Source organism: Suncus etruscus, chromosome 1 (assembly GCF_024139225.1).
Source record: "Suncus etruscus isolate mSunEtr1 chromosome 1, mSunEtr1.pri.cur, whole genome shotgun sequence".
NCBI lineage: Eukaryota > Metazoa > Chordata > Mammalia > Eulipotyphla > Soricidae > Suncus > Suncus etruscus.
The window spans coordinates 64230401-64302489 of NC_064848.1; the positions used below are offsets into that span (position 1 = coordinate 64230401).

At 37.5% G+C, this 72089-nt stretch overlaps 1 protein-coding gene and 1 non-coding gene across 2 annotated transcripts; both read right to left on the reverse strand.

The window, feature by feature from the left end:
* Positions 1-28944: 28944 nt before the first annotated feature.
* On the reverse strand, positions 28945-31707 carry LOC126009230 (S-adenosylmethionine synthase-like). The gene has a single exon (XM_049773629.1). The coding sequence runs from the start codon at positions 31652-31654 to the stop codon at positions 30470-30472; it is 1185 nt and encodes a 394-aa protein (XP_049629586.1). The 5' UTR covers positions 31655-31707; the 3' UTR covers positions 28945-30469.
* Positions 31708-71748: 40041 nt separating this feature from the next.
* LOC126032371 (small nucleolar RNA SNORA51) lies at positions 71749-71881 on the reverse strand. Its single transcript, XR_007503857.1, has one exon. It is a non-coding gene; the product is annotated as a small nucleolar RNA SNORA51 (small nucleolar RNA).
* Positions 71882-72089: the final 208 nt, after the last annotated feature.

A 72089-nucleotide genomic window follows, 5' to 3' on the forward strand; every position in this document is an offset into this window, starting at 1 on the left:
TTTGTCACTGAAAATTATTACAAGAATGTCTTTCATTTTCTTAAAACCCAGAGATGAGTGAGACTATTCTGCGTTTCTCTCTCTCTCTCTCTGACTTATTTCACTCAGCATAATAGATTCCATTTACATCCATGTATAGGAAAATTTCATGATTTCATCTCTCCTGACGGCTGCATAATATTCCATTGTGTATATGTACCACAGCTTCTTTAGCCATTCCTCTGTTTTTTTTTTCTTGTAAATTTCTGTCAGTGCCTTGTATATTTTGGAGATTAGCCCCTTATTTGATGGGTATTGGGTGAATAGTTTCTTCCACATAGAAGCCATGTGAAGAAATGTATATGTTAGTTTAGGACCATGAAATAAAGCTGGCTGACTCCTATAATTTCATCTAACTGCTTTGTGAATCTCTCTGCCTTCATCCTGCAACCTTCAGACCTGTCATGCCATAGGGGCTGTGGGAGCCAGGCCTAGCCGAGAAAGGCCTCACCATTCTCACACCAACACGGGGACTCTTTAATTTAAGTTAAAACAACAAATATACTTATAAAAAAGGGGGCAAGAAATAATAATTGAGCAAGAAAAGAAATTTCTCAACAAATGATGTTGATAAAACTGGTTAACTATATATAAAAATATTAACTAAAAAGTTAATGAGTAATTCTTTAACATCTTGCACAGAAATTGAATCAAAATGTATTAAATATCTTGATATCAGACATGAAACCATAATATACACAGAGGAAAATGTAGGCAGAACTCTCAATTACATTGAAGCCAAATGAATCTTTATGGATGAATCACCACTGTCTAAGCAAGTAGAAGTAAATATTAACAAATGGGACTATATTAGTTTATACTTATTCTAAAATGTTTCTGCACTTTAAAGAAAACAGTGACTGGTGCTGGAGAGATAGCATGGAGGTAAACCATTTGCCTTGCATGCAGAAGGTCAGTGGTTCAAATCCCAGCATCCCAGATGGTCTCCTGAGCGAGCCTGCCAGGAGCAATTTTTGAGCATAGAGCCAGGAATAACCCCTGAATGCTGCCAGGTATGACCCAAAACCCCAAAACAAAAACAAACAAACAAAAACAGTGACCTGATAGAAAGAATATCCAGCGAATAGGCAAAACTATTTACTCAATACCATCTGATAAGAGGTTAATATCTACTTGTAGAATTTAGCAAGAAAATAAATCTAAACCAATAACAAATTTGAAGTAGAGATGATGTGAAACTTTCTCAGAAAAGGAACTACAGATGGCCAAAAGACACATGAAAAAATTCTCCACATCATTAATCATCACGAAGACAAAAATAAAAACAATAATGAGATACCTCACACAACAGAGACTGGCACACATCACAAAGAAAAGGAAAAAAACCCATGCTGGCAAGGTTGTGGGGAGAAAGGGACTCTCATTTATTGTAGGTGAGAATGCTGACTGGTCTGGCCTTTTTGAAAACAATATGGATATTCCTCAAAAACCGTGAAACTGAATATTTATATGACCCAGCAATAACAATCTAGGAATATATTCTAGGAGCCCCAAAACACAATGCAAAAAACCCCTCTGCATACCTTTGTTCTTTGCAGCACTATTCATAGTAATCAGAATCTGGAAACAACCCAAATACTGAGAACAGCTGAAGGAACTGTGGTAAGAAAAAACTGTGGCTAAAGAAACTGTGGTACATCTATGCAAAGAAATACTATGCAATTGTTAGGAAAAAATAAAATCATGTAATTTGCTTATACATAGATGAATATGGAGAGTATTATGCTGTATGCAATGATTAAGAGAAAAAGGTATATTCATAAAATAATGGCACTCATTTGTGGTATATAAAAAATAAGGTAGTATGGTATTAATATCCAGAAACAATGGAGAGGAGAGCCAGAAAGACCAGTCTATGACGGAAAGCTTGCCACAATAGTGGTGGAATATAGTTATGGTAGAGGCAGCTCACTCTGACAATGATAGTGGGAAATGATCACTCTTGACAAGAATTGGGTGCTGAAAGGAGTCAAAGTGTTATTCATGATACCCCTGTAGTAACGGTTTGAAAACCATGGTGTCTAAAGAAAAAAGTAAGAGAGAGACAGAGAGATAGATAGATGGTTAGAGAGATAAACAGAGATAGAGAGCTGAAAACTGTTTGACAAGAGAGGAAGAGGGGGAGTGTCAGAGAAATTGGTAACTTTGTGATGGGAAATGTACTCTGGTGAAGCAATGAGTGTTGTACATTGTATAACTGAACTCAAACTGAAACAACTTTGTAACTGTGTATCTTTAGAATGATTCAATTAAAGATATATTTATTAAAAAATAGAATTAAAAAATAGAACTGTAAAAATAAACATAAAGTAGAGGCAGTAGTTGATATCAAATTTTTATACATTAGATTTGAGTAATAAGAAGTAAAATGTAGGGGCTGGAGAGATAGCATGGAGGTAAGGCCGTTTGCCTTTTATGCAGAAGGACGGTGGTTCGAATACCGGCATCCCATATGATCCCCTGTGCCTGCCAGGGGAAATTTCTGAGCATAAAGCCAGGAGTAACCCCTGAGCACTGCCAGGTGTGACCCAAAAATAAACAAAAAAAGAAGTAAAATGTATGATAAATATGAAAGAATGGTAAAAAAATATTAACTATTGATGATGATATTTGGGACCGCAGAGATAGTACAGCTATAGGGCATTTACCTTGCATATGGCTGACCTGGAAGGGACCTGGTTCGATTGCTGGTGGATACCAGCAATGGGATCATATGGTTCCCCAGCATGCCAGAGGCGATTTCTGAGTGCAAAGACAGAACTAACCCTTGAGCGATGATGGGTGTGGCCTAGAAACAAATCAATCAATGATTCAAATAAATATAGTTTAAAAATACTGACAATGGTGGGAAAATCTACGCAACTACGCCTGCCCAGTGGGGCCCGACTGTGAAAAATTGTGAGTGCTGCCTGTGTGTGTCTATCTACTGTCCTGCCCCGTGAACCTCTTGGGAGTGGGCCAAAAAGAGGCTCCAGCAGAGCATGGCCGCTCCACTTTGCTACCCGTCCATGCGCTCTTTCTAAGGAAAGAAAACCATTGCAACAAGAAGAAAAAATCACACTAAGAACTGTGCTAAATCACTGAAGCCCAGCATTTCTCTCCGGACTGTCTTCTTTGCTGCATGCTCAGGCCTAAGATTTGATCCTGTGTGAGGCTTCATCCACGGAGGACTCCCCTCCCTTGGAGGCAAGTCGACCCATTCAGAAAGGGCAAAGCCAGAGGAGTTTCCATGTCCATACATGTATAAGAAAATTTAATGACTTCATTTTTCCTGGTGGCTGCATACTATTCCATTGTGTAGATGTACCACCGTTTCTTTAGCCACTTATCTGTTGTTGGGCATCTGGGTTGTTTCTAAATTCTGGCTATTGTAAATAGAGCTTCAATGAACATAGGCATGCAGAGGGCATTTTTATATTGTGTTTTTGTCTATACAATGTTCTCAGCAAATTTGCTGAGCTCCTAAGGGGCTGTCAACTTTGCCAAATTTGGAGGTGTCACATAAATGTGTGTGTGGTTACACACTCCAAAAGCTCTGGAGTTGGGACAATTTGGTGGCTTGGTGGCTAGTTCAGTTGTGGACTTAGGCTATTTATATATTGAGGATGCTTGGGGTATGAGTGGTGGCTGCTAAGCTTCTGAGAGGGAGGATAATATAACAGCCCTCATTCTAACAAAGCCACAGAGTGCTCTGCTCAGAAACCAATTTACCTGAGACAATTCAGTAACTTGTAGTTTCTTTCAAAATTTAGATCTTTCTCTTCTGTTATTTGACTTTATTGCTTTTCTAAAGCAAACATGCTATCTATTAAATATATTAAATATACATATTCTTTTTGTTTTTAAATTTTACCTTAATAAATATGGAAAATTAGTAAAACTAATGTTAACAGTGATATATACTTTAGGGAAAAAAGAATAAGATTATCAGGTAATATTGGAAACTGGTAGTAACTCAAAAATTTAAGAAAAAATTTGTTTATCAAATGAAATTTGCTTATTTACCACCGTTTAAAAAAACCATACAATTTGGGGAGCATTTTTATACCTTACTATATGTATATCTTCACCACTCATACCACCAATATCTTAGTAATATCACTCAACACAAATGAGCTTCTATTCATATTGTTTATCTTCCCCTACTTCCTCTTTCCCTTTATAAGCACCAAAGTTTTCTGTTTATTTTACATACATGAAACGACACAATAATTTCTTATAATCACTGATTGACATCATTTATAAAAATCATTTCATGTATTTTATTACAAAACAGGCAATTTCTACCTTCAGCCCTGTGCCTTAATATTCCATTCTAGGCTTGGCCTATCTTCTAAACCTAGGAGATGTCTTACAAAGCATAGACATTTGCCCTTCCCACCCTGAAACCTCATCCTCTAAAAAACAGTTCTTTTTTGAGTTGATTGAATTTCTCATCTAAATGATTGCTTAACTTCACTGGCAAGTTCTTTATTATTTTCTCTTGGCAGTGCTGTGAGTCTTGATTTTAGGTTCGCATTGACTGGGCTCATTTTTATGGGCTTGCATACTAGATTTCTGTACCTATCTGCAGCTGAGTTTGTTTCTCCATTGTTCTTTGAGTTTTGTGGGTGTCAATGGTAGGCTAGGCGTAGGCATTTAGATTCACAATTGAGAATTAATCTTTTGTGTTGTTTATACCAGACTGCTACTAATAATACACCTGCTGTTCATGTTACTTGAATATTCCCAGAAAATTATCAACTAGTTATTCAGTTGAGTTAATTGTGATTTAAGGCTGCATACTGTATGAGAAATAGTGCTGCATCCCAAATGCCCTCAATATGAGATGTATGTAACGCTTTTGTTCAGACACATTAGCATCCATGCACTTTGGGGTTTAGAGTATAGGCAGGGCCATTCCCTGGCCTAAGAGCAGGATACAATGGTGGAGGGCAGAAGAATGTGATGCCCAGCTTGCAGGAGTTTGGCTGCATGGAGTTTCAGTGTGGGGAGGTAAAAGACCCAGGCTTTATAGGACACCTCACAGTGGTCCTCAAACTATGGCCCGTGGGCCACATATTGTATTTGTATCTGTTATGTTTCTTCATTGCAAAATAAGATATATGCAGTGTGCATAAGAATTCGTTCATAAGATGAAACTACGCCTGCCCAGTGGGGCCCAACTGTGAAAAATTGTGAGTGCTGCCTGTGTGTGTCTGTTTACTATCCTGTTGCATGAACCTCTTGGGAGTGGGCTGAAAAGAGGCTCCAGAAAGCTCGCTCTCCCAGAGGCCATTTCTGGGCAGAACACCAAGGAACTGCTCCATAATGTAAAAACCGGCTATGCTTTGTAGAAGCCAGGTTCCCTGTTTGTGACATCAGGCTGGGAAAATACACGAAACTACGCCTGCCCAGTGGGGCCCAACTGTGAAAAATTGTGAGTGCTGCCTGTGTGTCTGTCTACTATCCTGTTGCGAGAAACTCTTGGGAATGGGCCGAAAAGAGGCTCCAGCAGAGCACTTAGCGGCATTTCACTCTTTCTAAGAAAAGAACACCATCACAACAAGAAGAAAAAATCACACAAAGAACTGTGCTGGATCACTGAAGCCCAGCATTTCTCTCCGGACTGTCTTCTCTGCTGCATGCTCGGACCTAAGATTTGACCCTGTGTGAGGCTTCATCCCCAGAGGACTCCCCTCCCTTGGAGGCAAGTCGACCCATCCAGAAAGGGCGGAGCCAGAGGAGTGTGCTGCCTGCATCATTTAGCCAATGAATACCACCACAACACATAGAAAAACCCACAATACAAGTGTGACAATGGGGAAACAATGCAGGCCAGCACCAGACATAAAGAATGTAGATGACAATTCTGATGACCAGATAATGACCAACCAACTAATCAACCTCTCAGATAAGGACTTCAGACTAGCAATATGGAAGATGCTCAACGAACTCAAAGAAACCATGAATCGAGTTGAACGGAACACTAATAAGAACCAAGAAAATATGAAGACAGAAATCACAAAACTCCAAACTGAAATAACATGTCAACTAGCAGGCCTGAAAAACTCAGTAAACGAAGTGAATGACAAAATGGATGAGCTCTGGGACAGGGTATCAGAAGCTGAAAATAGACTTGGTACTGTGGAAGATGAGATAAATAATTATTCCATACAGCGGGAGAGATTAGAAAAAAATTAAAGCAAATGAACATAAAATGGAAAAATTAGTCAAAGAATGGGAACAGATGAAAATAGAAATCTATGATAAGCTCAACAGAAACAATATAAGAATAATTGAGTACCAGAGACCCAGGAAGAAAATTTCCAGGAAGAATCAATGGTCAACAACATCATTAAAGAGAAACTTCCAGAGCTAAAGAATATATGTGATCAAATCCTGCATGCTCGAAGAGTACCAACCAAAAGAGACCCCAGAAAAACCACCCCAAGACACATCCTAGTCACAATGACGAATCCCACATATAGAGACAGAATTCTGAAAACAGCAAGATCAAAAAGGGAAATTACATTCAAGGGAGTATCCTTGAGATTTACAGCAGACCTGTCACCAGAAACACTCAATGCCAGAAAGCAGTGGTGGGATATTCTGACAAGACTGAATGAAATGAATGCTTCACCTAGAATACTGTACCCAGCAAAACTCACTTTTTGGTTTGATGGAAGAATACATGGTTTCACAGACAAAAAACAGCTCAGAAACTTTACAGACTCAAAACTAGTCTTAAGAGAATTACCTAATTTAAGACAACATTAACCAAAAGGCACACCAAAATTCTATATAAAGATAGCATTAAATCCCAGGACAATTCTTTCTCTCAATGTCAGTGGACTAAATGCACCAGTTAAGAGACTCAGAGTTGCTAAATGGATCAAAAAACGCAATCCAACCTGCTGCCTACAAGAAACGCCCTGAATAGTCAGAACAAACATAGACTCAAAATAAAAGGCTGGTGAAAAATTATCCAAGCAAACAACACCCATAAAAAAGCTGGAGTGGCCATACTAATATCAGATAATGCAAACTTTATACTCAGGAAGGTTGTAAGGGACAAACATGGGCATTTTATATTAATCAAGGGGTATGTAGAGCAGGAAGAAATAACTCTCCTAAACATACACACCGAATGAGGGTCCAGCAAAATATTTAATACATCTGTTGACAAATCTGAAAAATAATATCAACAACAACACAATAATTGTGGAGGACCTCAACACGGCTTTGTCAAAACTGGATAGGTCAACCAGACTGAAACCCAAGAAGAATATACTAGACCTGAGGAGAGAAATGGAAGAAAGAGGCCTAGTGGATATATATAGGACACTCCATCCCCAGAAACCTGGATACACATTCTTCTCCAATGTACATGGGACATTCTCCAGGATAGACTACATGCTGGCACATAAAACATACCTCCATAATATCAAGAGGATAGAAATTTTACAGACTACCTTTGCTGACCACAAGGCTCTGAACTTATTTGTGAATTCCAAAGAAACTCAGAAGAAAAACATTAATACCTGGAAGTTAAACAGCCTCATACTCAATTGTGGGGAGCCCAGCTGATGGAACCTAGAACAAAGGTGTCTCAGAAATCCCTGACCTTGTTACCAACATGACCAGGGGCACCCATGCCCTGAGGACAAAGGAAATAGAAAAACACTATAATAAATTTAGGGGCCGGAGAGATAGCATGGAGGTAAGGCGTTTGCCTTTCATGCAGGAGGTCATCGGTTCGAATCCCGGCGCCCCATATGGTCCCCTGTGCCTGCCAGGAGCAATTTCTGAGCCTGGAGCCAGGAATAACCCCTGAGCACTGCCAGGTGTGACCCAAAAACCAAAAAAAAAAAAAAAAAACACTATAATAAATTTAAAGCAGCCCAATACACCCTGCCAGAGAGAAAATTACCCATCTAGAGCAACTTGCCTTTGTGTTAGCAAAAGATTAATGTGTTTACAGCTGATGTTTTATTTATGCTTGCTGAGTAAGATTTATAAGATACTGTTTGGTAAAGTTTTACATGCTTTCAGTACAAACATGTGCTCAGGTCTACCTCTTTACCCTTCCCTATTACCTGCCCTGAGCTTATGCTAATGAGTGCTTGCAATTGTAATTGGTGGAAACTTGTAACACACCTCCATGACGTATTTTGCATTTAAAAGCTGATCTCCCTGGGCAATAAACTCCCTTTTGAACAGCGTGAGTTGCCTTAAGGGTCTTTCTTACTAACTTCTTAAGTTTTCTTCACAGATCGACCTGCTCGAGTAAACCCACAAATTACTAGTGGCCCTCATTTCCACAACCCCGCAGGTTGGGGGTCCCTCACTGAGGGCCACACTCAATAACCAGTGGGTCCAAGATGAAATCAAGGAGGAAATCAAAATGTTCCTGGAAACAAATGACAATAAAGACACAAACTATCAGAACTTATGGGACACAGCAAAAGCAGTACTGAGAGGAAAAATTATAGTTTTGCAAGCACACATCAGGAAGGAAGAAGGGGCTTACCTGAGTAGCTTAATGACACAGCTAATAGAACTAGAAAGTGCTCAACAAAAGGACCCAAAAATAGGGAGACAGAAGGAAATAACAAAGCTGAGAGCAGAAATCAACGAAGTGGAAGCCCAAAAAACAATCCAAAAGATCAACGAAAGCAGAAGTTGGTTCTTGGAAAAAATAAACAAGATTGATACACCATTTGCAAAACTAACAAAGAAAAAGAGAGAGAGAAACTTGATAACTCGTATTAGGAATGAAAAAGGAGAGATCACTACTTATATGGCAGAGATTCAAAGGTAATCAGAAACTACTTTGAGAAACTCTACGCCACTAAAAATGAGAACCTGGAAGAAATGGATCAATTCTTGGACTCTTATAATCTTCCACGGTTGAAGAAAGAGGATGTAGCATATCTAAACACCCCCATCACCATTGATGAAATTAAAACGGTAATCAAATGTCTGCCCAAAAACAAAAGCACAGGCCCAGATGGATTCACTATATGAATTCTTTCAAACTTTCCCAGAGGAACTACTACCAATCCTGGCAAGACTCTTCCATGAAATTGAACAAATGGAAACACTTCCAATTAGCTTTTATGAAGCCAACATCACCTTGATACCTAAACCAGACAGAGATGCTACAAAAAAAGAAAATTACAGACCAATAACACTGATGAATGCAGATGCAAAGATCCTCAACAAAATCCTGGCAAATAGGATTCAATGCCTCATTAAGAAGATCATCCACCACGATCAAGTAGGTTTCATCCCAGGAATGCAAGGAGGGTTTAACATCCATAAATCTATCAACATAATACACAACATCAACAACAAGAAAAATAAAAATCACACGATCATATCAATAGATGTAGAGAAAGCATTTGATAAGCTCCAACACCCATTCTTGATCAAAACTCTCAGCAAGATGGGAATGGAAGGAACCTTTCTCAATATAGTTAAGGCCATCTACCACAAGCCAGTGGCAAATATTATCCTCAATTGAGAAAAACTGAAAGCCTTCCCTCTAAATTCTGGCACAAGACAAGGCTGTGCTCTCTCACCACTCCTATTCAACATAGCACTGGAAGTACTCACTATAGCGATTAGGCAAGAAAAACATATCAAGGGAATCCAGATAGAAAAGGAAGAAGTCAAGCTCTCACTGTTTGCAGATGACATGATACTCTACTTAGAAAACCCTAAAGACTCGACCAAAAAGCTTCTAGAAACAATAGACTCATATAGCAAGGTGGCAGGCAACAAAATTAACACACAAAATCCAATGGCCTTTCTTTACACCAATAGTAATAAGGAAGAAATGGACATTAAGAAAACAACCCCATTCACAATAGTGCCACACAAACTCAAATATCTTGGAATCAATTTGACTAAAAATGTGAAGGACCTATACAAGAAAACTATAAAACTCTGCTCCAGGAAATAAGAGAGGACACACGGAAATGGAAGCACATACCCTGCTCATGGATTGGCAGGATTAACATCATCAAAATGGCAATACTCCCCAAGGCATTATACAGATTTAATGCAATCCCTCTAAAGATACCCAGGACATTCTTCAAAGAAGTGGATCAGGCACTTTTTAAATACATTTGGAACAATAAACACCCTCGAATAGCTAAAGCAATCATTGGGAAAAAGAATATGGGAGGAATTACTTTCCCCAAATTTAAACTTTACTACAAAACAATAGTTATCAAAACAGCATGGTATTGGAATAAGGACAGGACCTCAGATCAGTGGATTAGGCTTGAATACTCAGAAAATGTTCCCCAGACATACAAACACCTAATTTTTGATAAAGGAGCAGGAAATCCTAAATGGAACAGGGAAAGCCTCTTCAACAAGTGGTGTTGGCACAACTGGCTAGCCACTTGCAAAAAATTGAACTTAGACCCCCAGCTAACATCATGTACGAAGGTAACATCCAAATGGATTAATGACCTCGATATCAGACCCAAAACCATAAGATATATAGAATAACACATAGGCAAAACACTCCAGGACATTGAGACTACAGGCATATTCAAGGAGTAAACTGCACTCCCCAAGCAAGTAAAAGCAGAGATTTACAGATCGGAATATATTAAGCTGAGAAGCCTCTGTACCTCAAAGGAAATAGCGACCTGGATATAAGATCCACCCAGTGAGGGGGAGAAACTATTCACCCAATATCCATCAGATAAGGGGCTAATCTCCAAAATATACAAGGCACTGACAGAAATTGACAAAAAAAAGTCTAATCCCATCAAAAATGGGGAGAAGATATGGACAGACATTTTGACAAAGAAGAAATACAAATGGCCAAAAGACACATGAAAAAATGCTCCACATCACGAATCATCAGGGAGATGCAAATCAAAACAACTATGAGGTACCACCTCACACCACAGAGAATGGCACACATCACAAAGAATGAGAATAAACAGTGTTGATGGGGATGTGGAGAGAAAAGAACCTAATCCACTGCTGGTGGGAATGCCGTCTAGTTCAACCTTTATGGAAAGAGATATGGAGATTCCTCAAAAAACTGAAAATTGAGCTCCCATATGATCCAGCTGTACCACTCCTAGGAATATACCCTAGGAACACAAAAATAAAATACAAACCTCCCCCCCTCCTTACACCTATATTCATTGCAGCACTATTTACCATAGCAAGACTCTGGAAACAACCAAGATGCCCTTCAACAGACGAATGGCTAAAGAAACTGTGGTACATATACACAATGGAATATTATGCAGCTGTCAGGAGAGATGAAGTCATGAAATTTTCCTATACATGGATGTACACAGAATCTATTATGCTGAGTGAAATAAGTCAGAGAGAGAGAGAAAAATGCAGAATTGTCTCACTCATCTATGGGTTTTAAGAAAAATGAAAGACATTCTTGCAATAATAATGTTCAGACACAAAAGAGAAAAGAGCTGCAAGTTCCAGCTCACCTCAGGAAGCTCACCACAAACAGTGATGTGTTTAGTTAGAGAAATAACTACATTTTGAACTGTCCTAATAATGAGAATGTATGAGGGAAATGGAAAGCCTGTCTAGAGTACAGGCGGGGGTCGGGTGGGGAGGAGGGAGATTTGGGACATTGGTGATGGGAATGTTGCACTCGTTATGGGTGGTGTTCTTTATATGACTGAAACCCAAACACAATCATGTATGTAATCAAGGTGTTTAAATAAAATATAAAAGAATTCTGACAATGATAATATGTAAGGTTAAGAAAAATTTAAAAGCTAGAATCAAATGAATGACAAAATATTCCATCCATCTGGAGGTATGATGCTGGGACTGAAAATTTCTTAAGATAATATATAGGCAGGAAGTAGATAAAAATATTGTTATGTTGACAGAGGCACGGCTGGGCTCAGAACACTCCGCATGCCAGGATTTCTGGTTTCCTTTGACTGGTATGTTGGGGGCTCTGGGCAGGACAGCTAGCCATAGGCCCCCTGGGCTGACCACTTAGTCCAGGGGAACAAGATCCCCCCCCCACACCAGGCGGGTCTCAGGGCCACGCCTGATTAATCGGGCCCTGGGGGGAGGGGGTGAGAAATTCCTCCCTATGCATCCAAAAACTACAGAGGCACGTCTGGGCTCAGAACACTCCGCATGCCAGGATTTCTGGGTTTCCTTTGACTGGTATGTTGGGGGCTCTGGGCAGGACAGCTAGCCATAGGCCCCCTGGGCTGACCATTTAGTCCAGGGGAACAAGATCCCCTCACACCAGGCTGGTCTTCAGGGCCACGCCTGGTTAATCGGGTCTGGGGGGAGGGGTGAGTAATTCCTCCCTATGCATCCAAAAACTACAGAACTGCGCGGGGGCACGGTATTCCTTATTCTTATGTTATGTTTTGCATATCCAGAATATTCATTTTTTATTCTGTCCTTTCACACACCCCTACAAAGCTCTTTTTTACTCCTTAACTCTCTAAGCCCCCCAAACTTCACTAACCTACATTACTCTTTTTAACTTTAGTAGTATACAATCCTAATCACAGACCAAAGGCATGCATTGTGTGTAACAACCCAAAACTGTTTCAAGATACATAAAATGGACACGTATTTCTTTAGAATATTTTGTGTTTTTTTCTCTGACAGCTATAATTTTTACTAAATGTTGTCTTATGCATTGACGATTCTAACCACTTTTTATCTTCTCTTTTTGAGCTGTTTAACAAGGAATTTTGGTGAAAGAGTCCCCCATTTTAATTCTTATAATTGAACCATATTATGGGAACCGTTGGAACTGTTCTTATGGCCCCCATATGCGCCAATAACACCATGTGGCATTGCTCCTTTTTTGCATAGGCACATTAAAATGGGAAAATACTATACATACAAATAAGATCCTATCTAATAGAGAATGGAACACACAAATCTTGTAGTGCAAAGTGACCTTACACCCTGAACATTGACATAACGACCTGGCACAGACCTCTGAAGAAAGGGCATTTTCCATTCACCCCTGAACCAGGGTAGCCATCCATGAAACATCCAGGCTGGTCTATAACATCACCTGGAACCAATCCTCTACCACGGAAGACCCTACACTGCTCAGACATTGACCTGCTCAAAAGAGACTTCCCTTAACACTGAGAAGACTTAACAACAACAACGACCTGCTTACAGGACAGGGCTCCCTGCATTGCCCTTTGATTGTAAGGTGAAATGAGAGGACACTCCACATCCTGACTTCAATGTAGGATATGAATATTCCAGGATCTTTAATACAGAAACATGATACCAACAACAGAGACTGTGTGAAAAATAAAAGTGTGTTGGCACTACAGACAGTGTCTTGGATTGGACGATCTAGCTTGCCTGGAGCCTAGAGTTGGTCTTGTGCCAGGAAACTTCAGGGGTCGGGTCTCTTTGTATTTAGGCCAAGGTTATTTCTTTCCATGCCTCTCATATTTTGGTGGGCCTATGCAAACAACAATTGCCACTCTAACACCATTTTTACTGTGCTCCTTTGACTCTAATCCTTAAAAAGAACCCACTTAAAATTTGAGGTTAACTTAAGCTAATATGCATGTATATGGAAATGTAAAAAAATACTATGCCTGTAATGTTTAAGGAGTTACGTATGTTTTATGGCTTTAGATTGCCTTGTGTGCTGTTAAGAAATATTATAATGTGTTACAATCTGGGGACTTGAGGGACAAAGTAATTGTACATGGATTCTGTCTTATTTATCTTAATGTTCTTTGGCTGAAATTTCAAAGTTAAGATATCAGCAAGGGGACTTCTGAGAATTATGTTATGGGTGATTGTCCTTCCACTGTAGCTTTACCTTGTCCTCTTTCTTTGCATCCTTGTTCTCATAATTAAAAATAAAAAATTAATAAATAATAAATATTGTTCTGTTTAGTATATTAATTTATTACACTGTAAAACTAGAAAATGATCAGCAAAATGAACCAAAAATATGTAGGCAGAAGAAAATAACGCTTAGACTAGAAATCAATGAAGTGGAAATCCAAAAAATCAATAAAAGCAACAGTTCTACTTTTGAAAAATAAACAAGATTGATAAACCACTAGCAAAACTCACAAAGAATGGGAGAAATAAATGAAAAGGGGAGATCACTACAGATACTACAGAGATTCAAATGGTAATCAGAGAATACTTTAAGGAACTCTATGACACAAGAGAACCTGGAAGAAGTGGATAAATTATTGAACTCTTACAATCTTCCACTGTTGAATCAAGATGATTTAGCCAATCTAAGCAGATCCATCATTACTGAAGAAATTAAAATGGTAATCAAAGGGGCCAGAGAGATAGCATGGATGTAAGTCATTTGCCTTGCATGCAGAAAGTCACTGGTTTGATTATCAGCATCCCATATGGTCCCCTGAGTCTGCCAGAAGCGATTTCTGAGCATAGAGCTGGGAGTAACCCCTGAGTACTGTCGGTGTGACCCAAAAACCAAAAAAAAAAAAAACCAAAAAAAAAAAACCAAGGTAATTAAAGTCTTCTCCCCCCCAAAAAAAGTAAAAGCCCAGGCCCAGATAGATTTACTAATGAATTCTTTCAAAACTTCAAAAGGAACTACTGCCAATCCTTTTCAGTCATTGTCATAAAATAGAAGAAACAGAAACACTCCCAAAGAGTTTTTATGAAACTAATACCAAAACCTAATACCCTAATACCAAAACTGACAGAGATGCTGCAAAAAAAGAAAACAACAGATCAATATCCCTGATGAATACAGTTGCAAAGATTCTCAACAAAGTTCTGGCGAATAGAATCCACCGCTTCATCAAGAAGATCATACACCATGACCAAGTAGGTTTCATTCCAAGAATACAAGAATGATTTAATATATGTAAATCCATCAACATAATACACCGTATCAACAAAAGAAAAAATAAAAATCTTATTATGTTGCACCATAACGAATTATTTCTATATTTCTAGAGATACATCGTCAGAAGGCCCACTAAGATGTTATCTTTTTAGTGCAAATGGCTGTTATGAAAACAGGAAATTTCACCAGAAATTTCATTTGTAAAGTTTCCCCAAGTATGGTGGCTGGACAAAATTCCTGAGAAATATCTTTGAGATTCATATTATGGTACAGACAACAAACATCTAATTGGCCTATAGATAATTCTCCCTTCTGCTGTATTGTAGTAAAACCTTTTATTTCCTAACATAAGGATTTTTACAGGTAAATACAGCCTTGATTAAATTTGTCTTTACCTGAAAAAAATCTCAGCACCAAAATAAAGACACTTCCATACAAGTTTTTTTCTCTTTCTTTAAAATGCCTTTGCAGTTTCTTCTTCATGGTAAATCTCTAAAAAAGACCTTGAGTACTTGTTAACTTTTTTTTGTTTGTTTTTTGTTTTTGGGTCACACCCCACTGCACTCAGGGATTACCCCTGGCTCTACGCTCAGAAATCGCTCCTGGCAGGCTCAGGGGAACCATATGGGTTGCCAGGATTCAAACCACCGTCCTGCATGCAAGGCAAACGCCCTACGTCCAAGCTATCTCTCTGGCCCCGTACTTGTTAACTTTTACCTCAGAATTTACATCTAAAAAGATTTGACCAGGATGTAGATTTGGACTGTTAAACTTTTATCAAAAAAAAAGAATAACTGGTACATCTTTTTTAGATATAGTTCGTCTTCTTCATTTTGACCTTTAAAAATGAAACCTCTCCCTTTAGAAATAGGAACTTGATAGAGAAATCCCACTCTTCACTAATCCTCTATTTTACATCTGAGGCTAGACTGCCAGGTACTGCTTTAAGATGTTAAAATACCTGTTCTCCTTAGGACTTTTACTTTATATTAGATATATTCAGGTCTGTGTACTATTCTAGCTGGGAAAATTGTTTTATTGTTAATCTGAGCTTTCTTTGTGAGCATTATTTTTATATCTGTGGCTGGCAATATACCTTGTTTATACATCTGTTCTGATATTAATCTCAGGATATACTTTTTCTCCCACATATATTGTGTGGCCTCTTTTTTTCTTCATATTTTGCTGCCTGTGCATCCACTCCCATTCAAAGAGATTCTCTAATGCAACAGGACCCAAAATCTACTCTGTGGAAATATGATAATATCAATAGATGCAGAGAAAGAATTCAACACTCATTCATGATAAAAACTCTCAACAAGATGGAAATGGAAAGAACTTTTCTCAATACAGTCCAGGCCATTTACCACAAGCCAATGGCAAATACTATTTTCAATGTAGATAAACTAAAAGCCCTTCCTCTAAAATCTGGTACAAGACAAGACTTCCCTCTCTCACCACTCCTATTCAAAATAGTACTGGAAGTATTTGCCATAGCAATTAGACAAGATAAAGGATATCAAGGGCATCCAGATAGGAAAGGAAGAATTCAAGCTCTCACTGTTTGCTGATGATATAGTATGATGACATGATACTATATTTAGAAAACCCTAAAGACTATATTAAAAAGCTTCTAGAAACAATAGATTCATATAGTAAAGTGGCAGGCTACAAAATTTACATGCAAAAATTAATAGCCTTCTTATACACCAACAATAATAGTGAAGAAATGGACATTAAAAACAATTCCATTCACATTAATGCCACAGAAACTCAAATACTTTGGAGTCAACTAAAGAGGTAAAGGACCTACACAAAGAAATCTCCAAAACACTGCTTCAAGAAATGAAAGAGGACACAGGAAATGGAGACACCTATCCTGTTCATGAATTGGGAGGATTATCATAATTAAAATGGCAATACTCCCAAAAGCATTGTACAGATTTAATGCAATCCCTCTAAGGATACCCATGGCATTCTTCAAAGAAGTAAATCAAACACTCCTGAAATTCATTTGGAACAACAAACACCCATGAATAGTTAGAGTAATCCTTGGGAAAAGGAATATGGGAGGCATCACTTTCCCCAACTTTAAGTTATACTACAAAGCAATTATCATTAAAACAACATGGTATTCAAATAAATACAGACCCTCAGATCAGTGGAATAGACTTGAATATTCAGAGAATGTTCCCCAAATATACAATAAACTAATCTTTGATAAAGGGGCAAGAAATGCATAATGGATCAAGAAAAGCCTCTTCAACAAGTGATGTTGGAACAACTGGTCAGCCATATGCAAAAAAACTAATTCAGACTTCCATCTATACCATACACAAAGGTCAGATCCAAATGGATTAAAGAGCTTGATTAGCAGACCCAAAACCATAAGGCAAATGGAAGAACACATAGGTAAAACACTCCATGACATTGAGACTAAAGACATTTCAAGGAGAAAACCTCACTCTCCAAACAATTGGAAGCAGAGATAAACAGATATGAATCTCAAAGGAAATAGTGATTAGGGTCCAAAAGCCACCCACATAATGAGAGAAACTATTCACCCAATACCGATCAGATAAGGGGCTAATATCTATATGTACAAGATACTGACAACTTAATAAAAAACACCTAACCCCATAAAAAATAGGGATAAGAAATGAACACTTCCTCAAAGAAGAAATACAGATGGCCAAAATACATATGTGACACATCACTAATCATCAGGGAAATGCAAATAAAAGCAACAATTGATGTAGCATCTCATGCCACAGAGACTGGCACATATCACAAAGAACAAGATCAATGCTGGTGGAGCTGTAGGGAGAAAGGAACTTATTTACTGCTGCTGGGAATGCTGTCTAGTTCAGCCTTTCTGGAAAACAATATGGAGATTCCTCACAAAACTGGAAATTGAGCTCCCATATGATCCAGCTATATTACTCCTAGGGATATACCCTAGGAACACAAAAACACAGTAAATAAAAAGTGCCTTCCTCACAGCTTAATTCATTGTAGTGTTATTCTAGCTACAACAGCCAGAATCTGGAAATAGCCTGACAACAGATTACTGGCTAAAAAAAAACTGTGGTACATATACACAAGGGAATACTATGCAGCCATAAAAATGAAGTTACGACATTTTCCTATACATGGATGGACATGAAGACTATTATGCTGAGTGAAATAAGTCATAGGGAGAGAGATAGATTTAGAATAGTCACACTCATCTATGAGTTTTAAGAAAATAAAAGACATTATTGTAATAATACCCAGAAACAATAGAGATGAGGGCTGGAACGACTGGCCCATGACATGAAGCTTACCACAAAGAGTGGTGAGTTCAGTTAGAGAAAAACCTACACTGATAAATATAATAATGGTAGTGAATGTGAGAAATAGAATGCCTGTCTAGAATACAGGCAAAGTGTGAGGAAGGAGGGAATTGAGTGGCATTGGTGGTGGGAATGTTGCACTGGTGAAGGGGTGTTCTCTTTTTTATAACTTAAACCCAACTACAAACATGTTTGTAATCATGGTGCTTAAATAAAAGTATGTTAAAATTAAAAGATTTTCATTTAAAGTATTACAGTATATTAAATATCACTTTCATCAGGAGGTTTTTATAAACAACATAGATTGATTATCTAGCTTTTAAACTACTGAGGATAAAAAGATTTAAAGTAAAATTCAGTCAATATAGGGGAGAGAACAAAACAGAAAAAGTGCGACAAAGGTAAAAGAAAAATATTACATTTAACTGAAAAACAGTAATTTTATTATATCAATTAAATTATTAAATTAAATATTTTTTTAGACTCAAAAGGAAAAGATCTGTCCTTGCACAATATTTGGTGACATATTAAGTCTATTATTTTAGATGAAAGAATAGAAAATAATGGTGGAAAATCCTAATCAATATAAAGTTGACATTATTTAATTTATGGTACATTATTTTAAAAATAGAGGCCACACTCCAATAGTATTCAGAGGATCCCCAGGCTCATATTACCCCTTAAGGTAAAAGTTTACCTAAAGATAAAGTTTATTACATAATGATATTTTAATTCAATGGGAACATATATATTTGAACTAAAAATTAATTTAAACTAAAGAATTTAAAACAAAATGAACAGAACTACAGGAAAAATTATCATTCTAGTAATTGAGTACATTTTTATCTCAATTAATTATAACATTCAAAATAGAAAAGCATTAAATGACACCATCAATGAGCTTTATTAAATGCTTATATAAGTATAATTTCATCTAAGAGTGGAGAATATATATTCTTTCAAATTTATATATAAGAACATTACAAAATTGAGCATTCTTGCTTACAGAGTAAGTTGTAGAGCTATTTAAATTGATGTTTCTGCATATATCAGAGTAGGGAATTCTGGGTTTCATTTTTAAACAAAAGCAATATCCTGGACAAACAGAATAAAATATTAAATAACTATATTGCAATCTAGTAAAAACTTACAGCTATGGAGAGCTTCATGAATAAAGAAGTTGATGCCTTCTAGAAGGAGAAAGTTGAGTGCTAGCTGTGACATTTAAAATAGTATACTTGCCATTCTCCATTTTCCCACATCAAGTATGAATCCTTGTTGCTGGTAACAAAGAGAGGGAGAGGGAGAGAGACAGAGAGAGACAGAGAGGGAGAGATAAGAGTCTTATTCTCAAAGAACTGTAGTTTTGTGCTTTGATCTAGCTGAAGGCTTCAAAAGAATTTGGACTTTGCCTTCAATTTGATTTGAAGCATTCCCATGGGCTAGGCTGGCCTTCTGGAATTTATTTCCAAGAATATTTAAAGATATAAGTATTGATTGCAGTAGACTGGGGGAAAGTGACAAAACAGTCTGAATAAGCAATATAAAGGTTAAAAAAACCCAACACACTCTAAAAACAAACCAGGAAGGAAAATATTGAGAAAGGAGATACATGGAGGGTTAAGACTTTTAAATGTTCCCATTAAATGTTCCCTGAGCAATCAAGAAGTTTGATTATACCAAAGGTTCACCACAAGTTCAGAACAAACTTGAAAGGAATTACACTTTCATCTCTGACTAATCTAGCATGAAGATAGAATTATAAATGACCAGGATAAGTACTGAGGAAATTTTCATATACAATACAAATCTGCAAAACTTGGAAAGAATCATTTTTCTCTTTCTCAAATTTCTTCTATGTTTGACTCTAATTGTTTAAGGAAATAATTGTCATTAGTTGACTCTAAAACTAATAGTTATCAAGTAGATAGTTGCCAGCGACCACACAACAATAAATATAGAGTATAGAAAAATACCATGTAAGCAGAGTACATTCAAAAACCCACACTGAGACACATTATAGTCAAATGAGAAAAGACAAAGAACCTTAAAAAGCAGCAAAAAAGAAGTTTTTAAATGTGTTCTTAATGACAGTAAAAGCGAATTTCAGAAATTATGGTGTTTCAGGCTGTAGTGATAGTACAGCAGCTACCTTGCAAGTGGCAGACCTGGGTTTATATAGATCTGCCCTACAATAAATACTAGTGAGTATTTTGGTATTAATGAAAGAACAGAACACAGTAACTTGAAGATACATGAAGAGCACTTTTAAAAGTAACTAGCAAAATTACTAACTACATTAGTAATTATAAAATCTAATGTTAATATTTTTTGAGGGGTATACCCAGCAGAGTTCAGGGGTTATTCCTGGCAGGCTGAAGAGACCAGATGGAAGCCGGAGATCACACTCAGGATGGTCACATGTAAGGCAAATGCCCTACCTGCTGTGTTATTTATTACCCAGGCCCCAGTGTTATTATATTTTTGACTTGTAACTCCACTTTTTCTAATATGTTAAAATAAAAATGCATAAACAATAATGATATATTTATGTCGATTGAACCAGTGTAAAACATTTTATTCATGAGAAAAATCAGAAAGGAAAATAGGAAATTAAAGAAGTATTTTGCATACCATTGAAAATAACTATATTATCCCAATCACATAATAAAGATTTTACTATTTCTGAATATAACCACTAAAATAAAATAAATAAATACAATGAAGAATGAGAGGGCTCAAAATGTTAAAGAAATGCCTTAATTTAAAGGAAATAAGAATAAAAATATGACATAAAGAATCCGCATGACAATGTGACAGAAGAAAGCTTTAAATTTTTTTAGGTTCTTGATATACTTTTAATTTTTTTTATAAAGCTCTGAAAACTTTTAATATTTTGCCCTTCCTGAAGCCGCATGCAGCCAAGATGCCTGCAAGTCCAAGGACCCCACTCTGTCCTACACCATCATATCTCATCCTTAGGCCAAGTATTAGCCTGGTCTTAGGTTGCTCTATCCTCTACCAGGGGTCCTCAAACTTTTTAAACAGGGGGCCAGTTCACTGTCCCTCAGACCATTGGAGGGTCTGACTATAGTAAAAACAAAAGTTATGAACGAATTCTTTTTTTTTAATCTGTCCTTATTTCTTTTCTTTACTATTTTTAACATATTTATTTAAACACATTGATTACATATATTATTGTGTTTGGTTTCAGTCATATAAAGAACACCACCCATCACCAATGCAACATTCCCATCACCAATGTCCCAAGTCTCCCTCCTCCCCACCCGACCCCCGCCTGTATTCTAGACAGGCTTTCCATTTCCCTCAAACATTCTCATTATTAGAACAGTTCAAAATGTAGTTATTTCTCTAACTAAACTCATCATTCTTTGTGGTGAGCTTCCTGAGGTGAGCTGGAACTTCCAGCTCTTTTCTCTTTTGTGTCTGAAAATTATTATTGCAAGAATGTCTTTCATTTTTCTTAAAACCCAAAGATGAGTGAGACCATTCTGCGTTTTTATCTCTCTCTCTGACTTATTTCACTCAGCAGAATACATTCCGTGTACATCCATGTATAGGAAATTTCATGACTTCGTCTCTCCTGACAGCTGCATAATATTCCATTGTGTATATGTACCACAGTTTCTTTAGCCATTCGTCTGTTGAAGGGCATCTTGGTTGTTTCCAGAGTCTTGCTATGGTGAATAGTGCTTCAATGAAAATAGGGGTAAGGAAGGGGTTTTTGTATTGTATTTTTGTGTTCGTAGAGAATATCCTTAGGAGTGTTAAAGCTGGATCGTATGGGAGCTTGACTTCCAGTTTTTAAAGGAATCTCCATATCGCTTTCCATAAAGGTTGAACTAGACGGCATTCCCACCAGCAGTGGATAAGAGTTCCTTTTTCTCCAACACTGTTTACTCTCATTCTTTGTGAAGTGTGCCATTCTCTGTGGTGTGAGGTGGTATCTCATCGTTGTTTTGATTTGCATCTCCCTGATGATTAGTGATGTGGAACATTTTTTCATGTGTCCTTTGGCCATGTGTATTTCTTCTTTGTCAAAGTGTCTGTTCATTTCTTCTCCCCATTTTTTGATGGGGTTAAATGTTTTTTTCTTGTAAAGTTCTGTCAGTGCCTTGTATATTTTGGAGATTAGCCCCTTATCTGATGGGTATTGGGTGAATAGTTTCTCCCACTCAGTGGGTGGCTCTTGTATCCTGGGCACTATTTCCTTTGAGGTGCAGAAGCTTCTCAGCTTAATATATTCCTATCTGTTAATCTCTGCTTTCACTTGCTTGGAGAGTGCAGTTTCCTCCTTGAAGATGCCTGTAATGTCCTGGAGTGTTTTGCCTATGTGCTGTTCTATATATCTTATGGTTTTGGGGCTGATATCGAGGTCTTTAATCCATTTGGATTTTACCTTCTTACATGATGTTAGCTGGGGGTCTAGGTTCAATTTTTTGCAAGTGGCTATCCAATTGTGCCAACACCACTTGTTGAAGAGGCTTTCCCTGCTCCATTTAGGATTTCTTACTCCTTTATCAAAAATTAGGTGGTTGCATGTCTGGGGAACATTTTCTGAGTATTCAAGCCTATTCCACTGATCTGAGGGCCTATCCTTATTCCAATACCATGCTGTTTTGATAACTGTTGCTTTGTAGTACAGTTTAAAGTTGGGGAAAGTAATTCCTCCCATATTCTTTTTCCCAATGATTGCTTTAGCTATTCAATGGTGTTTATTGTTCCAAATGAATTTCAAAAGTGTCTGATCCACTTCTTTGAAGAATGTCATTGGTATCTTTAGACGGATGGCATTAAATCTGTATAATGCCTTGGGGAGTATTGCCATTTTGATGATGTTAATCCTGCCAATCCATGAGCAGAGTATGCATTTCCATTTCCGTGTGTCCTCTCTTATTTCTTGGAGCAGAGTTTTATAGTTTTCTTTGTATAGGTCCTTCACATTTTTAGTCAAGTTGATTCCAAGATATTTGAGTTTGTGTGGTGCTATTGTGAATGGGGTTGTTTTCTTAATGTCCATTTCATCCTTATTACTATTGGTGTATAGAAAGGCCATTGATTTTTGTGTGTTAATTTTGTAGCCTGCCACCTTGCTATATGAGTCTATTGTTTCTAGAAGCTTTTTGATAGAGTCTTTAGGGTTTTCTAAGTAGAGTATCATGTCATCTGCAAACAGTGAGAGCTTGACTTCTTCCTTTCCTATCTGGATTCCCTTGATATACTTTTCTTGCCTAATCGTTATAGCAAGTACTTCCACTGCTATGTTGAATAGGAGTGGTGAGAGAGGACAGCCTTGTCTTGTGCCAGAATTTAGAGGGAAGGCTTTTAGTTTTTCTCAATTGAGGATAATATTTGCCACTGGCTTGTGGTAGATGGCCTTCACTATATTGAGAAAGCTTCCCTCCATTCCCATCTTGCTGAGAGTTTTGATCAAGAATGGGTGTTGGACCTTATCAAATGCTTTCTCTGCATCTATTGATATGATCATGTGGTTTTTATTTTTCTTGTTATTGATGTTGTGTATTATGTTGATAGAGTTACGGATGTTAAACCAGCCTTGCATTCCTGGGATGAAACCTACTTGATCGTAGTGGATGATCTTTTTAACGAGGCATTGAATACTATTTGCCAGGATTTTGTTGAGGATCTTTGCATCTTCATTCATCAGTGATATTGGTCTGTAATTTTCTTTTTTGGTAGCATCTCTGTCTGGTTTAGGTATCAAGGTGATGTTGGCTTCATAAAAACTATTTGGAAGTGTTTCCGTTTGTTCAATTTCATGATAGAGTCTTGCCAAGATTGGCAGTAGTTCCTCTTGGAAAGTTTGATAGAATTAATTAGTGAATCCATCTGGACCTGGGCTTTTGTTTTTCGGCAGACATTTGATTACTGTTTTAATTTCATCAATGGTGATGGGGGTGTTTAGATATGCTACATCCTCTTTCTTCAACCGTGGAAGATTATAAGAGTCCAAGAATTTATCCATTTCTTCCATGTCCTAATTTTTAGTGCCGTAGAGTTTTTCAAAGTAGTTTCTGATTACCCTTTGAATCTCTGTCATATCAGTAGTGATCTGTCCTTTTTCATTCCTGATACGAGTTATCAAGTTTCTCTCTCTCTCTTTCTTTGTTAGGTTTTCCAGTGGTCTATCAATCTTGTTTATTTTTTCAAAGAACCAACTTCTGCTTTCGTTGATCTTTCGTATTGTTTTTTGAGTTTCCACTTCGTTGATATCTGCTCTCAGCTTTGTTATTTCCTTCTGTCTTCCTATTCTTGGGTCCTTTTGTTGAGCACTTTCTAGTTCTATTAGCTGTGTCATTAAGCTACTCAGGTAAGCTCCTTCTTCCTTCCTGATGTGTGCTTGCAAAGCTATAAATTTTCCTCTCAGTACTGCTTTTGCTGTGTCCCATAAGTTCTGATAGTTTCTGTCTTTATTGTCAATTTTTTCCAGGAACCTTTTTATTTCCTCCTTGATTTCATCTCGGACCCACTTGTTATTGAGCATGAGGCTGTTTAACTTCAAGGTGTTAAAGTTTTTCTTCTGAGTCCCTTTGGAGTTCACAAATAATTTCAGAACCTTGTGGTCAGCGAAGGTAGTCTGCAAAATTTCTATCCTCTTGATCTTATGGAGGTATGTTTTATGTGCCAGCATGTAGTCTATCCTGGAGAATGTCCCATGTACTTTGGAGAAGAATGTGTATCCAGGTTTCTGGGGATGGAGTGTCCTATATATATCTACTAGGCCTCTTTCTTCCATTTCTCTCCTCAGGTCTAGTATATTCTTGTTGGGTTTCAGTCTGGTTGACCTATCCAGTGTTGACAAATCCATGTTAAGGTCCCCCACAATTATTGTGTTGTTGTTGATATTATTTTTCAGATTTGTCAAAAGTTGTATTAAATATTTTGCTGGCCCCTCATTCGGTGCATATATGTTTAGGAGAGTGAATTCTTCCTGCTCTCCGTACCCCTTGATTAATATAAAATGTCCATCTTTGTCCCTTACAACCTTCCTGAGTATAAAGTTTGCATTATCTGATATTAGTATGGCCACTCCAGCTTTTTTATGGGTGTTGTTTGCTTGGATAATTTTTCTCCAGCCTTTTATTTTGAGTCTATGTTTGTTCTGACTATTCAGGTGCGTATCTTGTAGGCAGCAGGTTGGATTGAGTTTTTTGATCGATTTAGCCACTCTGTGTCTCTTAACTGGTGCATTTAGTCCATTGACGTTGAGAGAAAGAATTGTCCTGGGATTTAACGCCATCTTTATTTCAAAATTTGGTGTGTCTTTTGGGTAGTCTTGTCTTAGATTAGGTCTTCAGTTTTTCTCTTAGGACTGGTTTTGTGTCTGTGAAGTTTCTGAGCTGTTTTTTGCCTGTGGAACCATGTATTCTTCCATCAAACCAGAAAGTGAGTTTTGCTGGGTATAGTATTCTGGGTGAAGCATTCATTTCATTCAGTCTTGTCACAATATCCCACCACTGCTTTCTGGCATTGAGTGTTTCTGGTGACAGGTCTGCTGTAAATCTCAGGGAAGCTTGCTTGAACGTGATTTCCCCTTTTGATCTTGCTGTTTTCAGAATTCTGTCTCTATCTGTGGGATTTGTCATTGTGACTAGGATGTGTCTTGGGGTGGTTTTTCTGGGGTCTCTTTTGGTTGGTACTCTTCGAGCATGCAGGATTTGATCACATATATTCTTTAGCTCTGGAAGTTTCTCTTTAATGATGTTCTTGACCGTTGATTCTTCCTGGAAATTTTCTTCCTGGGTCTCTGGGACTCCAATGATTCTTAAGTTGTTTCTGTTGAACTTATCATAGACTTCTATTTTCATCTGTTCCCATTCTTTGACTAATTATTCCATTGTCTGCTCATTTGCTTTAAGTTTTTTGTCCAATCTCTCCTGCTGTATGGAATTGTTATGTATCTCATCTTCCACAGCACCAAGTCTATTCTCAGCTTCTGATACCCTGTCCCAGAGCTTATCCATTTTGTCATTCACTTTGTTTACTGACTTTTTCAGTCCTGTTAGTTGACATGTTATTTCAGTTTGGAGTTTTGTGATTTCTGCCTTCATATTTTCTTGGTTCTTATTAGTGTTCTGTTCAACTCGATCCATGGTTTCTTGGAGTCCGTTGAGCATCTTCCATATTGCTAGTCTAAAGTCCTTATCTGAGAGGTTGATTAGTTGGTTGGTCATTATCTGGTCCTCAGAATTGTCATCTTTATTCTCTATGTCTGATGCTGGCCTGCGTTGTTTCCCCATTGTCACACTTGTATTGTGGGTTTTTCTATGTGTTGTGGTGGTATTCATTGTCTATATGATGCAGGCAGCACACTCCTCTGGCTCCTCCCTTTCTGGATGGGCTGACTTGCCTCTAAGGGAGGGGAGTCCTCCGTGGATGAAGCCTCACACTGGGTCAAATCTTAGGCCTGAGCATGCAACAGAGAATACAGTCCGGAGAGAAATGTATGCTTCTGTGATATAGCGCCGTTCTTAGTGTGATTTTTCCTTCTTGTTGCAATGGAGTTCTTTCCTTAGAAAGAGTGGACTTAGAAAGGCTCCACTGGAGCCTCTTTTTGCCCCACTCACATGAGTTTCACGCAAGAGGACAGTAGACAGACATAGACAGGTCACACTCACAGTTTTTCACAGTTGGGCCCCACTGGGCCGGTGTACTTTCGCAGATTTTCCCCGCCTGGTGTCACACACAGAGAGCCGGCTTTTGCAAAGCTTTGCCGGTTTTCATGCTCTGTAGTCCCTCCCTGAAAATGGCGTCTGGGCGAGCGAGGTTTCTGGAGCCTCTTTTTGCCCCACTCGCAAGAGTTTCACGCAAGAGGACAGTAGACAGACATAGACAGGTCACACTCACAGTTTTTCACAGTTGGGCCCCACTGGGCCGGTGTACTTTCGCGGATTTTCCCCGCCTGGTGTCACACATAGGGAGCCGGCTTTTGCAAAGCTTTGCCGGTTTTCTGGATAATCTTCTTAATGAGGCATTGAATCCTATTTGCCAGGATTTTGTTGAGGATCTTTGCATCTGCATTCATCAGCGATATTGGTCTGTAATTTTCTTTTTTCATAGCATCTCTGTCTGGTTTAGTTATCAAGGTGATGTTGGCTTCATAAAAGCTATTTAGAAGTGTTTCTGTTTGTTCAATTTCATGAAAGAGTCTTGGCAGGATTGGTAGTAGTTCCACTTGGAAAGTTTGAAAGAATTAATTAGTGAATCCATCTGGGCCTGGGCTTTTGTTTTTGGGCAGACTTTTCATTACCGTTTTAATTTCGTCTATGGTGATGGGGTGTTTATATATGCTACATCCTCTTCCTTCAACCGTGGAAGATTATAAGAGTCCAAGAATTTATCCATTTCTTCCAGGTTCTCATTTTTAGTGGTGTAGAGTTTCTCAAATTAGTTTCTGATTACCCTTTGAATCTCTGTCATATCAGTAGTGATCTCTCCTTTTTCATTCCTAATACGAGTTATCAAGTTTCTCTCTCTCTCTTTGTTAGGTTTGCCAGTGGTCTATCAATCTTTATTTTTTCGAAGAACCAACTTCTGCTTTTGTTGATCTTTCGGATCGTTTTTTGGGTTTCCACTTCGTTGATTTCTGCTCTCAGCTTTGTTATTTCCTTCTGTCTCCCTATTTTTGGGTCCTTTTGTTGAGCACTTTCTAGTTCTATTAGCTGTGTCATTAAGCTACTCAGGTAAGCTCCTTCTTTCTTCCTGATGTGTGCTTGCAAAGCTATAAATTTTCCTCTCTGTACTGCTTTTGCTGTGTCCCATAAGTTCTGATAGTTTGTGTCTTTATTGTCATTTGTTTCCATGAATCTTTTGATTTCCTCCTTGATTTCATCTCGGACCCACTGGTTATTCAGTATGAGGCTGTTTAACTTCCAGGTGTTAATGTTTTTCTTCTGAGTTCCTTTGGAATTCAGAAATAATTTCAGAGCCTTGTGGTCAGCAAAGGTAGTCTTCAAAATTTCTATCCTCTTGATATTATGGAGGTATGTTTTATGTGCCAGCATGTAGTCTATCCTGGAGAATGTCCCATGTACATTGGAGAAGAATGTGTATCCAGATTTCTGGGGATGGAGTGTCATATGTGGATATATATATATCCATTAGGCCTCTTTCTTCCATTTCTCTTTTCAGGTATAGTATATTCTTCTTGGGTTTCAGTCTGGTTGACCTATCCAATGTTGACAAAGCTGTGTTGAGGTCCCCCACAATTATTGTGTTGTTATTGATATTATTTTTCAGATTTGTCAAAAGTTGTATTAAATATTTTGCTGTACCCTCATTCAGTGCGTATATGTTTAGGAGAGTTATTTCTTCCTGCTCTACATACCACTTGATTAATATAAAATGTCCATCTTTGTCCCTTACAACCTTCCTGAGTATAAAGTTTGCATTATCTGATATTAGTATGGCCACTCCAGCATTTTTATGGGTGTTGTTTGCTTGGATGATTTTTCTCCAGCCTTTTATTTTGAGTCTATGTTTGTTCTGACTATTCAGGTGCGTTTCTTGTAGGCAGCAGAAGGTTGGATTGAGGTTTTTGATCCATTTAGCCACTCTGTGTCTCTTAAGTGGTGCATTTAGTCCATTGACATTGAGAGAAAGAATAGTCCTAGGATTTAATGCCATCTTTATATCGAAATTTGATGTGTCTTTTGGGTAGTCTTTTTTTTTTATGGTAGAACCTAGCATTTTATTAGATCTTCATTAAACTGTTGGAATTGAGAACCATACATACGTAATAAACCTCCAAAAATAGATCCTGAAAGGCACTTTCTGCTCAGGGCAAGCAGTCATGGAATAAGCATGTAAACAAGCTGGCTTCTCTGTACAACACCAGCCAAGTCTGCTTTCTCCATGGCCAGCCGCACCAGCTCTGCCCTCCCTTCTCTTAACACCAGCCAGACCCCCTGTAGGTCCAACCCAAGGTTTTTTTGTAGGACACCTTGGCCTACCTGGGAATGCTGGAAACATGTTAAAGGAATCATGGTGTCGAGGAAAAAAAATCTTTTAAAAGCTGCCATCTGAGGTGATGGCTTCTCTGTACTTACGCCATACCCCAGAATACAATAAATAAGCAATTAGAAAATGTTCAAGTATGAAGGGATTTTTCTCCTCCCCGCCAAAGCACTGCTCTCTGAAGGAAAGCTGGTTTCTCTGTAGCTACTCCAGCTACTCAGAAAGCTCATTGGACCTGGTTTTGAAAATAAAACAAAGTTACAAAGTTAAAACCCTGGGAGGAGCTATTGTGCAGTGTGGAATACTCAGTCTTTCTTATAAAGAAGAAAAAAAAAAAGGTTATCTGGTACCAAAGTGTGCAACCTACAGACCCCAGGAACTGCCCTGTGACTTCTCTGTATGACACAAGGCTGCCAAGTGCCTGTTTTTCTAGAACTAGGAGTTGGTGGTTTGGCTAGTGCTGAAACCATGCATAGGATTGGTTTGCTAAATATAAACCTTATTACGTATGTCCTCCAAAAGACAGCTGAAAAGTAGAGAGATTTTGATTTGGTGCTGTTTAAGAGATGGCAATTAAGAGCATAAGCACCGGGAGATGGTTTAATGGTAACTGCCTTTTTAAAAAAATGTCAGGCTAGAGCTCCATTGGAACTTGCGTTACATGCAAGACTGATTGGATAGGGTACACTCCCTGACAACGAGCTACATAATTAGAAGTGGATCAAGTTATAGGGAAGATAAAGGAAGGCTTTACATTCATAAGAGAGCTCAAGACATTACAAATTCATGCTGACAGGGCTGTGGCATTGCCAAACAGGCTAGAATGGATCTAACATATACTTTACGTGCACATTACAAGGACGTGTTCAGCATTTGGTGGGAAAGTCAATGCAATTAGCATTTTAGAGGGTAGCTTGATGGGGCATACAAAGTTTCAATCTCAAAGCGTTATTCACTACAGTGTTGTTGGTTTGTTTCTAGGCAGTTACATGGATCACCTATGCTCACTAAATTCATTATAATGGTGAACAAAACACCTAGGGACAGAATAGCAAGCCCAATTTACAGCCCCCCACACAAGCTAAAATTCATGTCATTGACTATAAGTGACTGCAACTGATCAGGAGCTGAAAGAGGACAGGTAATTTAGGAAGAAGGGCCCTTTCCCTCAGAGCTTGAAGGCTTCTCTGTAGCCTACGCCAACAAGTCTGGGGAAAAAAGGCTAACACTTTCAGTATTTAAGCTTTTTGGGCACTTCCCATGGGAAGCTGTCCCTACCAAAGTGGCCATAGGCTGCAGTCCTCTGATAAATTGGCTTCTTCAGATCCAGATCCCTGACAATGACCCCAGGGCGGAGGTCAAAATTCTTCTTCACAATCTCTAACAGTTCTCTCTCACTCTTCTGAGAGGTGCCATAATGGAAAATGGAGATAGATAATGGATGAGAAACTCCAATAGCGTAAGAGACCTGAACAAGCACCCTTCTGCACAGACCTCCTTTAACTAGGGATTTTGCCACCCAGCGAGCAGCATAAGCAGCTGAACGGTCCACCTTGGTATAATCCTTGCCCGAAAAGGCACCTCCTCCATGAGCTCCCCAGCCGTATGTGTCCACAATGATTTTACGGCCAGTCAAGCCAGCATCACCCTGAGGCCCACCAATGACAAATCTGCCACTTGGTTGTAAATGATAGATTGTATCCTCATCAAGGTATTTTACAGGCACAACAGTTTTGATGACCTTCTCCTTCAGGGCATCCCTCATTTCATCAAGGCAAACATCTTCATCGTGTTGGACAGATATAACAATTGTGTGGACTCTGATGGGAAGCACAGCTCCTCGATCCTGCATATACTGCACAGTCACTTGAGTTTTGGAATCTGGGCGGAGCCAAGGCAAAGTGCCATTTTGGCGCAGTTCAGCCAGCTTGGCATTTAGTTTGTGTGCTAAGACAATGGTTAAAGGCATACACTCTTCAGTTTCATCAGTGGCATAACCAAACATCAAACCCTGGTCTCCAGCACCAATGTCTTCTTCATTTCTATCAAGATGAACACCTTGAGCAATATCTGGTGACTGTTGCTCCAAAGCTACTAACACATTACAAGTCTTGTAGTCAAATCCTTTTGAAGAATCATCATATCCGATGTGTTTAATGGTCTCATGAACCACTTTCTGGTAGTCAACAGCAGCTCTGGATGTAATTTCTCCAGCAAGAAGAATCATTCCAGTTTTAGCAACGGTTTCACAAGCCACTTTGGCATCAGGGTCTTGCTGCAGGTGGGCATCAAGAACAGCATCACTGATCTGGTCACAAATTTTATCTGGGTGGCCTTCTCCCACAGACTCGGACGTGAAGAGGAACGTGCCCTCCTCGATGAACGCCTCGTGGAAGCCGTTGAGTTGCCCGTTCATGACGAGGTCGGAGGAGGAAGCGGATGCGGAAATGGGAGTCGCGGAAGGGAGAGCCGAGGCGCCGCCGAGGAAAAGGTCAAGCAACGTCCGAAGGCGCTCAAACGGGCGGCGAGGCAGCGAACGAGCTTTTGGGTAGTTTTGTCTTAGATTAGGTCTTTCAGTTTTTCTCTTAAGACTGGTTTTGAGTCTGTAGAGTTTCTGAGCTGTTTTTTGTCTGTGAAACCATGTATTCTTCCGTCAAACCAAAAAGTGAGTTTTGCTGGGTACAGTATTCTAGGTGAAGCATTCATTTCATTCAGTCTTGTCAGAATATCCCACCACTGCTTTCTGGCATTGAGTGTTTCTGGTGACAGGTCTGCTGTAAATCTCAAGGATGCTTGCTTGAATGTAATTTCCCCTTTTGATCTTGCGGTTTTCAGAATTCTGTCTCTATATGTGGGATTCGTCATTGTGACTAGGATGTGTCATGGGGTGATTTTTATGGGGTCTCTTTTGGTTGGTACTCTTCGAGCATGCAGGATTTGATCACATATATTCTTTAGCTCTGGAAGTTTCTCTTTAATTATGTCGTTGACCGTTGATTCTTCCTGGAAATTTTCTTCCTGGGTCCCTGGGACTCCAATGATTCTTAAATTTCTGTTGAGCTTATCATAGACTTCCATTTTCATCTGTTCCCTTTCTTTGACTAATTTTTCCATTGTATGTTCATTTGCTTTAATTTTTTTCCAATCTCTCCCACTGTATGGAATTATTATTTATCTCATCTTCCATAGTACCAAGTGTATTCTCAGCTTCTGATACCCTATCCCAGAGATTATCCATTTTGTCATTCACTTTCTTTCTGAGTTTTTCAGGCCTGCTAGTTGACATGTTATTTCAGTTTGGAGTTTTGTGATTTCTGTCTTCATATTTTCTTGGTTCTTATTAGTGTTCTGTTCAACTCGATCCATGGTTTCTCTGAGTTCATTGAGCATCTTCCATATTGCTAGTCTAAAGTCCTTATCTGAGAGGTGGATTAGTTGGTTTGTCATTATCTGGTCATCAGAATTGTCATCTTCATTCTCTATGTCTGTTGCTGGCCTGCGTTGTTTCCCCATTGTCACACTTGTATTGTGCGTTTTTCTTTTTTTTGGTTTTTGGGCCACACCCGGTAACGCTCAGGGGTTACTCCTGGCTATGTGCTCAGAAGTTGCTCCTGGCTTGGGGGACCATATGGGACACCAGGGGATCGAACCACAGTCCATCCAAGGCTAGCGCAGGCAAGGAAGGCACTTTACCTTTAGCGCCACTGCCCGGCCCCTTTGTGGGTTTTTGTACATGTTGTGGTGGTATTCATTGGCTAAATGATGCAGGCAGCACACTCCTCTGGCTCCGCCCTTTCTGGATGGGTCGACTTGCCTCCAAGGGAGGGGAGTCCTCCGTGGATGAAGCCTCACACAGGATTAAATCTTAGGCCCAAGCACGCAGCAGAGAAGACAGTCCAGAGAGAAATGCTGGGTTTCAGTGATCCAGCACAGTTCTTTGTGTGATTTTTTCTTCTTGTTGTGATGGTGTTCTTTTCTTAGAAAGAGTGAAGTGGAGCTAAGTGCTCTGCTGGAGCCTCTTTTCGGCCCATTCCCAAGAGTTTCACGCAACAGGATAGTAGACAGACACACACAGGCAGCACTCACAATTTTTCACAGTCGGGCCCCACTGGGCAGGCGTAGTTTCATGGATTTTCCCAGCCTGACGTCACAAACAGGGAACCTGGCTTCTGCAAAGCATAACCGGTTTTTACGTTATGGAGCAGTTCCTTGGCGTTCTGCCCAGAATTGGCCTCTGGGAGAGCGAGTTTTCTGGAGCCTCTTTTCAGCCCACTCCCAAGAGATTCACGCAACAGGATAGTAGACAGACACACACAGGCAGCACTCACAATTTTTCACAGTTGGGCCCCACTGGGCAGGCGTAGTTTCATCTTATGAACGAATTCTTATGCACACTGCATATATCTTATTTTGCAATGAAGAAACAAAACAGATCAAATACAATATGTGACCCGCAAGCCATAGTTTGAGGACCACTGTGAGGTGTCCTATAAAGCCTGGGTCTTTTACCTCCCCACACTGAAACTCCATGCAGCCAAACTCCTGCAAGCTGGGCATCACATTCTTCTGCCCTCCACCATTGTATCCTGCTCTTAGGCCAGGGAATGGCCCTGCCTATACTCTAAACCCCAAAGTGCATGGATGCTAATGTGTCTGAACAAAAGCGTTACATACATCTCTTATATTGAGGGCATTTGGGATGCAGCACTATTTCTCATACAGTATGCAGCCTTAAATCACAATTAACTCAACTGAATAACTAGTTGACAATTTTCTGGGAATACTCAAGTAACATGAACAGCAGGTGTATTATTAGTAGCAGTCTGGTATAAACACAAAAGATCAATTCTCAATTGTGAATCTAAATGCCTATGCCTAGCCTACCATTGACACCCACAAAACTCAAAGAACAATGGAGAAACAAACAAACTCAGCTGCAGATAGGTACAGAAATCTAGTATGCAAGCCCATAAAAATGAGCCCAGTCAATGCGAACCGAAAATCAAGACTCACAGTACTGCCTAGAGAAAATAATAAAGAACTTGCCAGTGAAGTTAAGCAATCATTTAGATGAGAAATTCAATCAACTCAAAAAAGAACTGTTTTTTAGAAGATGAGGTTTCAGGGTGGGAAGGGCAAATGTCTATGCTCTGTAAGACATCTCCTAGGTTTAGAAGATAGGCCAAGCCTAGAATGGAATATTAAGGCACAGGACAGAAGGCAGAAATTGCTTGTTTTGTAATAAAATACATGAAATGATTTTATAAATGATGTAAATCAGTGATTATAAGAAATCATTGTGTGGTTTCATGTATGTAAAATAAACAGAAAACTTTGGTGCTTATAAAGGGAAAGAGGAAGTAGGGGAAGATAAACAATATGAATAGGAGCTCATTTGTGTTGAGTGATATTACTAAGATATTGGTGATATGAGTGGTGAAGATATACATATAGTAAGGTATAAAAATGCTCCCTAAATTGTATGATTTTTTTAAACAGTGGTAAATAAGCAAATTTCATTTGATAAACAAATTTTTTCTTAAATTTTTTGAGTTACAACCAGTTTCCAATATTACCTGATAATGTTATTCTTTTTTTCCCCTAAAGTATATATCACTGTTAACATTAGTTTTACTAATTTTCCATATTTATTAAGGTAAAATTTAAAAACAAAAAGAAAATGTATATTTAATATATTTTAATAGATAGCATTTTTGCTTTAGAAAACCAATAAAGTCAAATAACAGAAGAGAAAGATCTAAATTTTGAAAGAGACTACAAGTTACTGAATTGTCTCAGATAAATTGGTTTCTGAGCAGAGCACTCTGTGGCTTTGTTAGAATGAGGGCTGTTATATTATCCTCCCTCTCAGAAGCTTAGCAGCCACCACCCATACCCCAAGCATCCTCAATATATAAATAGCCTAAGTCCACAACTGAACTAGCCACCAAGCCACCAAATTGTCCCAACTCCAGAGCTTTTGGAGTGTGTAACCTCATACACAGTTATGTGACACCTCCAAATTTGGCAAAGTTGACAGCCCCTTAGGAGCTCAGCAAATTTGCTGAGAACATTGTATAGACAAAAACACAATATAAAAATGCCCTCTGCATGTCTATGTTCATTGAAGCTCTATTTACAATAGCCAGAATTTAGAAACAACCCAGATGCCCAACAACAGATAAGTGGCTAAAGAAATGGTGGTACATCTACACAACGGAATAGTATGCAGCCACCAGGAAAAATGAAGTCATTAAATTTTCCTATACATATATGCACATGGAAACTATTATTTTGAGTGAAATGACTCAGAAGGAGATATATAGACACAGAATAGTCTCACTCATCTAGGGGATTTAGGAAAAATAAGAGACAGTATGGTAATAATACCCAGAGACAATAGAGATGTGGGCTGGAAGGACCAGCACACGATATGAAGCTTCCCACACAGAGTGGTGAGTGCAGGTAGATAAACAATTACAGCAACAACTATCATTACAATGATAATGAGAAGTAAATAGAGAAATAAAATGCCTGTCTCTAAGCTGAGGGTGGAGTACGAGGGAGATTGAGGGCATTGGTGGCAGGAAGGTTATACTAGGTGAAGGGAAGTGTACTTTTTATGACTGAAATCCAACTACAGACATGTTTGTAATCATGGTGCTTAAATAAAGATATTATTATAATTTAAAAGATGGAATTTTAGGGAAGAAGCCACATTAAACTGATATTTATGTTAATAATAAAATATAAAAAAGGAAAAAAATATACTGCAAAACAAGTTGTATAGAAGTCCATTAAATTCAATGAGTGAAAACAATAACACAGAAGGCAATGACAACATCAACCATCTTATAAGGTAAATGCTCAGACAATGTCTTTAGTAACAACACTGTGAGATCTAACAATTATTACAAATTAGCTTTTATTTATCTATTTTCTTTTTTTATATTTATCAATTTTCTAATGATAATTTCACTTGCCATTTTGTTATAACAAGCAGTATAAAGTGTAAAGTAAACTTGTTTGTGCCTGCTAAGGTAAGGGGGTCTGGGATATTGTTGAAGAGAAGGTCACACTGGTGGTAGGATTGGTGTTTGAGCAGTCGAGTCTTGAAACAATTGTATTATGAATAACTTTGCAACCACAGTGTTTAAAATGTTTAAAAAAAAGAGAGAAGGATATAATCTTTAACTTGATACATGGTTATCAGTTATTGTTTCTTTTCCCCAGTTTTTCCAATAAAGCTATTGTTGGGAAACCTAACTCTGCCAGGGAAATGATATGGAAATGATAAAATACTGAGAATTACAGGTTTATTTTTTTGAAAGATATTTTGACAAGTGACATTTGCGGCTTTTATATCCCATTATTATTTCTTCTGGGTGTTCTCACATCAGTTGATATTACAATGAAGTGTTCTATGCTTTTCATAAATCTGTTCACTGCATCTGCTCTGACACATCAGATAGTTCAATAAACATTTTGCAAATGTAATATTTTACCAGATTGGATAAATAAGAGTAATTGTTAATTTATAAATTAAACAGTTCTTAAGATAAAAAACTAATTACTAAGTATGCTGTTTACTTATTTGAAGTCATGTAGTCAGAATAATTTAATTTTATAAATACAATGCATTCATCTTCATATTATTAATTTCTAACAAATATTTTTTAATTCTTTTAAAATACATCTAAAGTTAAATCTCTTAATCACAACTTTACTGCTTTCACCTGAAAAGGGTCTTTGACAATTATTCAAGGTAGCTTATAGTATGTTCATGTCTTCTATGTCTTTACAGAATATTTTACCTAGTCCTAACAATTGCTTAGAAAAAGTTGAAAATGACCCAGAAGATCCCACATGCCAGGGTTCCTGCTCCTCTCCTACGGGTATGGCTAAGAATCTGGGCAGACAGCTGGCCAATGGCCTCCTGGGCTGACCACTTAGTCTAGGAGACTGAGAGCCCCCCATGCCAGTCTGGTCTTCAGGGCCAGGTCTGCAACTGGGCTCTGGGGGGAGGGGGGAGGAGGGAAACTCCAATCCCATGCTTTTTCAAACTGGAGAGGAAGGCTGCAGCTGGACCCAGAAAATCCCACATTCCAGGATTACTACTCCTCTTCTACTGGCATGGCTGGGAATCTGGACAGACAGCTGGCCAAAGGCCTCCAGGACTGACCAGTTAGTCCAGGAGACCAAGAGCCCCCCCACGGCTGGCTGGCTTTCAAGGCCAGGTCTGGCATCTGAGCTCTGGGGGGAGGGGGTGGAGGCAAACTCCTCCCCCATGCTTTTTCATATTGGAGAGGGAGGCTGCAGCTGGACCCAGATCCCACATGCCAGGATTCCTGCTCCTCTCCTATGGATATGGCTGAGAATCTGGGAAGACAGCTGGCCAAAGGCCTCCAGGACTGACCAGTCCAGGAGACTGAGAGCCCACCACGCTAGGCTGATTTTCAAGGCCAGGTCTGGCATCTGAGCTCTGCGGGGAGGAGGAGGAGGAAAATTCCTCCCCCCATGCTTTTTCATACTGGAGAGGAAGGCTGCAGCTGGACCCAGAAGATCCCACATGCCAGGATTACTACTCCTCTTCTACTGGCATGGCTGGGAATCTGAACAGACAGCTGGCCAAAGGCCTCCAGGACTGACCAGTTAGTCCAAGAGACCAAGAGCCCCCCACGCCAGGCTGGCTCAAGGCCAGGTCTGGCATCTGAGCTCTGGGGGGGAGGGGGTGGAGGCAAACTCCTCCCCCATGCTTTTTCATACTGGAGAGGGAGGCTGCAGCTGGACCCAGAAGATCCCACATGCCAGGATACCTACTCTTCTCCTACAGACGGTTCCTAGGAAAGGAAACGGAATGCCAAAGATTTGGATGATAACACTCAAATAGATCTTTAAAGTCAGTCTTTATGTGGATGTGACTTTATGTACTGACTCCAAGACGAAATCACAATTCATATATATATTGTATATAGCCCCTGTCATGTATTGCCTCTACCCTACCCCTGTCTCTCTTCTATCCCCTCATCTCCTAATCCTGATTTGTTATCTTCCCCTAATTTAACCCTCTTTACTCTCAGTTCCTAAATCGGTATGCACTAAGATTGACCTCCTGCCCCAACAGACCACCTTCCAGCTCTTCAGTGAAAGACACCGTCTGGGTCCCCGTTCTCATGCCTCAGCAAAGAACTACAACCAGCACACCTGCTGACTCATGCTGATGGCCCCTCTTACCCCCAACAAATCATGGACTGTTGCACGATACAGGATTCAGCCTTAGCAAAACCCCCAGCTCAAAGACACTATATGGTCTCATAATGCAGCAAAGCATCTCTCAAACTCAGTTCCAAGACCTTTGAATCGAAAAGTACCTTGGCTTTTACTCCCCACAAGAATATATCAAAAGACTTAATTGGGAGTCTTATATTGCCTATGGAAGCTCAATACCTGTATAACAATACATCTTATGATGTGTATTCCTAAATATACAAGTAGCCTCCTCCACCACTTGTTTTATTCGAATACCTTTTCTTTTTAACTCGGTTTTATTTATTTGTTCTATTTTAATATATACATTTTTTCTCTATCCTTACCATTTTTGGTGCTGCTTGGTACATAAAGCCTTGACTGGGATAAAAGCTCAGAACAAAACCAGACGACAGAGACTGTGTGTGCAGCCTATCATCCTTACCCAGAATAGCACCAGCAACACAGTATGACACCATACGTTTTTGTATGGGCACAGTAAAAAAAAGGGGGGGAAACCATAGACACAGAAAAAATATCCCTAGAAGATAAGAACTCACTTTTTTTTTTGCTATTTTTTTATTTTAATTATGACAACAAAGATGAAAAGAAAGAGGACAGGGTAAAGTTACAGTGGAAGCCCAATCACCCATAAACAGGATTCTCGATAGTCCCATCAATGATATCCCAGCCTTGAACTTTCAGCCAAAGAACATTAAGGAAAACAAAACTGAACCCATGTACAATACAATTACTTTGTCCCTCAAATCCCCAGTTGTAGTACATACTATTTCTTAGCAGCACACAATATAATCTAAAGACATTAGGTTTATGTAACTCCTTAAACATTGAGGGCAAAGTACATTTCTCTAGTTCCATGCACATGCTAACTAGTTTAAGTTAACCTCAAAAGTTTTAGTGGGTTGTTTTTCTTAAGGATTGGAGTCAAGGGAACATAGTAAAAAATGGTATTAAAGTGGCATTTGTTTGTATAGGCCCACCAAAACATAAGGGACATGGAAAGACAAATATGGTCTAAATATAAGGAGACCCTACCCCTGAAGTTTCCTGGCACAGGACTGACTCTAGGCTCCAGGCAAATTAGTTTGTCCAATTCAAGTCATCATCTGTAGTGGCAACTCCATTCCTCCCATAGTCTCTGTTGTTGGTATCATGCTTCTGTATTAAAGATCCTGGAGTCTGCATATCCCATATTGCAGTCAGGATGGTGCAGAGCATCCTCTCGTTTCACCTGACACTTAAGGAGCACTAGAGAGAACCATGACCTGTAGAGCAGGTAATTGTTGCTGTCAAGTCTTCTCAGTGTAAACGGAAGTCTCTTTTTAGGAGGTCGATGTCAGACCCTTGGTGGTGTCTTTCCTGGTAGAGGACTGCTTCCAGCTGTTGCTATAAAAGACCTTGGATGCTTCGTAGATAGCTTGCCTGGTTCCGGCGTGAATGGAGAATGCCTATTCTTCTGAGGCCTGTGCCAGGTCATTATATCAATGTTCAGGGTGTAAGGTACATTGTAATGAGATTTATTAGATAAAAACTTATCTGTATGTATGGTGTTTTCCCATTTTAATGTGTCTATGCAAACAAGGATCAATGCCATGAAGCGTTATTGGTGCATCTGGAGGCAATAGGAACAAGACCAGCAATTTCCATGGCATAGTTCAATCATAGGCATCAAACTGAGGAACAGTTCCACCAACAATCCTTACTGAACAGCTTACAAAGAAAAGACAAGATGAAAAGTGGATAGAAACATCATGGTAGAAGAATATATAGAGAGTTATACCAGTTAAAGAAAATACCCATAAAATATTCAACAAATATGTGTTCAATTTGTGTCCTTCTAAATAGTTCTGGGATTTGTTAGATCTACTGTATGTCTTAGGTCAGAGATTAGAACTATGTGTTAGTGAAGTTAAGAAGGGTAAATCTGGGGTACTGATGGTTGGGAGGAGCAAATGTTCGCGTGGGGGCTGGTTTGCAAAATGGTATGAAATTGCCAGTGACAGCCTGAGTATAGCTGAGCAGCTATCTGCCACCCACCAGATCCAACTCCACCCCCTAAGCCCCACCCTAGGCCAGTGTCCGGCCGGCCTGGGAGTGGGGAAAACCCAGGGTGCCCCGTCAGCTCCTCCCCGGAACCCACCTGGAGATCCGGAGGAATGGGGGAGAGGGGAGTCAGGTGACCCAGACCCAGGCCCCCCTACCCTAGGCCGGACTAAGAGGCCGCTGGCACATGGGGGGGGCCTGCCAGCTGCCCGTCCGAGAACTCACTTTTTATAGCAGAAGGTGCCTCCCATCCTGAACATGTGTTATATGGATACAACCAGTCCCCAGGAGATTGGACAGTGTTAGTCTAATCCCAAACCCCAGATCCCCAACATAGAAATGATACAGCTCCGGGCAACACAACCAGGAACTAAGCTCCATTGGGAGATTTATAACACTACTCTGGCACCAACTTGTGCCAGTTTTGATATGACAACGAGGAAAGGACAACTTGACCTAAGACCAGGTTGTCCTATTACATCACCTAACACTAAATGGAAATCAGAAGAGGTATCGTCCTTTGAACTGTGAAAAATAAAAGCACCAACAACAGAAAACTGACTTTGACAACCATGACTGAACAGAACCTACCTTGGGACTAATAAGGAAAACCCTACTCTAGGCTGTAGTCCAGGACACATAAACAACAACAACAACAACAACAACAACAACAATATGTCTTATTGCAGAGGTCCAACTTGTACAACAGAGACTGAGCAGAACCTTTGAATCCATAATGTCCTAGGCTTCAGCTTAGGGACTGAATAAAAACAGAGAGCAAGTGTTACAGAAGACTGAACACAACAACAACAACAATGGATAAGAACCTCTAGAACCTAGAGACTCTATCCTAGACCCTGACCTAAAACCCGCGCAAATACCAAGATTGCTAGCTACAGTGGCTTGATTTTCTCACAAACACAACCTAGAGGAAACCTTCCTGGCATCAGAAAAAAGCCTTTGGGATGGGGTAATGAGTATATATGGAGCCAGGGTTGATCCCATGATGGTATGCTTCAAGGATGGAGAAACCCTAAATCTCTTAGGCCACAGGAATTCCCTTTCTTCCCCAATGCTTACTGTGCCTATGCAAAAAATAAAAAATAAATAAAAATAAGTGGGGGGAACGCCAAACCCTGCCACTCCAGTACCCATACTTTTTCTTGTTTTGTTTTGATTTGTAAGTTTTGTACTTTATTTTCCTTCTCTTTTTTTCTTCCACTTTTCTCTTTCTTTTTCATGCTTGTGGTTATTATTTAGAGATTTATTTTTATTTTTATTTGCCGGGCCATATTTTTTTTCATTTTTCTTCCATTTTTCTTTTCTTTTTTTTTCTCTCTCTTCTTTCTTTTTTTTTTTGGTAGTTGTCACCAAATTTTTTTCTCCCTTTTTTCTTATCCCTTTTATCTCCAATGACGGTGGAATGGATGTTCAATCTACAACAAGCTGTAAAGTGGAGACCAGTTGCACTAGCATTCTGGGGGTAGGGGAGGGAGATATGGGATGCATATTGGGAACAGGGGTGGAGGGAGGACAGCACTGGTAGAGGGAATGCCCCTCATTCATTGTCACTATGTACCATAAATGATGCAGTGAAAGATTTGTAATGCACTTTGGTCACAATAAAAGAAAAAAGAAAAAAGAAAAAAAATAAAAAGTTGAAAATATATAATTGTGGAATTATTTCCTTTCCTCTAATTATACTAAATTTGACATCTAGCATTTATTGGATACATTCATATACATTAGTATTTTGACTTTATTTGTGTTTATGGAAAGTTTCTCCTTATTTTAAATAACTTTATTTGAAGCCTGTTCTATGTGATATTAATTATTCTAGTTTTCTTATTCTCACTTCTTATACAGCATATCTTTTTATCCATTTATTTAAAGCCCATATCTTTATATTTAGAGTTCATTTGGGAGGGGCAGAGAAAAACTTCAGTGGTAAAATGTTTGTCTTGTATATGAATGACCAAGGTTCAAACTCGAACATAACATGATACTATGAGCACTGCCAAGAATGATCCCTGAGCATAGAGACAGAAATAAGCTTTGAGCATAAATGAGTGTGGCACCAAATCCCCCCCAAACTAAAAATTAAATAAATCACATCTATTATAAACATAGTAAAAAATTATTTTTGTATCCAGTCTGATAGTCTGTATTGAATTTAAATCTGTAGTTTAACAATTTTACTTTAACATTTAATGATTTATTTAACAATTTTAGTTTTTGATATGATTGGCTTCAGATCTAATTTTTTTTTTTTTGGTTTTTGGGTCACACCCAGCAGTGCTCAGGGGTTATTCCTGGCTCTGTGTTCAGAAATTACTCCTGGCAGGCAAGGGAACCATATGGGATGCCGGAATTCGAACCACTGTCCTGCATGAAAGGCAAATGCCTTACCTCCATGCTATCTCTCCGGCCCCCAGATCTAATTTTTAATGGTTACATTTTGATTCTGTGAATTTTGTCTTATTTTCCTATCTTCTTTGAATTTATTGAATATAGTTTAGAGTTACATTTTAATTTACTTTTTAAAATATTTTCTTGCATGTTAGTGGTATTTTGGGGGATGATAATTCACATCCCTAAATTTTAATAGTCCTTTTTGAGCAATATTATAAGTACACTTTGTGTAACAATATTTTTGAAATTAGTGCAAAGAAAAACTGTGAGCCAGGTAAATAAACTTTATTTATTTATTTATGTATTTATTTATTTATTTATCCTCCTTATTTGAAATTAGGCCATGTGCTAATTTCTGCTCACATGGAAGACTGTGAGTCCTGTGAGGTCAATTTCAGTACTACCATTCTTTCTTTTATGATCACCGAGATTATTATTCCGATTTTTTTGTTTGTTTTTGTTTTTTGGGTCACACCCGGCAGCCTTCAGGGGTTATTCCTGGCTCTAAGCTGAGAAATCGTTCCTGGCTTGGGGGACCATATGGGGTGCTGGGATTTGAAGAACCGCTGTCCTGCATGCAAGACAAAAGCCCTACTACCTCCATGCTATCTCTCCAGTTCTATTATTCAGATTTGATGGGAAAGGGAATTAGAGGGTGGTAATCACACTTTTAATGGAAAAGGAATTAATAGGATTGATGATATAGCTTAAGTAAGGAATAAATTTTTTTTGCGGAACAAATAGTTTGATGGCATGTATTTTGTCTTTCAAATGTATCTCTTTTCTTTATTTCAAAATAAGAAAGATCTTCTATGCATATAAATTACTATCATACTTATAATCACTTTAGATTATTTCCACCGAATTTCCTTTAACCTCACTTGCTTTTTTTTTTTTTTTTTTTTTTTTGGTTTTTGGGCCACACCCAGCGGTGCTCAGGGGTTACTCCTGGCTGTCTGCTCAGAAATAGCTCCTGGCAGGCACGGGGGACCATATGGGACACTGGGATTCGAACCAACCACCTTTGGTCCTGGATCGGCTGCTTGCAAGGCAAACGCCGCTGTGCTATCTCTCCGGGCCCTAACCTCACTTGCTTTTAAGAATAAAGTGCTTAGGGTTTATGAAATAATACTTTCTAGTAAATGGTGTGTTTTTTTAGTTTGTGCACCCTGATTTTCAGTGTTGCTTATGACTAAGTTTCAGACATACATTTTCAGAAACAATTTCTTATCAGTGTCCACTTTTTTTCCATTAGTATCCTTAGCTTTTCTCCTACCTCCCATTCTGCCTCTCTGGTATTTTAGGAAGTATTGTTTGCAAAACTGTTACTGATATGGTTCCATGCATAATGCTGCAGAATAGCCTCTTCCTTCTACCATTGCCATAATGTTATTATACCTCTACTGACTTACTTCCTACTGAAAACGACAAAGCTGGTAGTGTATTTATTTATTTATTTATACAAATTATAGTCTTGAAATTGTCCTAAAGGCAGAGTGCAAAAAAAGAAACATTCATATAGGAAATCTATATCTTCATAAGAGTCTCTGTGAAGCTTGAGCCATAATCTGATCTAATTTTCTCCCCACCCACCTCACCTGTCAGCATAATGAAAGTTTGCTCCAGTCAAATGTGGAAATCTGAATACAACTTCTCTCTTTCCCTGGGTATTTTTCTGGTAGGACCGATTTACCCTTACAGATTTGTATTGTAGAGAGTACATTCTATAATTACACTAAATTATACATTGTGATTAAAATGTTGAGATTTGCCTTCTTCTATTTAGCTCTTTCTATGAATAGGCTTAGGGGACATCATCATGGCAGACCAAGAATACCAGACTCTAAATGTCGCAGGTAGATAAAGATAATTAAGAAAAGTAGGTCTCTTCTTAAAATGTTGTTGGTTTGCTGACTCCTTAAAATCTCACCTAATGGTAATGGTAATGTTGAAGTGGGAGTAAGGAAGGGAGTAGCTTCATAAAGGACAAACATACTTGAAACACTTCTCAGCCAGCTGAGGAAAGAACTTGGGTGGCACCTCCTGAGTGTAGGCTTTCAAGTCCTGCCAGCCTAAAGAGGCAGTCATAAGATTGCATCTGAGTTCCACTCAGTCTCTACAGTGCAGAAACATGTCCCCACAACCTGATTTATCATAGGTAAGGGCCTCAAGCCAGAATGAAGAATTAGTGTCTATAGGAATGAAGGATCTTGCCTCCACTCAACCTACTAGGATTCCAAATTGAATTTCTTTTCTTGAAAAAAAAAAAACAAAACCTAAAAAGGAGACAAATAATGAGGTTAAGTATCTTTTCAGGATATATGAAGGAGGGGAAGAATGGAAACACAGGATTACACATCTTAAGCTGAGAAGTAAATATGTAGGCAAATCTAAAAATTGAGGAAAGTGCTGTCCAAAAGTGAGTGTGGACAACTCTGAAGAAAGGGGATCTGTCTCTCTTGCCTCTGCAAACTCTTTATAGAATTTTCCCTTGTATATCAAAGTGTGAAGCTGTATTCCTCAAATAAATATAGTATTATTAATAAAACTTTCTTTATAAAATAAGAGTACTTTAAAGAGTTATTAAATGTCTTCAAAGAACTAAAGGAAACCAAAACTTAACAGAAAATAATTAAGTTTGCTGACAGTGTATCATCAATAGGTAATTAAAAAATAAGAGATAGAATTTATGAGCTCAAAAAATTCCAAAAAGTATAATAATAAAAATGAATATAAGGTATTTATAGTAGGTTTAGACAAGTAATAGAAAGAGCCAGTGAATTTAAAGATAATTTGATATCTTGATATTGTACTATCTGAAGTGCATGAAGAAAATTTTAGATAATGAACATAACTTTAGAGAAGTGTGAGACACCATGAACTGTGCAAATACATGCCAGAGGGGAATATAAAAGGAATGGAAATAAAGGAGCTGAGAAAACATTCAAAGATTAGTGGATGAAGTTGTCTCAGTTCTTTGAAAAGCATTAACTACACATCCAAGCAAGATACCCAAAGAACTTAAAGCAGAATAAATAAAAAGTTATTCACAAAGAACATAGTAAAAATGTTGAAAGCCAAAGGAAATAAAAGCTCAAAAAAGTAAGAGAAATACAAACTACATTTAACAATGTAGAATAAGTAGATATCCTATTTTGTGTCATATCGAATTCCGGCATCCCATATGGTCCCCCGAGCTGCAAGGAGCGATTTCTGAGCATAGAACCAAAAGGAACCCCTGAGCGCTGCCAGGTGTGACCCCAAAACAAAAAAATAAATAAATAAAATAAATAATTTTATGACCAAAAAGCATCACTTAAAAATAGAAATTCTCATGGAAATACAGAAGACGTCAGCAAATACATGAATAGATTTAACAGCATTATTAAATAGGAAGTGTGAATCAAAACATACTTTATACATATAAAGATATGTTAATGAAAAGAAAAAGAGAGCCTAATAACAAGTATTGGAAAGTGTGTGTAGAGTTGGGGCTCTCAGATTCTTCTAGTAGGTGTATAAAATTATGCAGCTACTTAAAAAACAATCTAAAGGGGATCACAAATGGCCCAGGGGCTCAAGTACATACAACACCTTTCTTACAAGTATGAAGCTGTAACAGTGTCAGTGCTGACATAGCACCATAAGATCCTGACAGCTTTGCTGCTATGCCATCCTATCACCAAAAATACCTTTTTACCCATTTTTCCTAACCATTTTCTTGTTTCTCTACAACTCCACAACTCAACATAGGTGAGACTAGGAATTAGCTTTGTTCCTTCTTTTTTAAATCTGTTCCTTTGGTTTAGTCATTTATATTTCAAAAATTGGGTGAAACTGTTGGATAGTTTTTTTCATGTCCTTACTTATTCAATAAAATAATCTCAAGTTCCATTGATTTTGCCCAAAGATATCAATTTACTTTCAATGGCTGAGTAGTATCTTATTGAGTAAATACATGGCACTTTCTTTATCTAGTCATTTTATAATGAATATTTAGGATGATTCCATGAAAGACGTTGTTAGTAAAAAGACAAAAGAAACAAAAAAACAAGACACATGAATAAATGCTTTTATTTACATAAATGCTTTTGTGAATCCGTCTATAGGAAGTCCATCTATATCACCAGAATAGGTGACTGCATGAAGACAAAAAGTAAATTCGTAGTTACCAAAGTCTGGGATGAGATAGAGAAGAATGGGGAAATGACTGGACATAGTTGCAGCATTTCATTGTGGGGAAATGTCATAAAAATGTCCTAAAATTGGTGATTAAATACCATTGACTTGTGTACTTTTAAATGGTTAGATTTTTTGTGCTATTATATTTAAACAAAGCTATATTTATTTTAAAACCTAGTGCTTAAAACAGCAGTCACTTAAAAGGTCTGAATGCTTAAGTTAATACTAATGCTTTGTCTCCTCTTTTATTTATTTAGCATAGCTCTCATGATGATGACTTTCCAGAATCAGTTGTCAAATTCAAAGAACAGTGAGAGTAAGGATTATTCTTAGCCATTTTTTTAGAATTATTTCAATTCATTTCAAATGTATTTTGAATGAATAATTCTACAATAATCCTTTGTGTAAAATTAAAATACCATAAATTCTTATGCTGTACTTTTTACGACTTTTTTTTGGGGGGGTCATACTCAGCAGTGCTCAGGGGTTACTCCTGGCTCTACGCTCAGAAATAGCCCCCAGCAGGCTCGGAGGACCATATGGGATGCCAGGATTTGAAACACCATCCTTCCGAATGCAAGGCAAATGCCTTACTGCTGTGCTATCTCTCCAGCCCCTTTTTAGAACTTTTTTTTATGACAACTTTTATTGTACTTTTATTACAACTCTTCAGAAGGAATAAAAAATCTGTTTATCAAATCTGCATAGGAAACCCTAATTTAATACCTTTGGAGTTTTATTTTGGGGTCACAACCAAAACAACAAGATCAAGTGACATTCTTCAAGGACCCAGACATAATTTAGTAATCAGATGACATACTTCAAGGACAATAATGACAGAAACTTATATAATAAAGATTGTATGGAATCAGAGGAGACCACAAATATCCAAAGCCAAGCTAAAAAATAATAAATGTTTCATCCTTGAAGATATCTTTAGCCTCAATGTCATGGAGTGTTTTACCTATGTGTTGTTCTATATATCTTATGGTTTCAGCCCTAATATCAAGGTCTTTAATCCATTTGGATTTAACCATTGTGCATGGTGTTATATGGGGGTCTGGGTTCACTTTTTGAAAGTGGCCAAACAATTGTGCCAACACAACTTATTGAAGATTTTCTCCTTGCTACATTTTGAATTTCTTGCTCTTTTATAAAAAAAATTAACTGACTGTATATCTGGTGAACATTCTCTGAATACTCAGGTCTATACCATAGATCTGAGGATCTGTCTTTATCCCAATACCATGCTGTTTTAATAACTATTGCTTTGTAATACAATTTACAATTGGGAAAAGTAATGCCTCCCATATTCCTTTTCTCAAGGATTACTTTAGCTATTTGTGAGTGTTTATTGTTCCAAATGAATTCCAGGAGTGTTAGATCCACTTCTTTAAAGAAAGCCATGGGTATCTTTAGAGGGATTGCATTAAATTTGTATAATGCTTTGGGGAGTACAGATACTCCTCAGATACTGACTGCTCACAAGATCATCTCTTCACCATTATTTTATTTTAAGTATCCTTTTTTCATCTTGTACACTCTGTAGTACAGTACTGTAGTTTTGGTGCCTTAATGTACCTACTTTACTATGTTCTGTAATACATTGTAATACTGTGTGTAAATTACACAACCTATGCAAACTAAAACAAGTGGAAGTTTTCAGTTTGATCTTTCTCATTATTTTACTTATTCAGAATACTGTATTGTCATGTACTATGCATATACTATACTACTGTATACAGTATATGTAGTTCCTCACTTAATGACCAATTCATTTAACAATCAAGTCTTTGAAACAGAACTCAGTTGTTAAGCGAGGAGTATCTGTATTGCCATTTTCATTATATTAATCCTGCTAATCCATGAGCAGGATATGTGTCTCCATTTCCTGTGTCCTCTCTTATTTCTCAAAGCATACTATTGTAGTTTTCTTTGTCTAGGGCTTTCAACTCTTTAGTAAAGCAAGATATTTGAGTTTGTGTGGCACTAATGTGAATGGAATTGTTTTTTAATTTCTACTAAAGATCTAATATCTAGAGAAGAGTATCAAACTGATACATCTTAAGTCAGTAACTTAATGAGGAAAAGTAATTTTCTTAAATAAAATGAATATTTTACTCCCAAAGATTTAGAGGCAAATGATTCTGGGCAGAAAAACAAAACCCATATAAACAAACAAAACCAGTTATCTGTACAATTCCCATTGATAGGCAATTCTATTCTAAGTTCACATTCTAATCGTCTATGATAATGGCATCCATTCCTTTTCTCTCAGAATGTAACTTCTGTTCTTAATTTAATTTTTGCCTAGATATAGACAGAAATAAACTTTTTACCTTTTGCTTATGAATTTGTTTGAGTATCCTCTGCATTTAGAACAGATACCCTAGTGATCCATCACTGTGGATCTTTTAGTTTTCCTGAAAAATTAGTAAACAGCTGTGGCATTCTGTTCTCACACTATCTACCCTTTATTTTTTTTTCATAGAATATTTTTCTGGGCATGCTATTTTCTTATGACTTGTTGAAAATCCATAGTAATATATCAAGCTATCATTTTTGGGAAATTACTATGTAACTGAACATTATAGACGTTATTTTATTCATCCAGAACCTCTTATTATACTAATAGAAAAATGAAGACTCAGACAGTTTAAGAGACTGATCCAAAGCCTTATGGTTATTGTGTAATTTACTTTGGATCCAAATCTGCTTTATTACAAAACTTGCATTCTTCTCATAAAACTGTAGGACATTTATTGCTGATGGGTATGTAGGAAATGAAAAAATATGAGTTTATTCAGGCCCCTTGCCAGGCATTTGTTTTATCTTAGACAAGATAAAGGGAAGTAAAAATATACAAAACTAAAAAATGAAGAAAACCTCATCATTATTAGATACTTTAATCTCAGTTTATCAGGATTCTTTTACTTACAATGACTATATATATTTTTTTAAATAAGTAATTTGTCATTCTTCTTAATTCCATTTACATAAATAAATAAAAATGATTATGTTAAAGTTTCCAGAAATTATTCTGTATTTTTATTCAGATATGTGATGCCTCTTCCTTAAGTATCTTAGTATGGCTTTGTTGTGTGATACTGTCTTTTACTATTTTGGTGAGGTTAACATGTAAACCAAAGGAAATAATCATACATGAAATCAATATAACTCCAGAAAAATAATTTTAATAAACATCATAAATGAAATTATTATGACAGATGCTTTTATTTAGGCACAGCTTTGTCATTGCTTAAGTATGTTAATCAGCTCTTAGGATTATTAGTACAAAATCGTGAGAGATATATAGAGTTTAAAAGATGTCACATTTGCCTTGCATCTACTTTTCAAGTTTTGTTATACTTAAATTTATCAACATTATTTTATTTAATGTGGAAGTTTTGAAGGTATTATTTTTGTTCTCAGATAAAAATTTAAGAGTTGAACTCAAATTTTATCTCTTTCTTTACTCAAGTGACCCCAAAGGAAGTATTGCATGCTTTCATGGGAAGAAAATAGAAGAGGCAGCCATTGTCATTAGTTCTAGGGCAGCAAATTGTACTGTGTGGGAATGGAGGACAATACGAGGGTCAAAGTAGAACAGATGTGATGAAGCTTCAAAATAATAAAATATAGGAAAAGACTCATATATTTTTGTTTCCTATATTTTGTTTTTCTATGATAACCAGCTATCTCTGATATATCCAGTAAGTTTAAAAAGACTTTTTATAGACTAAAAAATAGAGCATTATAATTATCTGGAGAACCCCAATAGGTCACCTTTAATTTTTTATTTTGGAGGGGTTGTTTGTTTTGTTTGGGGATCATGCTCAGCAGCACTTAGGGGTTGTTCTGGCTTGTGCTCATAAATTGCTCCTGGCAGGCTCGCGGACCATATAGAATGCCAGGGATTGAGCCCGGGTCCATCCTGGGCTCAAAAAAAAATTTTTTATAGGCCGCATTTGGCAGTGCTCAGCACTTACTCCTGGCTGTTCACATAGGAATCACTCCTGGAAAGCTCAACAGACCATATAGGATGCCATAGATTGAATCTGAGTTTGAACGCATGCAAGGCAAGTATTATATACTTGTATATAATATTATTACAGAAGTATTATATACTTCTGACCCTTCTTAATTTTTTAATTACAACACTGTGATTTACAAAGTTGTTTATAATACAGTTGTTTTGGGCATTAAGTGTTCCAATACCAGTCCCACTACTAGTCTTGCCTCCCCTCCACCAATGTCCCCAACTTTCCACCCATCATCCAAGCCCTACTACCTCCATGCTCCCACAAACACATTTATTTTACATTGTTTGATACAACACAAAGTCAAATGGAACTATCAAAACTTAAATAAGTGTCAATTTGTAATAAATGTCCTATTTCTTGATGTTACTAATGCCACTGTTTAAGGATTTGCTGGGGTGTGATTGGTACTAATTGAGGCTTCTGTGTTACTGGTTAGGCTCACTTAGCTGGTGATCTTCTTTCAACTTTTTCATCAGATTTATTGTGATCCTACTGGGCTGACAGAACTATGAAATTTGGAGATGTCACTCCAGGATCAATTTGGAACAATTTGGTGGTTTGACTGTTCAATGAAGTTCAGTTGTGGTGTTGGGTCATTTTATGGGAGGGTAATGGTGTGGCTGTGGGCTGCTGTGCATTCAGGAAGAAAGGAGAATCTATCAGTTCCTATTCTGAGAAGTTACCAGAGTTGTGAGCTTGGACCACTTTATATGGGGAGATTCACTGTCCATTTTGTTTTGTTTTGTTTTGTTTTTGGAGTTTAGTTGTAAAATTGGGCCATTTTTTTTTCTGCCAGTAAGTTGGTGGTCATGGACAAGAATTGCTGAGTTTTCCAGTGGATGGAGCATGTGGTAGGAAGACTTAACTTGCTCCTATTCTGAGACTATTTAACTTATAGTCTGGTCCCTTGTCCAGATCTTATAAACTGCATTTGTGAGGAATCATTTTTTTTTTTTTTTTTGGTTTTTGGTTTTTGGATCACACCTGGCAGTGCTCAGGGGTCACTCCTGGCTCTATGCTCAGAAATCGCATCTGGCAGGCTCGGGGAACTTATGGAATACTGGGATTCAAACCACCATCCTTCTGCATGCAAGGCAAATGCCCTATCTCCATGCGATCTCTCCTGCCCTTTTTTTGGGGGAGGGAGAGGATTTGTGAGCAGTCTTAACAACAGTTATCTACTAATCTGAGCCCAAATCTAATCAATAATTAAACCTATAAATCATATCTCCAATGTCTCTGAAAAATTCACATGCATCTTTTTCAATACAAATGAATACAAATGAATTGGAGATAGTTAAGTACTCCAATGTTGGAGTACCTGATTAAAATGAGCCAAAATGAAGGTAATGGCCAAGTCTAAAATCACTTTAATAGTAGTTCAAAAATAATTTAAAATCATAAAAAGTATAGTTATTTCTCTCTCCCTTCATTGAAAGGTCTACAGTGTTGGAGAATCCCCAAACAAAAAGACCCTGTAAGATCTTTCAGATTTTGAAACCATAAAAAATGGGGTCAGGAGAGAGTAAAGAGAATATAAATGTATAACACTGTTTTATTTGGCCAATGACTGGGGAAGGTTTGTTGGGAAGTGTTTTTATTTTGCTTATTTTGGAGATAAAATGTTTAAAAACTCATTATATTTCCAGTTGAAAACTTTTCCAATCAACTGGAATGAAAGTGAAGACTGATTTTAAAAAATTCATTAAACAGGGCAGAGTGATACCACAGTGGGTGGGGTGCCTCCCTTGCACACAACTGATCTGAATTCAATCCCTGGCAGCTCAAATGGTTGCCCTAGTTTGCCAGGAGTTATTTATGAGTTCAGAGATAGGAGTAACTAACCCCTGAGAACCACTGGGTGTGGCCTAAAAACAAACAAACAAGTCATTAAACAAACTGGAAGAAATTTTCCACACATATAAAAAGAATTTAGTTAGGAACAGGAATTTGTTAGTGTTACAATTCTGATGCCAGAGGCACATTCAATTTATTTACTTTATCCTCATTATGACAAAAACAGTTGTTACATTATTCATTCCATTAATAATGAGAGACTGGAGTGATGGTACATGGAAGAGACCCAGATTCAATACTCAGCATCTCATGTGGTCTCCTGTGTAACACCAGGAGTAACCTTTGAGCACTTCTGAGTGTGGCCCGAAAAGAAAAATAAAAGGAATGATGTTAATATGATAATGCTATATTCCTTTCAACTTCCCAACTCAGTAAAGCTAATGTTTTGCTAAAGTATTCTGCTAAAGCAACTGTACTTATAATTTTCCTGAGAAACAAGATCAATAATCTAATATTCTCTTCCCATCTATCCATCTATAATCTATGTTATGTATTTTTTCTACCTACATTTCTATCTGACTAGAGATAATAAAGATTATAGACTCATGTAATTAGGGAGAATGGCAAGTCCAATTTTCAGAGCGGATGGAAACACAGAGAGAACTAATATTCTATCTTTAAGGTTTTTAGGCAGGAAGTACCAATGCTGTTGTAGAAGGCCAATGGCAATAGTCTAGAGAATTCTCTAATTTGAAAGTCCAGTCTTTGAGGCTTTACTTAGTCATCAATTAATTGAATACTATAAACTTATTAGGGAGAGAATCTACTTTAGTAATTGAATGATTATTTAATATTTGGCCACCTGGTACAATCTCCATGGAAAGCAATAAAATGATTTCTTGAAAAACTGAAGAATCAGAACTTTATATTACCTAGCAGAAACACATCTTGGCATTTAACACCCAAATTCAAAAATATTAGTTCAAAAGAATATTTGTGCACCTATGTCCATTATAGCACTTTGTACAATAGCTAAGATGTGGAAATAGCCCAAATACTTAACTATAGATGAGTGAATCAAGTAGTTGTGGTGTACACAATGGAATACCGTATACATATAAAAAGATGAAATCATACAATTTGCTATTACAGAGATGTAGCTGGAAGATATAAGACTGAGGAAATCAGTCCTAAGGAAAGGGACAGAATGATTTCTTTCATACATGGGATATAAACATAGGCAGTAAGAAAGTAATGAATAGCCAAAAGTTATAAAATTGAAGAATTGGTCCACAGAATTGAGTCCACAGAAATGGGGGGAGAGTTTGGGTGGGCAGTGTTTCTGGGACATTGGTGAAGGAAAGCAGGTGATGGGTGTAGTGTTGGAACAATGTATGCATAAAACCCTATCATTAACACTATTGTAAAACATAGTGACTCAATAAAAATGGAGGGGATAAAATAGAAGAAAAGTAGTAATACTAAAAAATAAACACTAAATATTTAGTCAAATACTTAGGCATACCATATTCCATTCAAGTTAACATTATTATATATAAAACTAACTGCTACCAACTTGACAAATTAACAAGTTAACAAGTTATATATTCTCAAATCACGTCATGTGACTATTTCTGACTGGAAAGAAGTCTGGGGAAGTATTTAGCTTGGCATAAAATCAAGGTTTCAAGGTTCTCACAGTAATAAAGAAGGGAGAGGTGGATTTTGGATAGACGATGAGCAAGTACTGATACAAGATAGGATGTCAATTGATTTTCTGACCTGGATATTATTTTGAAACTATGCATTGGAAAAAGATAATCTAAGTATAAAAACAGAATAACTTCATAAAAATACTGATACTTAATTATGGAGTGTGACTATGTGTGTGTGTGTGTGTGTGTGTGTGTGTGAGAGAGAGAGAGAGAGAGAGAGACTAAGAGATATGAGAAAGAGTGATAGAGAGTGGAGTCAGAGAGAGAGAGGGAAAGAATAAGTTTTTATGATTTTTAAAGCCATTAGGCTACTGATACTTTCAGTCAAAAACATCCTTACCAATAGAGTAGTCATGTTATTTTTGTTTGGAAACTCTTTTTGTTTATCCTAAGGATTAAAAGTATTTTACCAGGAATATGATAAATATTTACTAGGTATATAATTCCCCCCCACAGAATTGAAGTTTAAATGTGAACACTTTTATTTAATAATACAAATTAGTTTTAATATACAGAGAAATTTCCCCTGAGAGTTGATAGTTATCACTTCTTTTATTTCTAAGATATTTGTAGGTTAATTTTATCTAGTTAATAGTCCCTTATTTTTTTTTCTTATAATTTCTGTTTCTGGGTCCTGAGATATTAAGTACAGTATGAATATGAGATCTCTCTCTTTTTTCTTTTTAAAGATTTTTCCCCTTTATTTAAGCACCATAATTACATAAATTGATTGTAATTGCGTTTCACAGCACCTCCCTTCACCAGTGCAACCTGAGGTCTATTTCTTTTTCTTTCTTTCTTTTTCTTTTTCTTTTTTTCTTTTTGGGTGAAGCTCAGGTGTCGCTCCTGGCTTGGGGGACCATTTGGGACGCCGGGGGATCGAACCGCAGTCAGGTCCTTCCCAGGTTAGCTTCTGCAAGGCAAATGCCCTATTGCTTGCTCTACCGCTTAGCCCCCTTGAGATCTATTTCTATTCTCATCTCAACCCTCTCTCTTTCAATTTCTTTCACAGAAATATTTTTCTTTTTGGAGCCACACCTGGCAACACTCAGGGATTTCTCCTGGCTCTACGATCAGAAATCGCCCCTGGCAGGCTGACTATATGGGATGCCAAGAACCAAACCCGGGTCTGTCCTGGATTGACTACGTACAAGGCAAACGCCCTACGCTATGCTTGGGCTCATTGTTGTAGTTTTGTTTGTTTGTTTGGTTGGTTGGTTTTTTTCCTCACAGAATATTTTTATAATTTCCATTCCTTTGTATTTTATTGTGTATTAAGTTATCATTAAAGAATCAAGTATTTGATGCAAAAAGATAACACTCCAAACACCATAGTTTAATCTCTATAATGAGATACACTTCTGACTGCTTTGTTAAACATGCAGAGTCAGTTAAACACATAAAGGTGACATCTGTTCAAGGGTTTTAGTTTTCAACTTTGTTGTCTCCTATTCAAGTTACCAGAAGACTCTATAAGTCCTATTAATTATCTTTATAGTGACTTTAATTTGTAAATAATTCCTTTATTCTGTGAAATTAGAGAAGAATAAGAATTCTAAGAACTGGTAACCTAAGATTAACATTAGATGTTTGAAAAAGCTCACGATTACTCTACAGTAATTTGACCTGGCTAAAAAAAAAAACAAACAAACCAAAAAACCCTTTCAAGAAAATTTTGTTAAGCTTCCTAAGTAAACATATGACTAAGCATAAGGAGGGAGGGAGGAGTTCTGTGAATTTGAGAAGTAGAAGAAAAGATATTAAAGTCTAATGTGTCCTCTCTTGATGCTCCATTATGGGAAATTTCTCAGGTCATAAAGAATATATGGTTTTGAAAATGACTCATGATATACTTTTATGTGAGACTGGGTATAATAATTTTGTCCTGTAATGTAATCGGAAGCCAAGAAGTATTCTCTTTTATCTATGCTTTATTTCTTCTACAGGAAGGCAAGAAGGCTTCAAGGCTGAAGTATGTTGCCTTAAAGAAGGAAGGAAATATAGAGCCTAAGCAAATTAATTAGCCCTACAACTAAAATTGATTGCAAATACATTGTGACAATGGGATAGTAGCAAAACTTAAAGTTGAATTTTGCAGATTTGATCAGTGACTTTGTAAGGTGTATTATTGATTTATGACTGATTGTTGTCGACTGTATTATTGATTTCTGTGTTTCCAAACATAGAAAAGTAGTAGAATAATAGAGGTAGTATTCAAATAATGTTCCCTCCCAGTGTATCTTGTTTTTGAGAACTTATATCTCATAACTACCCTTATTATAAGATCACCTTTCTTTTTAAAATTTCTTCCAGTAGCTGTGTGATTCTCTTCTAAGGCTCATCTTTATCCTCTGGCCCCCGCTACTACTAGGCTTCTAGCAATTCTGCAGTATGTGCTGTAGTTGAAACACTAGAATATCAGAACCTGTAAGCAGATTTGGTGGTGCTGCTTGTGTTTTTATTACTGTGCCATTTCTTATTATTTATACACTTAAAATATATTTTATTATAGTTTTGATAATACAATTCAATAATTCTGATGTTCAATTTTATTGCATCTCCACTGAAGTGCCCACATCTCTCCATCATGGTCCTTTAATTATTTGTTTTGTTTTTTGGGTCACACCTGGTGGTGCTCTGGGGTTATTCCTGGCTATACGCTCAGAATTCGCTCCTGGCTTGGGGGACCATATGAGACTCTGGGGATCGAACCGAGGTCCGTCCTGGGTCAGCCGTGTGCAGGGCAAATGCCCTACCGCTGTGCTACGGCTCTGGCCTCAGGTCTCTCAAATTTTTATTTAAGTATTATATTTTAGGTTATGTGTTTATAACCATGTTGACAAGTATGGTTTTGATGTATAGTTATTTTAACTTACCAACATTAAAGATCCTAACACCTTCCACAAATGACCTTGTGCTTTTTCTAGTACTTCATAATTCCTGGTCACTGTTGTTTTAAAGGTTTTTGTTTTTGAGACCCTGCTGTTTTGTTTTTGTTTGTTTTTCAGGCTACACCCAGTGGTATTCAGGGGCCACACTTGGGTTTGTGCTCCTGTGTTACATCTAGCTCTGTTTTTGGGGACCACGATAGGCAATGCCAAAATTTAAAGCAGTATTATGGCTGCAGCTTCTACACAATTGCCTTAAGTTTTGATTTATCTCTCAGGTCTGACACTTTTTTGAATTGTACCTTTAGTTTTAACTGTAGTATTATCTTGGATTTTTTGAATCTAACATTTTTCAGTTAAGCTTACCTTGCCATAATGTGTGTTTTAAAAAGAGGTATTTTAAGGTGGCAGTTACTCTGTAGAGTGCCCAAATTTATTATTTATCTAAACCTGACTTTGTTATTGCTTGTTAGTGTGTAATGATGGCATTTTACATATGTGAAAATATGAAAGCAAATTTTGGAAGGCAGCTATCCTCGCTTCAATACTATTATTGAAGCAAATTATAGTATTAAAAACAGTCAACAGAAGACAGAAAGTTTAACTAGAGGGAATTGAAATATTTGATATATAATCCGTGAGAAAATATGAAACTGCCAGGGCAACAACAATCTGAAAGCCAGAAACTTTTGTGTTTTTATATTTGAAGATTTATGATAATCTTGAAATAAGTTCATGTGAATGTCAAGGTGTTGATTTTTTGATTAATGATTTCTTAAGTTAACTGACTCACAGTCTAATAAAACTAATAAAGTTGTTCATCAGCAATATATAATCACTTCTTCACCTCCTTTGCAATTTTCTGCCTTCCCATCAAGTTTGATTGGATAACTAAAAGATTACTTTTTACAAAAGAAAATACTTTCCAAATTCATGTGTCATTATCATTTCATGAGTCTACTCTTAGAATGAGTGAAACAATGTTCTATTCATTTCTCTTCAAGACTAATAAAATGCAGGTGGCAATATACTTTTAGTTATCAATTTTAGTCAAGTTATTGCCTCTTTAAGAACTGTGTAAAGGCAGGAGACATTAGCTCTTTTTCTTTTTCTGTCTCTATACAAAGAGTGGCCCTCTTCTTAATAGTGGTCCTACTAAGCATTATTTTATTTTACTTTTTTGGATGGGAGAGTTGTGATTAATTTTTTGTATATCTCAGGACAGAATTGCCACATGACCAGATGTATGCATATATCCTTTTGAATTAATATTTTTGTGTTTTGGAGGAAGATATCAAGAAGTGGTAACTTTTGAGTCATGCAGAGTTTTGTTCTTACTTTTTGAGAAAATTTCATATTGCTTCTCATAGAGAGTGAAACAAGTGATATTCCCACACTATATCCCCACCAGCACTGGCTATTTTAAGACATTTTGCTATATACCGTTCTTACCGGTGTGAGATATCTCCATTGTTCTTTTGAGTTACATTTCCTTTGTCATAATGATGACGAGCACTTCTTCATTATATCTACTTGCCATTTATGTGCCTTCTTTGGGGTTAAAGTGTCTATCTCATCTACTTTTTTAGATGAAATTGTTGGATTTTATGTTGCTGAGCTTTGTAAAGGCTTTATAAATCTTGCATATTAGTTCTTTGATGTATTATGTAAGGATATTTTATTTCATTTAATAAGGTGTTTTTTAATTTTAGCTTAAGTTTTTATTTTTCTGAAGCTTTTAAATTGAAGTAGTCCATTAGTATTTGTTGTCTTTGCCTCTTAGCTCATTAAAAATATATCTAAGGTCCTTTAGGATGCCTTTTTATTTTATTGATAGCTCATTTCTCTTTACTATATCTTTTTAGGTTAGCATTTTAGGTTACTAAAACTTTTTAGGCTTTTAAGCTTTTTAGCTTTTTAGGTACAATCCCATTTGCTATTTCTGCCTTTTCTCAATGTTGCAAATGGAATGAAATAACTGAAAACACTATTGAATACAGTATCATGGAATTTGTATATATTTCCTCCTATTCCTATTTTGATTTACAGTGACAAGGTATCTCAGACTGTGATATGTCTATACTTTTTTCCTTTATAAATTATTTTGTTTTGTTAAAGAACCATGATTTACAAAGCTTTTTTTTATTGAAACACCTTGATTACATACATGATTGTGTTTGGGTTTCAGTCATGTAAAGAACACCACCCATCACCAGTGCAACATTCCCATCACCAATGTCCCAAGTCTCCCTCCTCCCCACCAGACCCCCGCCTGTACTCTAAACAGGTTCTCCATTTCTCTCATGTATTCTCATTATTAGGACAGTTCAAAATGTAGCTATTTCTATAACTAAACTCATCACTGTTTGTGGTGAGCTTCCTGAGGTGAGCTGGAACTTGCAGCTCTTTTCTCTTTTGTGTCTGAAAATTATTATTGCAAGAATGTCTTTCATTTTTCTTAAAACCCATAGATGAGTGAGACCATTCTGCGTTTCTCTCTCTCTCTCTGACTTATTTCACTCAGCATAATAGATTTCGTGTACATCCATGTATAAAAAAATTTCATGACTTCATCTCTCCTGACAGCTGCATAATATTCCATTGTGTATATGTACCAGTTTCTTTAGCCATTCGTCTGTTGAAGGGCATCTTGGTTGTTTCCATAGTCTTGCTATGGTAAATAGTGCTGCAATGAATATAGGTGTAAGGAAGGGGTTTTTGTATGATTTACAAAGCTTTTAATAGTTGAGTTTTAGTCATGTAAGATTCCAACACCAATGCCACCACCAGTGTCAATACCCATCACCAATGTCCCACATTCTTGCATTCCCACCCCCAATCCATCTTTATAGCCACATTACAAAGTTTGATGATTTCAGCTTAGATCTGATGTTTCCAGTGTTGTTGATTCTGTGTTTATAGCTTTACCACTCTCCCACATCACGAATATAATAGAAGCCCTGATTCCTGCTCTCCAAGTACTTCCTTTTCTCATCTTCTTCCTTCCTGTCTTCATTCCTTTCCTTCTCTCTCCACCTCTATAAACTCTGAGGTCAAGGGTGATCTATAATCCCCACTTTGCTACATTATATTTACTCATCCAGTTGTTGTATATAATACAAATAAGTGAGATCATCCTGTTTTTCTTCTTACTTCCATCAACATGATCTTTCAGTTCCAACCAGGTTGAAGCAAATTTCATAATACTTTGTCATTCATTGCAGCTGCATAGTATTCCATTGTTTTTTTTATTATCTTTATTTAAACACCGTGATTACAAATAAGATTGTAGTTATATGATTTCAGTCATGTAAAGAGCACCCCCCTTCACCAGTGCAACATTCCCACCACCAATGTACCAAATCTCTCTGCTTCCCACTCCACCCACACCTGTACTACTTGAGACAGGTTTCTACTTCCCACATTCATTCACATTGTTAGGATAGTTCTCAATGTAGTTATTTCTCTAACTGCACTCATCACTCTTTGTGGTGAGCTTCATGTCATGAGCTGCACCTTCCAGCCCTCATCTCTTTTGTCTCTGAGAATTATGGCAAAAATGTCTTTCATTTTTCTTAAAACCCATAGATGAGTGAGACTATTCTGTGTCTGTGTCTCTCCTTTTGACTTACTTCACTCGGCATAATAGATTCCATGTACATCCACTTATAGGAGAATTACATGACTTCATCTCTCCTGACGGCTGCATTGTGTATTCCATCGTGAATATGTACCATAGTTTCTTTAGCCATTCATTTGTTGAAGGGCATCTTGGTTGTTTCCAGAGTCTGGCTATCCTAAATAGCGCTGCAATGAATATAAGTGCGAGGAAGAAATTTTTGTATACTCCTAGGGTATATCCCTAGGAGTGGTATAGCTGGATCATATGAGAACTCAATTTCCAGTTTTTGGAGGAATCTCCATATTGCTTTCCATAAAGGCTGGACTAGATGGCATTCCCACCAGCAATGAATAAGAGTTCCTTTCTCTCCACATCCCTGCCAGCACTGCGTGTTCTCATTCTTTGTGATGTGCGCAATAACATGAGATAGTACCCCATAGTTGTTTTTATTTGCATCTCCCTGATGATTAGTGATGTGGAACATTTTTTCAAGTGCCTTTTAGCCATTTGTATTTCTTCTTTGACAAAGTGTGTATTCATTTCTTCTCACCATGTTTTGATGGGGTTAGCTGTTTTCTTCTTGTAAAGTTCTGTCAGTGCCTAGTATATTTTGGATATTAGCCCCTTATCTGATGGGTATTGGGTGAATAGTTTCTCCCACTCAGTGGGTGGCTCTTGTATCCTGGGCACTATTTCCTTTGAGGTGCAGAAGCTTCTCGGCTTAATATAGTCCCATCTGTTTATCTCTGCTTCCACTTGTTTGGAGAGTACATTTTCCTCCTTAAAGATGCCTTTAGTCAGGGCCGGAGAGATAGCATGGAGGTAAGGCATTTGCCTTTCATGCAGAAGGATGGTGGTTCAAATCCCGGCATTCCATATGGTCCCCTGTGCCTGCCAGGGACGATTTCTGAGCATAGAACCAGGAGTAACCCCTGAGCACTGCCGGGTGTGACCCAAAAACCAAAAAAAAAAAAAAAAAAAAAAAAAAGATGCCATTAGTCTCAATGTTATTATGGAGTGTTTTACCTACGTGTTGTTCTATATACCTTATGGTTTCAGATCTGATATCAAGGTCTTTAATCCATTTGGATTTTACCTTTGTATATGGTATTAGCTGGGTGTCTTAAGTTCGCATTTTTGCAAGTGGCTAACCAGTTGTGCCAACACCACTTGTTGAAGAGGCTCTCCTTGCTCCATTTAGGATTTCTTTCTCCTTTATCAAAAATTAGGTGATTGTATGTCTGGAGAACAGTCTCTGAGTACTCAAGCCTATTTCACTGATCTGAGGGTCTGTCTTTATTCCATTACCATGTTGTTTTGATAACTATTGCTTTGTAATACAGTTTAAAATTGGGGAAGGTAATGCCCCCCTTATTCCTTTTCCCAAGGAGTGCTCTAGCTATTCGTGGGTGCTTATTGTTCCAAATGAATTTTCAGATTTGAGTTTTGATCCACTTCTTTGAAGAATGTCATTGGTATCTTTAGAGCAATGGTCCTCAAACTACGGCCCGCGGGCCACATATTATATTTATTCCCATTTTGTTTCTTCATTTCTAAATAAGATATATGCAGTGTGCATAGAAATTTGTTCATAATTTTTGTTTTTACTATAATCTGGCCCTCCAACAGTCTGAAGGACAGTGAACTGGCCCCCTGTTTAAAAAGTTTGAGGACCCCTGCTTTAGAGGGATCGCATTAAATCTGTACAATGCTTTGGGGGAGTATTGGCATTTAAATGATATTAATCCTGCCAGTCCATGAGCAGGGTATGTGTTTCCATTTCTGCGTGTCCTCTCTTATTTCTTGGAGCAAAGTTTTATAGTTTTCTTTGCATAGGCCCTTCATGTCGTTAGTTAAGTTGACTCCCAGATATTTGTGTTTGTGTGACACTAATGTAAATGGGGTTGTTTTCTTAATGCCCATTTCTTCAATATCATCATTGGTGCATTAAAAGGCCATTGATTTTTGTGTGTTAATTTTGTAGCCTGTCACAATACTAGATGAATCTATTTTTTCTAGAAGGTTTTTGATATAGTCTTTAGGGTTTTCTAAATATAGTATCATGTCATCTGTAAACAGTGAGAGCTTGACTTATTCCTTTTCTATCTAGATGCCCTAGATATCTTTTTCTTGCCTAATTGCTATAGCAAGTACTTCCAGTACTATGTTGAGTAGGAGTGGTGAGAGAGGACAGCTTTGTCTTGTACCAGAATTTAGAGGAAAGGCTTTTAGTTTTTCTCCATTGAGGATAATATTTGCCATTGGCCTGTGGTAGATTGCCTTGACTCTACTGAGAAAGGGTTTTTTTTTTTTTTTTTGGTTTTTGGGCCACACCTGGTGGTGTTCAGGGGTTACTCCTGGCGGTCTGCTCAGAAATAGCTCCTGGCAGGCACGAGGGACCATATGGGACACCAGGATTCAAACCAACCACTTTTGGTCCTGGATCGGCTGCTTGCAAGGCAAACGCCGGTGCTATCTCCTATCTCTCCAGGCCCAGAGTTTGATAGTTTTCCTAGGAGTGGTATAGCTGGATTGTATGGGAGTTCGGAAAAGGCACAGTGCGAACACACAATTCACCTGCCATTGTCACCCCACCCCAGCCCTCTTTTATAACACGCACCCAAACTTTGATTTCTTTTTTTGGTAGAAAATTTTGCACGTTATGCTTGAATAAATATGGTAATTTTTTTGAAATAAGCATGTTTATGATCCTATTTCACAAGTGAGAAAACTTAAGACTGGACAACCCCAAAACTACACAGCTGAGAAGCACAAAACTATTACTTGAAGCTAGTTTGACTAAAAACACATTTTAGTTGTATTTAGGACACCTCTACATTTGTATGATTTAACCTTATCTTTGCCAGCGAACAGACACTAATTAATTTAACCCCAGTACAGAGAAGTTATGTAATATAATAGTAAAAGCACAAACTCTGAAGCATACTTGCAAAGTCTTATAAATTCTGTGATTTGGGGCAATTTTTTTTATTATTGTATCTTAGTTTACTTATATATAAAATAATGATGATAGCATAGAGCTCAAAGGTTGTTGTGAGAATTAATTGAGTTTGTATAGATAAAAATGATAATTCATGACAGCCATAATTTACTAGTAGTAGTATTCTCTCCTTCAGGATTAATATAAATTTTATTTACTGTCCACTGTAAAATGTTCTTAAATTTGTCTTACAATAATTTGCTAAAGCCTCAGGACTTTAAATTTATAAAAATTCAAAATACTTGCAAGGTTATCCCAAATTTCACCTTATGTTCACTTTGTCTTATGATTATTTAATATAGTCTATGCAAATAATGTAAGGAGTTTGGTTTGCCTTCCTAGTACTAGCAGTTTTTGGTTTTTTTTTTTTTTTTTACTAATACTTTGGATTCTATCCTAGCAGTTCTTTACTAATACTTTGGATTCTATCTTTCTGATAATGACAAAAATGTGTTCTTTCCATATATATGAAAGTTGTTTCTTGTGTATTTTTCCAGTAAACAAGATTTCTCTGCCACATAAAGACTTTACTTGTTCATTTTCTGTTTTGAATTTGGAATATCAGCATTGGCCCCACTTTTCTTATTTAAAAAAACTTTCCTCTTCTCATTAACAAAGTATTTTTCTATTCTCTGAGTTTTCACAAATTCCTTCTTGTTCATGAACTTTCAATAAGTCCTCCAAAATAGGGCCTCAGAAACATACTGTTTCAGAAATAAATATTATTAAATAAATGTGTAAAATAGTTTTACTGACAGTTGCTACTTTATCCAGAAAGATAAGACTTGAAGGATAGGGTAGCTCAAAAGGCTAGAGTGCTTGCCTAGTTTGATTCTCTGAACAATATTCTTCCTCACCAACGGAAATGACCTTTGAACACTGAGCTGGGAGTAACTCCTGAACACCCACAAAACAAACTAACAAAGGCACCGTTTATCTCATTTAAAATATGCAATATGCAAACAAAAGACATATTTCTTTAACTAACCACTAAAAATCACATAGAAAACTAGTGCATGCTTTAAAAAAAAAAACTGCTCCTGTGCTTTTATCAACTATATATAATGCATGTTTCCTGTTTGATCTGAAGTTTTATATCTTATTCCATCATTTAAGTATTAATAAATAGAAAGAATTAAGCACTTTATAAATGATAACGTGAACATATGGTTGTCTTTGCAGAAGAAAATAAATTCCTACGTCATGAGTGCACAGTTGATATTAGGTGTAATCAAAAATAATAATAGTGAATATTTCAGATGAGTTAATTGGCTTATGACAATGTGTGTCAAATCCAAAATCAATTCAATAAAGCAATCATGAAAAACTTACACTAAAAAGATTAATTTTGGGGGGTGGGTGGACTGGAGAGATAGCACAGCGGTAGGGTGTTTGCCTTGCACACAGCCAACCCAGGACAGATGGTGGTTCAAATCCTGGCATCCCATATGGTCCCCTGAGACTGCCAGGAGCAATTTCTGAGCATAGAGCCAAGGAGTAACCCCTGAGCACTGCTGGGTGTGACCCCCCCCCAAAATTTTTTTTTGCCTGAGTAGCTTTTTTTCAGCTAATTTTAGGAACTTTGATTTAAAAACTGCACTTGTCTGAAGAAGCTAGCATAATGACTTGATAATTCTCAAAAAATTCTATATGATGTTGGTTAAGAAGATGATTAATTTACAGTGGTGGTGTTTGATTATCAATATTGTTTCTGCCAAACTTACGCTCTGTATACTTGTGGCACAGAATAAAAAAACTTTGGGGTGTGGCGTTGAAATTGTTTAAACTAGAAACCATTGTAAATCAAACAGACCCAAGCCACAGATTCTGAACCTATTTGCCTCCACCCAGTTAGGTTTAGATTCATCGCCAGCTGAGATCACGGACCCTTCTCAAAATAAGTTGCTATGCAACAGACTTAACAAATTTTACAGTGATCACAATTATACTTTCTGTCACTGGTTAAAGAGAGGCAGAAAAAAAGATTAATTAATCGTTGAGAGTCTCCCAAAGGAAATAATTACAGAGACTCACCCTTAACACAGCAGGAATAAAGGAAAATGTCTGGGAAAGATGCATAGAACCCCACCAGTTTTCAATGAATGAAAACTAACATAGAAGGCATAACCAACACCAGCCAGTTCTATAAATATTTACTCAGAAATTACTTCATTACATAAAATACAAAGGGACACAGAAAAAAAACTTTAACACCTGAAAATTAAACAGCTCACTACAGAACAACCAGTGGATAAGAGATGAAATCAAAGAGAAAATCAAAACATTCCTGGAAACAACTAACAATGAAGACACAAATGATCAGAATTTATGGGACACAGCAAAAGGGTACTGAGAAGAAAATTCATAGTTTGCAAGCACACATCAGGAAAGAAGAAAGGGCCTACATAAATAGCTTAATGACACAGCTTATAAAATTAGAAAATGATCAACATAAAAAACAAAAATAGGTAGGCAGAAGAAAATAATAAAGCTTAGAGCAGAAATCAATGAAGTGGAAATCAAAATAATAATCCGAAAGATCAACAAAAGCAAAAGTTGGTTCTTTGAAATAATAAACAAGATTGAAAAACCACTGGCAAAACTGACAAAAAAAGGGAGAGAGAGACATTTGATATGCTGGATTATAAATGAAAAGGGGAAGATCACTACAGATATTGCAGAGATTCGAAGAGTAATCAGAGACTAATTTGAGAAACTCTATGCCACGAAACACAAGAACCTGAAAAAAATGGATAAAGTCTTGGACTCTTATAACCTTCCACGGCTGAATAAGAACGAGGTAGCATAACTAAACAGCCTCATCACTATTGAGGAAATTAAAACAATAATCAAAAATCTTCCCACTTCTTCCTCCTTCCTTCCTCCCTCCCTCTTCCTTCATTTTCTTCTTCCTTCTTTCCTTCTTCTCTCTCTTCCTCCTCTCCTTCCTTTTCTCCTCTTTCCTTCCTTTTTTCCTTCCTTCCTCTCTTACTTCTTTCCTTCCTTTTCTCTTCCTTCCTCTCTTACTTCTTTCCTTCTTTTCTTCCTTTCTTCTTTTCCTCTTTTTCTTCCTCCCGATGTTCTTGCCTTGTTCCTTCTTTCCTTCTTTCCTTTACCCTTTTAGCACTAACGTCTTCAAAACATATTTATAAATCATGTTGTTCTTTATTTTCTATTTTTTTCTAATTTTTTTTTTTTTGGTTTTTGGGCCACACCCTGTGACGCTCAGGGGTTACTCCTGGCTATGCGCTCAGAAGTTGCTCCTGGCTTCTTGGGGGACCATATGGGACGCCGGGGGATCGAACCGCGGTCCGTCCTAGGCTAGCGCAGGCAAGGCAGGCACCTTACCTCCAGCGCCACCGCCCGGCCCTATTTTTTTCTAAAATTTTACTTTAAAATAGTATCTGTTAATTTAAACACTTGATTTTCATGTGGACTAACTAAATGTATGCCAATTAACCATGGTATAAATAGACTCTTGCTTTTGAACTGTCAACTGTATATGTCCATAAGTATTTCTTGTTCTAAAATACAATACTTTATCTGCTAATGCTCAAAAAGCTCATAAGATTTTTTATGTGAGTTTAGTTAGGGGTCCTAAAATATTTTTCAGTTTTCCATGTTACTAATATTCTGTGATCAGGTTTTAATAACACAGAGAACTCTAATTTTGCATGTAAGGCTGATTTTCTTAATATATGTGTGTCTATTTACATATTTAGAAGACATACAACTGGGACATAACTATTGTGAAAATATATTTACACAATTTAAATTAGCTTCAAAGTAGTTTTCTGGTTAATACCAGAGGAAAAAGAACAGATTATATTCCTATCAGAAAAAAGAATTAAAAATATCACTACCAGTAACACTAACATATATATTAAAATACGTTTATAAAATAAAATGCAGCCACAAAGGGAATTTCCAGAGAATGGATGCCCTTTACCTCACATGATTTTTCTGGGGGGGTGGGGGTCACAGCTGGCAGCGCTCAGGGGTTACTCCTGGCTCTATGCTCAGAAATCGCCCCTAGCAGGCTCAGGGGACCATATGGGATGCTTGAATTTGAACCACCGTCCTTCTGCATGAGAGGCAAACGCCTTACCTCTATGCTAACTCTCCGGCCCCACCTCACATGATTTTTGCAGTAGTTCAGATCATATTTAAATTAGGTGTCGTTTTCTTTGTCTAGGTCCTTTATCTCTTTAGTTAAATTGACTCCAAAATATTTGAGCTTGTGTGACACTAATGTGAATGGAATTGTTTTCTTTTTTTTTCTTTTTGGTTTTCTGGGCCACACCTGGCGGTGCTCAGGGGTTACTCCTGGCTGTCTGCTTAGAAATAGCTCTTGGCAGGCACGGGGGACCATATGGGACACCGGGATTTGAACCAACCACCTTTGGTCTTGGATCGGCTGCTTGCAAGGCAAACGCCGGTGCTATCTCTCCGGGACCGGGATTGTTTTCTTAATGTCTATTTCTTCTCTATCATTATTAGTGTATAAGAAGACCATTGTTTTTGCATGTTAATTATGTATCCTGTCACTTTCTATATGAATTCATTGTTTCTAGAAGCTTTTTGGCAGAGTCTTTAGTGTTTTCTAAATATAGTTTCATGTCATCTGCAAACAGTGAGAACTTGACTTCTTCCTTTCCTGCTTCAAGAAATAAGAGAGGAAACAGGAAATGGAGACACCTACCCTGTTCATTGATTTGGAAGATTAGCATAATTAAAATGGCAATACTCTCCAAAGCATTGTACAGACTTAATGCAATCCCTCTAAAGATACCATGACATTCTTCAAAGAAGTAGATCAAAAACTCAAACTTAAAAATTAATTTGGAACAATAAACACTCACAAATAACTAAAGCAATCCTTGGGAAAAGGAATAAAGAATAATTACTTTTCCCAATTTTAAATAGTATTACAAAGCAATAGTTATTAAAACATCTTGGTATTAGAATAAAGACAGATCCTCAGATCAGTGGAATAGACTTGAGTACTCAGAGAATTTTCACCAGGCATACAATCAACTAATCTTTGATAAAGGAGCAAGAAGTCCAAAATGGAGCAAGGAAAGCCTCTTCAACAAGTGATGTTGGCACAACTGGTTAGACATTTGCAAAAAAGCGAACTCAGACTCCCAGCAAACACCATGCACAAAGGTCAAATACAAATGAATTAAAGGCCTTGATATCAGGACTGAAACCATAAGATATATAGAACAACATGTAGGTAAAACACTCCATGACATTGAGACTAAAGGCATCTTTAAGGAGGAAACAGCACTCTCCAAACAAGTGGAAGCAGAGATAAACAGATGGGTCTATATTAAGCTGAGAAGCTTCTGCACCTCAAAGGAAATAGTGCCTCGGATACAAAAGCCACCCACAGAATGGAAGAAACTATTCACCCAATACCCATCAGATAAGGGACTAATCTCCAAAATATACAAGGTACTGATAGAACTTAACAAGAAAAAAAATCTAACCCCATCAGAAAATGAGGAGAAAAATGAACAGACACTTCCTCAAAGAAAAAATACAAATGGCCAAAAGACACATGAAAAGATGCTCCACATCACTAATCATCAGGGAGATGCAAATCAAAATAATAATAAGATAACATCTCTCACCACAGAGACTGGCACACATCACAAAGAACAAAAACAATCAGTGCTGAAGGGGATGTGGAGAGAAAGGGACGCTCATTCACTTCTGGTGGGAATGTCATCTAGTCCAGCCTTTATGGAAAACAATATGGAGATTTCTCCAAATACTGAAAATTGAGCTCCCATATGAGCCAGCTATACCATTTCTAAAGATATAACCTAAGAACACAAAAATACAATTAAAAAATCCCTTCCTCACACCTATATTCATTGCAGAGATATTTAGGATAGCTAGACTCTGGAAACAACCAAGATGCCCTTCAACAGATGAATGGCTAAAGAAACTGTGTTACATATACACAATGGAATACTATGCAGCTGTTGGGAGAGATGAAGTCATGAAATTCTATAAGTGGATGTACACGGAATCTATGATGCCAAGTGAAGTAAGTCAGAGGGAGAGAGATAGACACAGGATAGTCTCACTGGTCTATGGGTTTTTAAGAAAAATTAAGGACATTATTGTAATAATCCCCACAGAGAGATGAAGGCCAGAAGGACCAGCTCAAAATATGAAGGTCACCACAAAAAGTAGTGGTGCAATTAGGGAAATAACTACACAAACAAGTATCATGACAATCTCAATGTGTGAGAGAATTAGAATGTCTATCTCAAATACAGGCAGGGGTTGGAAAGGAGGGAAGGGGCATTGGTGGTGAGAATATTGCACTGGTAAAGGGGGGTGTTCTGTTTATGACTAAAACCCAACTACAATCATGCTTGTAGTCATGGTGCTTAAATAAATATTAATATAATAAATTAATTTATTATATTTTGAGTGGTGAGAGAGACAGAACAGTGGGTAGTTTACTTGCCTTCTACATGGCTGGCCCAGGTTCTATTCCCTGCTCCTCTGCTCTATCTGACATGGTTTCCCAAGACTACATGACTTTATTGACACCAAGGTAAGGATGTTTAATAAACTTCAAGAAATCATGGCAAAAGTTGTCAGCAAAGCACAAGGAAATAGGAAAGCTGAAATGAAAAAACATGTGAAGAAGTGAAGAAGAATATTAAAATATTCATTAGAATCTGGGAGCAACAGAGTATCAATAGCTGGACAAAAGATTGAAATACTCAAATGTGTGATGGAAGGAAACCTGTAGAAGGTTTACAACAGAAGATTTGGGGAAAAATCTAAAAACATATTAACAGGAACACATGAAAACTATGGAACGAGCTGAGAAGGAACAATAGAGAATCATCTCAAGTATTAAAGGACCATCTTTAAAGTACAAAACAAGATTCCCAGTTATACACTAAATATGGCACTTACTCATGTCACTTATGGCTGCCCTTTACTAGAATGAGAAAGGTATGTTTACTTCTGGCTCACTAAGGGATTTTATACATTTTCAATAGTGAGTTGATGTCTCTTTTATTTTGAATGTTGTATATTTGATTAATGTTGCTTAATATCCAAAGAGATTTTTATTGTAGTCTTTTATTTAGTAATGCAAACATTTAAGCAGTATCCACAATATAGTATTTTCTAATATAAAAATTCCCTTTATTATAATACAGTACTTTTATAGGCTTATTTGGTTTTTCTCCTTTAAATTTTCTTAATTCTATCCACTCCTAAAATTTACCTTTGTAGGACTTACCTATATCATGTAAATTCTAAAATTTGTTAGCACAGAATTATCGATAGTATTCTTTAACTTTTTTTTTGGGGGGGGGGAGGTCACACCCTGTAGTGCTCAGGAATTACTCCTGGCTCTGCACTCAAAAATTTCTCCAGGATGGCTTGGGGGATTATATGGGATGTTGGCAATTAAACCCAGGTCTATTCTGGGTCAGCCACTTGCAAAGTAAATGCCCTACTGCTGCGCCATCATTCTGGCCCCAATATTCTTTAATTTTTTTGTCCCCCCATTCACAATACAGACCAGGCAAAGGGTGTGGGTTGAGGTGTATATAGGGAGCAATTACTGTACCTCCTCTTTCTATATAGTTAGTGTAAAGAACATAGCCTGTAGTAAGCATTGGGAGGCTATTCTTTAATTTTTTATACATAAAAAGACTTAATTTTTTGAGAAAGAATATTGTATTTACAAATTCAGGGACAATGGAGATGAGAGTCAGGAGGGCAAGTCCAAAGTAGAAGGTTGCCACAAATAGTGGGGAGTGCAATTAGGTCAGAGAAGAGACCACTATGACAATGATAGTAGGTGCTAAAAGGAGATTAAGTGATGGGCAACGA

Bases quoted from the DNA above. Each gene is read 5' to 3' on its own strand.
- LOC126009230 (XM_049773629.1), bottom strand. From the start codon at position 31,654: ATGAACGGGCAACTCAACGGCTTCCACGAGGCGTTCATCGAGGAGGGC.